Genomic DNA, 72089 nt, shown 5'->3' with positions numbered 1-72089 from the left:
CAATGAACGATGTGTGGACGCTATAGCGTCGTATCTTTAATGCGTACCAGTAGGTACAACAACCGGGTATATGTCAAAGGGTGCGTCATTCCTTACGCGGAGGGCAGAGGAGTGTGTTGTCACGAATGGCCGCCACGTTAAGACGTGTTTAAGGCAGAAAGTATGCGTTTCCGGATCAATGTTTATTGGACTTATCTAAGAAATTATGCATTTCAGAACCCATGATTATTGGACTCATTTTTCTTGTTTCGATGAGTACTACCACCTCTCAAAGTATTCGACCCTTTTTTTTTTAACAAGGAATACCTTTATAAAGTCAGGTCGTCCTTTAATATTGTTACCAAAAATCTCGAAATCTCCAAATTTTTGCACGATGCTCTAATGAACATTTGAACGGACATAGGCTATGTACTTTAATATAGCAAACCGATATATGCAATATATAAACAGGAAACGTTACCAAAAATCTCAAAGTCCTTAACCAGTTTACTTCAGCCTTTTACACGACACTCTAATGAAGACTCAGATGGAATGTAATACCAGCCACTCGCAGATAAAAACCGTGCGAAATACTGTCGTCGAAGCTGCCATCTTCACAGTTCCGGCAGTTGGAAAGGTGTCTCTCTGATACCCCGGGTACCAATGGTTCCAACCGATATACTCATTCGTTTACGCGACTTTAATTCCTAACTAAGATTTCGTTTTCACTAACAATAAAGAAGATTCAAGATCAGAGAGATGTGTACCAGATGTACAAGTATGAAACCGGAATTTGGTTTCAATAATTACACATCTGTTGTTTGAAACTAATAAACAATATTTTATTCAAAAATAATCTCCATTGGTATTTATACGTTTCTCCCACGACTCCGGCACCCTATGAATGCCACGCCAGAAAAAAAATAATAAAAATGGAAATAAAAGTTCTTCTTTTGAAGCGAACCAGTCAGCGAGCCATTTTCGTACATTTTCACAAGAACTGAAGCGTTGCTCAGCGAAGGCGTGTCCCAGAGTTGCAAATAGTTGATTATCAGTCAAAGCCAAGTCTGGAGAATAGGCCGCATGCCCTAGTATTTCCCAACTGAACGCCTCGATCTTTTCCCTGCTGTGTGTGATGGGGGGGTTATCAGGGAACAATATGACTCTGTGTTGCCTTTTTCATATTCCGGTCGTTTTTCTCGTAATGCTCGATTTGCTGTTGTTAGCTATCAGTCTTAACCTCCTCATAGATGACACGCTTCTGATCCCACCAAATACAGAGCATTGTGTTCTTTCCAAAGCGATTTGGTCTTGCAATGGATGTCGGTGGTTTGCCTGGATTCACCCATGATTTACGACGCTTAGGATTCTCAAAATATGTCCATTTTTCAACACCTGTCACTATTCTATGGAGAAACGACTTTCTTTTGTAGCAGCATTTGACAAGTGGTCTTTCGATTTGCTTGCTGTCTTTCATTCAGTTCATGCGGAACCCATTTTCCAACTTCCTGCACATTTACCATAGCTTACGACAAAAGAGAAACGGCTTCCTGAATCACATTCAATTGTTCCGCGCGAGTTCCTATCGAGTCTATCACCTTCATCCAATAAGGCGTGCAATTCCATGCCTTCGAACTTTTTCGGTGGTTTCCCGCGCTCGTCGTTTCTCAACTCAAAATAACCACTCTTTAATTTTTTTGAACTACCGGTACTCGAAACACAGTGTTTTCTCAAGAGCATGTTCGCCGAAAGCTTCAACAAGCATTCGATGCGATTCTGCAGCAGTTTTCTTCAAATGATAACAGAAAAACAATCCTGTCCACAAATCGTATTTCGTAGGCACAAAAATCGACATGTTTACGGGTTTGAAGCAGATACCGATGTACGGAACTTGGGTTTCTGTGTGTTGACGTTCGTCGTGAGCCGTTACAGGAAGCAGATGGTGCTGCAGAGGCGGTCTCACGGGCCATACACTGATACTCATCTACAGGGAAGTTCCGGATTCATGCTTCTTCACCAGGGGACAGAGAGAAAATGTCCGCAGAGAGGGGGAAGAGCAGAGTTGGGGTATATATCTAGTACATACATATTTAGCAGCTGCGAATCACTGCCGGGTTCATCGTATTTTGATAATCGCAGACTCTCTCATCAAAACCTGTAGGTTATTTGGCAGGAAACAAGGTTCCACAGTACAACTACAGGAAAAGAATTCGAAAATTGTTCATTTCTAACTAAATCAAACAAAAATTGTTTGGCTGTCCGTCTGTTAAGGCCCCCTTCTCTCAGGAACATGTAGAAGTATCACGTTGCAATTTATGTGACATATTCACGTTCATATTCACATGACATGTACCGGGTGATCAAAAAGTCAGTATAAATTTAAAAACTTAATAAACCACGGAATAATGTAGATAGAGAAGTAAAAATTGACACACATGCTTGCAATGACATGGGGTTTTATTAGAACAACAAAACAAAGTTCACAAAATGTCCGACAGATGACGCTGGACAGCAAAATATCAGTGACTGCGCATGACAATCGTGTATAAAAGGAGCAGTAATGAGAGAGAGAATCAGATGCGCCAGCAGTCGCAGCATGTTGACGTTACCTGAAAAGGCGCTTTTAGTGAAGCTGTATTAACAGAATGGGGAATGTGCTAGTTCGGCGTTACGATCCTATCGCCATAGCAAGGGGATTCGAACGGGTAAAGGTCCGTTGACAAATGCAGCTGTGTCGAGAATGATTTCGAAGTTGGAAGCCACGGGTTGTTTAGACGATAGACCCCGTAGTGGCCGACCGAGCACAAGGCGTAATGCTGCTGAGACAGTTCAGGAAGAAATGGAGACTATAGCGGGTTTGTCTATGCACGGGGAAGGCAGCGCTCGTGCAGTCGCACGTCGCACCGGCATTCCATACACTGGCATTGAGTCGTACCCTCCAATGCTATCCGTAAAAAATCCATCGGCATCATGATCTGTTACCTGGCGATTTAGTGAAGCGGAGGGCATTTGCGGTGTGGGCGTTTCAAAAGATGGCGGAAGATGACGATTGGTTGAGTAACGTGTTGTGGACCGACGAAGCTCATTTCACGCTCCGAGGATCTTTCAAGGCCCACAACTGCAGAATTTGGGCTACCGAAAATCCTAGAACTGTTGTGGAAACTACATTGCACGACGAGAAAGTCACGGTATGGGTTGGATTTACCACATCTACCGTTATCGGGCCTTTTTTCTTCGAGGAAATGCGTGATTCTGGTTTTGTAACTGCCACCGTGACGGGTGAGAAGTACGCCGATATGTTACAGAATCGCATCATCCCCTGCCTGGCTGATACACACCTGCTGGATCGTACGATGTTTATGCAGGATGGCGCTCCACCCCATACTGCTAGACGCGTGAAAGATCTCTTGCGCGCGTCGTTTGGTGATGATCGTGTGCCCAGCCGCCACTTTCGTCATGCTAGGCCTCCCAGGTCCAAAGACCTCAGTCCGTGCGATTACTGGTTTTGGGGTTACCTGAAGTCGTAAGTGTATCGTGATCGACCGACATCTCTAGGGATGCTGAAAGGCAACATCCGACGCCAATGCCTCACCATAACTCCGGACATGCTTTACAGTGCTGTTCACAACATTATTCCTCGACTACAGCTATTGTTGAGGAATCATGGTGGACATATTGAGCATCCTGCTTGGAGACATCGTCAGCCATAGATAAGTGCAGAAACCTGTTCGTCAAACGAAGCGGCCCCTCAGAAAGTTTTTGGATGCCTGCCACACTTTGGAATGATCTCCCACTCGACGACGGGTGAGGGGTCAACCTCAGTGCAGGCAGTACCTGGGGCGGCCACAGCAGTGGACCGATCGGTGGACACATAGGATATCTCGACGTCCCTCGCATCCCCACGTCTGGGACGCCACAGTGATGCCCCTCGACAGCAGCCTCAAACTGTGTGACGGAAGCCAACGCAGCCTGGAGCTGTGAGCGAAGGGCTGTAAACTCAGCTCGCCTCTGTACACAGCAATCACAGTTCCTATCCATTACTGCAGTCGCTCCTGTTTGAAGCTCGTAAAAATGTGTAAAAAGCGAGCGGTGTACTCGCCTTACCAGCAGCAGGAACACGGGGTGCTCTGTCTCTCAATCCTGCGTGGAGAATTGGCTACGAGGAGACTGCGTGAGAGGCAGGTGCTGCAACTGCTCACAGTCGCCCAAAAGCGCTTCCGGCACAGTATTTCGGCACAATGTCTGCCTATGTTTATTCGCTATCCGCATGTCTTTTTGAGCCGAGTTGTGACTGTTGATGAAATGTGGATCCATCATTACACTCCAGAGTCCAAACGGCAGTCAAGACAATGGACAAAGGCTGGTGAAAGTGGACCGAAGAAGGCAAAGACCATTTTGTAAGCTGGTAAGGTGGTGACCACCGGTTTTTTTAGGGGCTTCCAAGAAATAACCTTCATAGATTACTTGGAAAAAAGCAGAACTGTAACTAGACCCTATTATATTTCATTGTTAGGTCTTTTGAAACTTGTGTTGGCTGAAAAAAGGCCCGAGGGTGGCACGCAAAATAGATGGACAATGCACCATCCAACACATGATAACAATGCGAAAGTGGGTGACTCGGGGTTTGAGTTAGTTCTCACCCAGCCTATTCGCCTAACTTCAAATTTGTGCTTTCTGGGAAGAAATTTTCATCAAATGAGGAAGTGATCGTTGCAGTCAAGGAGTATTTCTCCGGAGGGAGACTATGTCGAGAAGTATGGTGAGTTGTTTACGAAACAAAAAACATTTTTCACTGTTTTACCAGACTTTTCAAACAACGCTCGTCGATGACTTTGGTACTGTGCGGCAGTAACGGCACGGTGCATTGCACGAAGTGCAGAGCAGATGATGCGGGACTTGTGAACGTCCTCAGCGCGTGTGATAAGACGAGAGAGCTGCTGGCCCGACGTGACGTGGTCGCGAGTACGTGCCCGGGCCGTGACGTGGCGGTCGATGCAGCCCATGCCAGCAGCGGTGACGTCACGCGCCGTACGCAGCCGTTCGGGCAGGTCGAGGTGCGATCAATACGGCTGCCGGGCGCCGGCGTGTCCTCGAAACACTGCCCTCTCTCTCCGGGTCGCCTCCCTGGCCACCAAGGCTACGGGGCCATCACTGACATTCAGCCTATACAGAGTTATTTTGGTAAGAGGGGCAAACTGCTGGTCTCAATCACACAGTGTTGGAAGGGTAGAAAATTTTAGCGACTGGGGAGAACTCACGAAGGGCGTCCCACAGGGTTCAATTATGGGTCCACTCCTACTGCTTATACACTCCTGGAAAAAAAATAGTACACCTGGAAAGACGATGTCTATTTCGACCCGATGATGGGATATGCCACCTGGGGGTTGGTAGATGTACCGATAATGGTTTCAGCGTCGTCCGCCAACAGGTAGTATAGTGGCACAGCTACCAGACCGCCTTTGGTGCAAACGTGTGAAACAAGCAGGAAACTATGGCACAGAGAGGCACTCGTCCTTTCTACAGGAAAATGTGTAAGTTTGAAGGGGGTCAAGTTGTGGCGTTCTGAGTGACGGATCACTTGGAATGGCACGCCGCGATCTCCAGCGGTGAATGAAGATTCTGCCGTCGTGCAGGTGATGGTCGTTTCTGCATACCTGTCTCATAAAAGTGCGTTCGTCCAACAAACTGGCCCCATTTCAGGCCCTTTGATCTGGTGTGCAGTAAGCTACAACTCTCGTTCACCTTTTTTATGTTATTGATTGATATTAACTGATTACTATTTTGACAGATTAATGTGTTGAATTTAAAATTCATTTATGTAGGTTTTTTTCTACATTACTGGATGGGACACTAATCAACGCTTGGTATGTGCCGAATGTTGTTAGAGTCGTTCTTTATCTGTTCTTACAACAGGAAGGTGATGCGGTGTTCCAACAGGATAACGCTCGCCCATACACTGCCCGTGAAGCTCAACGTACCCTGTAAGTCACGCAGTAACTTCACTGTCCAGTATGATCTCTGGACTTGTCTACAGTCGAGAACGTGTGGGATATGATGGGACAAGAAGTGAGTCATGTGACTCACCAATCAACAACTCTTACAGAACTACATGTACAGGTCGAGTAGCTGTGCCATAACATATCCCAAGACTGTACCCACCGGCTATACAATCGACTGGATGCCAGAGTCAGCATCTGCATTGCCACCTGTGGATGCTACACCACATACTAATATGGGTGTTTCAGCGTGGGTCAATACCTGGCACCTCAGAATTATGCTACTGATTGGTAAATGTATTCACTTCATGAAATCCATATACACTGTTGTAACAATAAATCCTGAGTGAACTGGAAACCCCTATAAGGTGTACTATTTTTTTCCACCGGTGTATATGTGAATTAACTTCCATTTCACTCATCACTTACACATAAAGTATTGATTGTAAAAAGCGAAAAGTAAGAACAATATGTAGTCTTCACCAATGGACATCATGTAAGGACCTCTTCATGGAGCAAGTCCTTTTAACTGCGCCATCACAATACCCACATTTGCTACTGAAATTCATTACAAAAAATCCCATCAGAATTTGAAAAGAACAGTGTGTATATACCTACAACACTAGAGACAAAAATAGCCTTTGTTGCTCATTGTTAAAGATGTCAGTGGCTCAGAAAGGAATTCAATATGCAGCAACAGAAAGCTTAGCATTTGCCCAATAACATTAAATGTCTGACATGTAGCGAAGTAAGTTTTATATAATTTAAAGTCATTTCTCTTGGACAACTTCTTCTATTCTACTGACGAATTTCTAGTTGAAAATGGTAGCTCATAAAAAAAATAATAATAATGTATTCATTAATGTTAACACTAGTAATGTACAAATATCCTGTAAACTAACTCATTTCACAACATCTTCACAAAAGAATCATTCAAATGATCTATGGGACATGTACCTATCTAACTAACTAAACGACCCATAAGGGCATAAGAAGCAGAAAAGATCATAAGGAGATACGTCCGGAAACGACTTCAAAGGGAGTGAAATGAAATGACCGTGTGTGCGGCATTGATGGCCAGGAGGCCCCAACTGGGGAAACTCAGCCGCCGGGTTGCAAGTCTTATTGGAGGTGACGCCACATTGGACGGCCTGCGTGTCGTTGATGATAAGGAAGAACACAATAACCAGTCCACAAGCGAAGAAAATTTACAACCCAGCCTGAAATCGAATCTGACCCCACTGCATGGTAGGCAAACATGTTACCACCCACTTTAAGGGATTTCTGTTATGCATCATAGAGCAGACAACCATTACGAGGAACACTATTGTCAACTTGCACAACACCCCCTAGTAGACCATGAAGAATCTCCATAGTATGGTGGCAGCAAACCATCAACACCATTCAGCCTCAATGTGTTGGCGTGATTACTGGTGACTGTCTCACGGGACGGGTCACCCTAGCACAATGCCATGTAGTTTACACACAACAGCACTTCACTGCAGATGACCCTGTCTTCCACACTGGAAGAGATGCCTTTAGTGGTATGACATGTAATGTGCTTACTTAATGATGGCGCTGCAGCACACATTCACATATCCATGCAAAGGCATCTTGACAACATCTACCCAGCCTGATTGCTGGACTAGGTGGTCCAGTCACATGGCCCATCATGTCACCGAATGTCAACCCTCTAGTTTTCTACCTGTGAGGGCACCTGAAAGAAAACATGCTTGTAAACCAGAGATTAGAACAATGCATTCATGCTGCCTTTGGTGCCATACTGTTGCAGGATGGCAGTTTCAAATGCATGCATCAGTCTCTGCTGTCTTATGTTCAGGCCCGCTTAGAGGTCCTTGGGGAGGGGGGGGGGCACTCGAAACACCTTATCTGATGGCGGTCTCATCACAGTATGTCCCGCTGTACATGCACGATGAATTGATAAATACTCTGTACCATACAACCTGTCAACACCCTTGCCTCAGTGCTAACACGATTTCACGTCGGATCACCGACGTTAAGCATTGTTGGGCTTGGCTAGCACTTGGATGGGCGACCATCCGAGTCTGCCAAGCGCTTTTTCCAAGTGGGGTGCACTCAGCCGTTGTGACGCAAATTACGGAGCTGTTTGACTAAGAAGTAGTGGCTCTGGTCACGAAAGCTGACAACGGCCGAGAGAGCAATGTGCTGACCAAATGCCTCTCCATATCTGCATCCAATAATGCCTATCGGCTGATGATGACCATCCGGTCGATCAGCACCATTGGGCATTCCAAATGAGCTCTTTCGCTCCTCATTCTCTCAGTGATCATTTCCTCTACCTGGATTCATAAAAATCACTGTATGTATGTTTGTATGTATGTATGTATGTAGTATCTATGTTTCATATCTCCTAAACCACTGGACCAATTTCAACCAAATTTAGCACACATGTTACTTTTCCTCCCCTCTGCCAATCTCTGCTTCGAAGAGAAGCACTTGCAGCCTACCTCCTCAGTTCCTTACTCCAAATATTGCACTCTCTGTCTCCCCCTACAGTTTTTAACTTCTGCAGTGCCCTGTGCTACCACGGAAGTTATTCCCACTTACTCTTAATCATGTCCTACCATCCGGTCGCTTCTTCTTGTCAATGTTACCAAAGGTTCAACTCCTCACCCATTTGCGGAGAACCACCTCATTCCTTATCTTAACAGTCCACCTAATTTTCAATATCCTTGTATAGCACCAAATCTCTAATGCTTCGATCTCTGCTTTCCCTGTTTTCCACAGTCCATGATTCCCTACCTTACGATATTGTTCTCCACACGTACATTCTCAGAAATATCTTCTACAAAGTGAGGCCGACTTCTTTTGGCCACGAATGCCCTTTTTGCCTGTATTACTCTTCATTTTATATTCTCCATGTTTCGCTTGTCATGCATCCAACGTAGCAGTTTTTTTCACTTCATTTACTTTGTCGTTATGAGTTTTGATGTTTACTTTATCGATAATCTCATTTCAACAGTAATGCCCTGCGGTCGGCAGGAAAGAACTAACGATCCAGTTTGAATACACTGTATTATAACTAAAACGCCTTCTCGGTGTGCACTAAATTCCAGACAAAAGAACAACAAGAAGTACAACAATTCTCGTGGTGACAAAACCAGATAAGAGTACAAGAGAATGAAAAGAAAATATTAACCAAAATACTACCCTACACAATTACAAAGATAAATCTTTCTACTGAAGGCTACGGCGAGTGTCTACAATGGTAGAGCCAGTGCAGGTATTGGCTGGAGCTGTCCCAGCTGTAGGTACACACTGCCGGTCTGACTCTGCTGGCGTGCTTATAACGTCAGTTTGGCGGAGTGCTACACGTAGTCATATTAGTTCCAATTGATGGATCTCTCTCACCATGCTTTTCACGAAGTAGTTTCGTGTTTATGTAGATTGTCTTTTATTGTTTACATCCATTGGTGATGTTTCGAACTGAGCTTTTGATGGGAGGTCAGCAGCCCACCTTGCTTCTCTGCCGTGCGGGCCCTCTAAAAGATAAGGGGCCGCTACGACATCAGCTGCTACTTATCAGTTTCACCTTACTTCTGGTTACTCTCAATCCATATCACTTACTGTTGTACCAGACGAAAATACACTCATCGGTACAACAGTGGGTTCTTTACTTTGCTCTGGGTGGAGACTGAGTGGATACTATAACACACAAAAAATTAGTATGCTTTATTATAAAATAGATAACAAGAATTATTTAACTTTGTGCAGTACATTTCACCAGTATTGTAATGGTTATTTACAACTGTCTCTGAACATTAACACAGCACTTGATTCAGACAAAATACAAGTCTCTCACCCAGAGTGCATTTAACAGTAACTTTCACCTGGTGTTCTGCCTGATACACTGATTACACAGTTGGCCTACCGGAAGATGATGCTGTCGTCCTAGTTGATGATCGCGGCCTGGGTTGAGTGGAACTGTACTCGGCCAAGAGTATAAGGGTGGTTGTGACAGTGTAGCGAAACGTTTCTGGATATGGCTGCGCTTGTGTCGCTCATTCATTGGTGAGGCTTGCAGCAGCTGTCTTCCCTCGTACCCCTTCTGATTGTGTTACGTGGTACCAACCTTGCTGTGATACCTCGCTCTCCTACAAAACCACACTTATTATCTGGCAAGAAGCACAGTGGGGGCAAGAGCCACTACCTCCTACAGGGGTCAGGATATGGGCGAAAAGGGCTCAGTAACACCTCGAGCAATTTCAGCAAAATTTTGTATGAACATTACTCGTTGTTCGTATAAAAATATTGTGGAACCCCATTATCCCTTGGGCTTGGGTTGGGGATGAGTAGAAGCGACCTGCAAAAATATTCAAAAACGAGCTGTTGGTAATCCCTGCGTGTATTTCGTTGCCATATAAAGTGTAATGTGTCCTATTCCCATCAAAAAACACACTTATCTCTTCCATGCGTATACATACTTTGAGCTACCCGTTTTCATTGTATCATCATGACAAGTCTTGTGTCACTACGAGACGATCACTGGCTGAATGAATAAATAAATAAACCAATGTTGTTTTTATTTGTGTTGCACAGTGCGTCAGTAAGGTGCGAACATGAACACTGCAGCGAGCCAACAATTTTGTCAGCGCGTTTCCGACTCAAATATCGTGCCACAGGGATGAAGACCACAGCTACCTTTAACATCCTCTCCGGAGTCGCTTGGTATAAAGCACCAGAGAATCAGGCAGAACGTCAAGAAATGAGAAGAAATAGAATTAATGTTCTTCTTTTCCTTCAGCGTTTGCCCCACGTGCCTGCAGGGTCCGCTACATAGGTCTGTTGTCTCCATTTCACTCTATCACGGGCTGCATCTAGGTGGATGTTCACACATCTAAGGTCTTTATAAATCGTATCAGCCCAACGTTGCATAGGTCGTTCTTTGGGTCTTCTTCCGACGACTTCAAGTGTGTAACCCGCCTGTAAAACGTGCCCAAACCATCGAAGATGACTCTCACACATCTTGTCTTGGATCAATGCAACGCCAAACTGTTTCCTAATGCTGTCATTGGAAACGTGATCTAACTTAATGAGGCCCACTGTCCACCTTAGCATCTTCGTTTCCATTACACTTGGCGTTGTGTCTCAACCGTAGTCGGCCAGCACTCACAACCATACAAGGCGACTGGTCGGATGACGGTGCGATAGATTTTTGGTTTTAAATTATCTTTCATCCTGCGGTTACAAGTGTCTCTGGTTGTTGTACGCCACTTCATCCAGGCTGCCTGAGTTCTGGTGTTGACCTCTTCGGTGAGTTGGCCGTCGACAGCGATTGTGGAACAGAGGTACTTAAACTTACTCTCAGCCGGCCGCGGTGGTCTAGCGGTTCTGGCGCTGCAGTCCGGAACCGAGGGACTGGTACGGTCGCAGGTTCGAATCCTGCCTCGGGCATGGGTGTGTGTGATGTCCTTACGTTAGTTAGGTTTAAGTAGTTCTAAGTTCTAGAGGACTTATGACCTAAGATGTTGAGTCCCATAGTGCTCAGAGCCATTTGAACCATTTTTTTTGAAACTTACTCTCACGAGTCTGATCTTCACCATTAATCGTGATGGTTCCCATTTCATGTCTGTCTGATGTCATGTACTCGATTTTCTTCAAATTAAGGCGCAAACCGTGTTTCGCCAACCAGTCACTCCATTTTTTTTGGCTCTGCGAATCAAGCTGTGCAGGTCAACTGTGCCTGGTGCAGGTCAACTGTCACAGTGACCATTACGAGAATGAACAGAAGTGGTGATAATGGACGCCGACTGTGATGGGGAAGTCCTCGGATAGTGCTGAGTTTGTACGAACATAACTTCTTGGCTGTGCATAAGGTAACCGCACCCAGTTAATAAGTAGCTCTGGCACATCATGCTGTCGAAGTCATAGACAGATAAGGCTGTGTGGCACCCGATCAAAGGCCTTTTCGAGATCGAGGAATGCTAGACAGGCTCGGCTTTCTCACGACGTTTCTCGACTAAGAGTCTCGCAGCACGAATCGTTTCAGTTGTGCCGCAGTTATTTACAAATCCAGCTCGGTTTCTCGAAATCTGTGTGATCACGGATCCTTTGGTCCAGAATACGGTCAAAGATTTTCATGGCGTGGCAGACAAGTCGAATTGTAAGAATTTTTCTAATTTTGTAAGAATCTTTAATTGTAAGTATTTCTTCGAAGAAGAATTGCCAATATAAAAAGGGTTTGTTCCTTTTTCGTGACTAAAAAAGCTGAAGAACTGTCCACGAGTTATTGCTTACATATTGCCCTCGACGGATTACGACAAGGAACCAAGGAAGCACGGGATTTTGTTCTCCAGACACCAATATGTAAAGTAAACATGTTAGCACTGAACGCAATGAGAGTTGCGTCTAGTAAGTTCCTTCAGTTGACAGTAAGGCACTGTCTGAGACGTCGCTAGTGTGTGGCTAGAACAGCAGCGCTTCGGCCGCTGCACGCCGCGCAGCAGTAGCGGAGGCCCCAGCACGGAACCGCGAGGAGCACCGCGCGGGAATCCCCCCCACGTGCTGGCCGGCGCGCCCCGGGGCTCTCGCTTTCCGCAGAGTGCGATCGTTACTCACGGCTGCCCCGCCAGACCCGCCTTAAAGCGGCGCTCACCAGGGGATTCCCCCTTCTACATCTGCATCGACATCTGCATCTACATCTACATGATTAATCTGCAATTCACATTTAAGTGCTTGGCATAGGGTTTATCGAACCACAATCATACTATCTCTCTACCATTCCACTCCCGAACAGCGCGCGGGAAAAACGAACACCTAAACCTTTCTGTTCGAGCTCTTTTATTTTATTTTGATGATCATTCCTACCTATGTAGGTTGGGCTCAACAAAACATTTTCGCATTCGGAAGAGAAAGTTGGTGACTGAAATTTCGTAAATAGATCTCCAGCGATGAAAAACGTCTTTCCTTTAATGACTTCCATCCCAACTCGCGTATCATATCTGCCACACTCTCTCCCCTATTACGCGATAATACAAAACGAGCTGGTCTTTCTTGCACCCTTTCGATGTCCTCCGTCAATCCCACCTGGTAAGGATGCCACACCGCGCAGCAATATTCTAACAGAGGACGAACGAGTGTAGTGTAAGCTGTCTCTTTAGTGGACTTGTTGCATCTTCTAAGTGTCCTGCCAATGAAACGCAACCTTTGGCTCGCCTTCCCCACAATATTATCTATGTGGTCTTTCCAACTGAACTTGTTCGTAATTTTAACACCCAGGTACTTAGTTGAATTGATAGCCTTGAGAATTGTACTATTTATCGAGTAATCGAATTCCAACGGATTTCTTTTGGAACTCGTGTGGAACTTTTCGTTATTTAGCGTCAGCTGCCACCTGCCACACCATACAGGAATCTTTTCTAAATCGCTTTGAAACTGATACTGGTCTTCGGTGACCTTACTAGTCGGTAAATTACAGCATCATCTGCGAACAACCTAAGAGAACTACTGAGATTGTCACCCAGGTCATTTATATAGATCAGGAACAGCAGAGGTCCCAGGACGCTTCCCTGGGGAACACCTGATATCACTTCAGTTTTACTCGACGATTTGCCGTCTATTACTGCTAACTGCGGCCTTCCTGACAGGAAATCACGAATCCAGTCGCACAACTGAGACGATACCCCATAGGCCCGCAGTTTGATTAGAAGTCGCTTGTGAGGAACGATGTCAAAAGCCTTCCGGAAATCTAGAAATACGGAATCAACTCGAGATCCCCTGTCGATAGCAGCCATTACTTCGTGCGAATAAAGAGCTAGCTGCGTAGCACAAGAACGAGTCTCACCAGTAATCGCCACGTACATACAAAATGATAAACTTCATACGACCAAAGAATGTGATTTATTTCCAGTCGCAGCAAGAAGTGCATCCATCTGTCTCCTTTACGAGCGCTTGAACTTTCAATGAGACACGTGATTGTCTGTGGAGGAATAACAGCCCATTCGTCCTCAAGAGCCCAAACCAGGAGAGGTGGTGCAGTTGACGCTGGAGTCTGGTGCGAAGTCGATGTTCTAACTCGTCCCCAAGGTGTTCCATCTGTTACAGGCTAGGCCTCCAGACAGGCTTGTACAATTCACGAGTGTTATTGTCCACAAACCACTGCCTCAGAGATGCTGTTCTACGAAGCGATACATTGTGGTGTTGATACAGTCATTGTCTCCAAACAATTCCCGTGCTACACACAGTACATAGTGCCGTAAAATGTATTCATATCGCTCTGCATTAAGCATTTCCTTAACCCAAAAGTGGTATGTAGGGGTCTGGTACACCCCGTATGACAAGTTTCTGTAGTTAATTACTTATGGCACGTCACGATGCTTTGTCGTTCCTGGCAGCTCCTACGACTTGTCAGAAGAATAATGAAAGTGTGTTTTTGTAACGTTGTTTGAGAATTTGTTAAGAAGTTGTTGAAACAAGTCTGAGCATCGTGGGATTTGCGAAACCCCAGCACACCACTCTGATCCCATAAGAATAAAAAGACAAGGTAGCTGTTTCATTACGGTTTCCGTGTAGTTTGCATAATATATGATATTTCATCGTATAATCAATAGCAAATATTGTTATATATAGACTGTTATGGGCCAGAAGGGGACAAAGTGCGGTCATTGGTCGATGACGTACTTGAAGATGAGCCAAGGGATATTGATCGTGAGGATGAAGACGACGCTGTGATTATCAGTGCTGTTATAGTCGTCACCAGGGCAGGATAGCAGATGAAAACGATAAAGCTGAAATCATTGACAGTTTTTATCTGGGAAAAGATGGAACGACTAAACGGAGAAAAAAGGTGGCACAATATTATTACCAGGAGTCGCTGGTGATGCCAAAGAATGTGCTATATCATTAGAGTATTTCAATCTCTTTATATTTTCTGGCATTACTGAATAAACTGATTCGGTTACAAACAAACGGTTAAACACTCAGACAGAGAAGTATTCGTAAGGAAACCTACTAAAGTCTACAGCGTAGCACGAAGTAATGGGAGTGAGCTCCTGTATGTAACAGGAATCTACAAAGCAAGTAGAATGGATTTGGAAAATCTTTGGGCATCGGTTTGAATTTGGATAAAGATTTTTTGGGCAGAGATTACTCTTTCGCTGCCTTCGTTTTGATGACCATGATATTCGAGCAACCTAAAAGGAAGTAGGAAAACTGTCTCCAGTTAGAGGCGTTCTTGACCAGTTTGTGAGTAACTGTAGAAAACTTTTCTCTGTCAGTGAGTATGTCACTTTGGATGAGAAACTGGAAGAGTACGCCTAAATATTTGTAACTGGCATGTCACAAATAATAAATAATGTATCATTTTATTTTCGTCACTGTGTATTAACAAAAGGCAATAATACGAGGGTGGTTTGAAAACTTCTCGGAACGATCATGAGAGGTCAGCGCTGGCGCAACGAGTTGTTCACGCGATATTCATTGGGCTGTTGCCTGTAATCACGTGCCACGCCAGTGCTCTTGGAAGAGAGCTGTGGCGGTGGCGTGGCTCTGTTCTTGCTCCCGTGTAGTGATTTGCGAAGATGGAAAAAATCGAGATTCGAGCAGTGATTAAGTGCTTCGTAAAGAAACGTATGAAAGCAAAGGACGATTTGCAGAATACACTGGGGAACGCTGCTCCTTCATATTCAGCTGTTGCCAAGTGGACAAATGAATTTAAGTTTGGTCGGGGGAGCTGAGATGATGATCCGCGCAGTGGTCGGCCGAGATGTGTCACTACTCCAGAAATCACTGCAAAATTGCACAAAATGGTCACGCAGGATCGCCGATTGGAACTGTGTACAATTGCTCACGCTTGCCAGACGTCACATTTTAACTGAAGAATTAGAAATGAAAAATTTATCTCGAAGATGGGTGCCGCGACTCTTGACGCTGCATTAAAACCGCATGAGAACGGACATGGCAAAATTACATCAATTAAGGTACGCATTGTTGCCAAAGCCGCCTTATTCAACTCGTATGGCTCCGTCACACTTCCATCGCTTTCCAAAACTTGCTGGATGAAAAAAAGATGGACATCAGCGAACGGCGTTGTTGGCTGGGAGTCCCCCATTCGGGGAAGTTCGGCCGCCGAGGGCAAACACTTATTGCATTCGACGCCATATTGGGCGACTTGCGCGTCGGAGATGATCAAATGATGATGGGGACAACACAACACCCAGTCCCTGAGCCGAGAAAATCTCCTGCTTCAGCCGGGAATCGAACCCGGGCCCCTTGGCGTAGCTGACCACTCAGATAACGGGGGCGGACTTGGTGGATGAAGATTCACCTCAAAGGAAGAATTGATAGCCGGATTTGACAACTATTTTGCAGGCCCGGAGAAAAATCATTTTCGAGGTGGGATCAAAGCACTGGAATATCGTTCGACCAAGTGCATTAATCTACAAGGAAACTACATTGAAAAATAAAAAAAGTTTCGCTCATGTAAGCACTTTTTTCTATTCCGTTCCGAGAACTTTTCAAACCACCCTCGTGTTAAAATGGTTCAAATGGCTTTAAGCAGTATGGGACTTAACATCTGAGGTCATCATTCCCCTAGACTTAGAACTACTTAAACGTAACTAACCTAAGAACATCACACACATCCAAGCCCGAGGCAGGATTCGAACTTGCGAGCGTAGCAGCAGCGCGGTTCCGGACTGAAGCGCCTAAAACCGCTCAGCCACAGCGGCCGGCCCCTCGTATGAATCCATAGTAATAACTTACACTTATTAAACCACTAGTTCCAATATTAAAATATTTAGAATATGTAAAAAAAAAGTAGGCGGGGTGTACTACACACCGTACACTACTAACGTTAGAATTCCAGGTTACACCACTGCCAGGTGAAGTGTAACAAGGGGAAATACGTACCCTTATCGTACTTCCTCCATGTATCACCACCTGCATTACACATGACGGATGTATTGTTTTCCGGTCACTTACCAAACTCAAACCAGCATCGGATTGCCACAGGCTACAGCATGACTCACCCCTCCAATCGCTCGTTCCCAGTCAACCACTGTGCACTGGCGGGGCTCTTTACAGCATCTCGAGGTCCGGTTAGCACAGGAATGTTTGGCTTGTGAGCGGCTGCTCGACCTCTGATCATTTTTGACTCCCTACACACAGCCATAAAAATGGTTCAAATGGCTCTGAGCACTATGGGACTAAACATCTTAGGTCATAAGTCCCCTAGAACTTAGAACTACTTAAACCTGACTAACCTAAGGACATCACACACACCCATGTCCGAGGCAGGATTCGAACCTGCGACCGTAGCAGTCCCGCGGTTCCGGACTGCAGCGCCAGAACCGCACGGCCACCGCGGCCGGCACACACAGCCATAATGCTAGCTTCAGTACTCGTAGCACTCTGGAACTCACCAGCGACTACTTCCGCTGATTTCGTGCGACTCATCTTCCGCAATGCTGAATGGTCCGCGTTTGTGATTACATGACGCCCGTTTAGTTTTGGCTCAGCTGCGATTGTTCCTTAGCGTTTACACTTCACAACCACACCAATAACAGTCGACGTAGACAGTATTAGCTGGGCTGAATGTCCGCGGCAGGTTTCTGACTCGCGTTCGAAGTCACTGATCTCGCCCGACCGTCGCTTTCTGCTGTTTAACAGTTTAACTTCTGAAAACTGAGGAGTCTCCGCCTCCTTTTATACTGGCGGATCCGTGTCTCGCGACTTCTAAGAAAGCAATATATTGATTCACTGTTATAGGCTCAGCGCGATGCAGAGCAGCTCTGTTGCAGCGTCTGCTGCTGGGAATGACTCACCCACTTCGTCACGCTTTCGCTTACTGCACTGAAGAGCCAAACAAACTGGTAAACACGCACAAGTGCCGCAGCACGACGTGGCATGGACTCGACTAATGTCTAAAGTATTGCTGGAGGGAAGTGACACCGTGAGTCCTGGAGGGCTGTCCATAAATCCGGGAGAGTACGTCGGGATGGAGACCTCTTCTGAACAGCGCGTTGCAAGGCAACCCAGATATAGTGTTCACGTCTGGAGAGTTTGGTGGCAAACGGACGTGTTTAAACTCAGAAGAGTGTTCCTGGAACCGTTCTGAGGTAATTGAGGACGTATGGGTGTCCCATTGTCCCGCTGGAATTGTCCGAGCCCGTCGGAATGCACAATGGACAGGTGACAGACAGGATGCTTACGTACGTGACACTTTTCAGAGTCGCATCTAGACATATCAGGATTCCCATATTACTCCGACTGCACACGCCCCACACCATTACAGAGCCTCCACTAGCTTAAACAGCCCCCTGCTGACATGCAGGGCCGAAGGATGGCATAGTGAACGTGATCTGCAAGCACGTGTAGTGCAAACAGTAAAATTCGGAGGCTCTGTTGTTATGGTGTGGTCGTGTTTTTCGTGGAGGGGGCTTGCACCCCTTGTTGTTTTGCGTGGCACAGGCCTACAATGATGTTTTAAGCACCTTCTTGCTTCGCATTGTTGAAGCGCAATTCGGGGATGGGGACTGCATCTTTCAACACGATCGAGCACCTGTTCATAATGCACGGCCTGTGGCGGAGTGGTTACACGACAGTAACATTCGTGCAATACACCGTCCTGCACAGAGTCCTGACCTGAATCCTACAGAACACCTTTGGGATGTTTTGGAACGCCGACTTCGTGCCAGGCCTCACCGACCGACATCGATACCACTCCTGAGAGCAGCACCCGGTGAAGAATGGGCTGCCATTCCCTAAGAAACCTTCCAGCACCTGATTGAACGTATGCCTGCGTGAGTGGAAGCTGTCGTGAAGGCTAAGGGTGTGCAAACACCGTATTGAATTCCATCTTTAGCGACGGAAGGCGCCACGAATTTGTCAGTAATTTTGAGCCAGATGGCCGGATACTTTTGATCACGGAGTGTAGCTTCAGGACAATGTTTTCCTGTGACCGGCAGTTGCACTACTGATGAATGGTTTTGGAACTCTAGCTCGTCCAGCAGTTCGCAGCTTCTGGAGCACCCCTGGTGTTTTGGTGCTGACAGGGTTCTCGAATGGCACATTATCAGTTCTGCAGACACTTTTGCACCTGTTGTGCATTATGAACAGGTGCTCGATCGTGTTGAAAGATGCAGCCCCATCCCCGAATTGCACTTCAACAGTGCGAAGCAAGAAGGTGCTTAAAACATTAATGTAGGCCTGTGCCACGCAAAAGAACAATGGGTGCAAGCCCCCTCCACGAAAAATACGACCACACCATAACACCACAGCCTCCGTATTTTACTGTTTTCACTACACGTGCTGGCAGAAGACGTTCACCATGCCATCCTTCGGCCCTGCATGTCAGCAGGGGGCTGTTTAAGCTAGTGGAGGCTCTGTAATGGTGTGGGTCGCGTGCAGTCGGAGTAATACGGGACTCCTGATATGTCTAGATGCGACTCTGAAAAGTGTCACGTGCGTAAGCATCCTGTCTGTCACCTGTTCATTGTCCATTCCGACGGGCTCGGACAATTCCAGCGGGACAATGGGACACCCACATGTCCTCGAGTCCTACAGAACGGCTCCAGGAACACTCTTCTGAGTTTAAACACGTCCGTTTGCCACCAAACTCTCCAGACGTGAACACTATATCTGGGTTGCCTTGCAACGCGCTGTTCAGAAGAGATCTCCATCCCGTCGTACTCTCCCGGATTTATGGACAGCCCTCCAGGACTCACGGTGTCACTTCCCTCCAGCAATACTTTAGACATTAGTCGAGTCCATGCCACGTCGTACTGCGGCACTTGTGCGTGTTTACCAGTTTCTTTGGTTCTTCAGTGCAGTAAGCGCGAAAGCGTGACGAAGTGGGTGAGTCATTCCCAGCAGCAGACGCTGCAACAGAGCTGCTGTGCATCGCGCTGAGCCTGTAAGAGTGAATCAATATATTGCTTTCTTAGAAGTCGCGAGACACGGATCCGCCAGTATAAAAGGAGGCGGAGACTGCTCAGTTTTCAGAAGTGAAACTGTTAAACAGCAGAAAGCCACGGTCGGGCGAGATCAGTGACTTCGAACGCGAGTCACGAATCTACCGCGGACATTCGGCTCATCTAAAGCTGCCTAAGTCGACTGTTATTGGTGTGGTTGTGAAGTGAAAACGCTAAGGAACAATCGCAGCTAAGCCAAAACTAAACATTTGACATGTAATGACAAACAGGCACCATTCAGCATTGCGGAAGATGAGTCGCATGAAATCAGCGGAAGGAGTGAGTGGTGAGTTGCAAAGTGCTACCATTATTGAAGCTAGCATAATGGCTGTGTGCAGGGAGTCAAAAATAATGGTGTACGGAGGCCGAGCAGCCCCTCACAAGCCAAACATTCCTGTGCTAACCGGCACTCGAGATGCTGTAAAGAGCCGCGCCAGTGAACAGTGGTTGACTGGAAACGAGTGATTGGAGGGGTGAGTCATGCTGTAGCCTGTGGCAATCCGATGCGGGTTTGAGTTTGGTAAATGTCCGGAAAACATTACATCTGTAATGTGTAATGCCCGTAGTGATACATGGAGGAAGTACGATATGGGTACGTATTTCGCTGTTTGGGTGTGGTCCCGTTGTTACGCTTCACCTGGCAGTGGTGTAGCCTGGAATTCCAACGGTAGTACTGTACCGTGTGTAGTACACCCCGCCTAGTTTTTTTACGTATTTTAAATATTTTAACGTTGAAATTAGCGGTTTAACAAGTGTAAGTTATTACTATGGATTTATACGAGAGGCCGGCCGCTGTGCCCGAGTGGTTCTAGGTGCTTCAGTCTGTAGCCGCGCTGCTGCTACGGTCGCAAGTTCGAATCCTGCCTCGGCCAGGGATGTGTGAGATGTCCTTAGGTTAGTTAGGTTTACGTAGTTCTAAGTCTAGGGGAGTAATGACCTCATATGTTAAGTCCCATAGTGGTAAGAGCCATTTGAACCATTTTAATGCGAGACTGGTTTGAAAAGTTCTCGGAACGGAATAAAAAATAGTGCTTACATCAGCGAAACTTTATTTTTCATCAGAATCCTCTTGAACGGGCGTCCTTTACGGTCACTCAATATACAGTTTCATCTGCGTTGTGGAGTAGCAAATGATGTTTTCCACCTTCCCTTCATGCGGTATTAATCTTGGATACAGTGCTCTTGAAATTCTAAACACTGCGGCTACCTAGGCTTCGAAAGCTTGACCATACGAGCACCAACAATTCGCCCACGTTCAAATTCACTTATCTCTGACGTAATGCACTCACAACCACACAGTACACTGTTCTGACGTATTGCGGACATTCCACAGGTGCCGTTCGTGGTCAAACGCAACGGTGCAACCTGCGGGCATTAATGTTCAAGGACGCATACCTCACGCTGTTTCCATATATTCGTCCAATCCCCCCTACATTTCAGCAGGCAGAAGAACACAATTATAGCTACGAAACTAACATCGGAGCAGATTACGCAATATATGCAAGCTACAACTACGATTCGTCGCAACACAAAAACACTGAAGCGCCAAAGAGACAGCTATAGACATGCCTATTCAAATACAGAGATATGTAAACAGGCAGAATACGGCGCTGCGGTCTGGCGGATTTGTTAGATCGGCTAGTGCTGCTACATCTACATCTCCATTTATACTCCGCAAGCCACCCAACGGTGTGTGGCGGAAGCCACTTCACGTGCCACTGTCATTACCTCCCTTTCCTGTTCCAGTCGCGTATGGTTCGCAGGAAGAACGACTGCCGGAAAGCCTCCGTGCACGCTCAAATCTCTCTAATTTTACATTCGTGATCTCATCGGGAGGTATAAATAGAGGTAAGAAATATATTCGATACCTCATCCAGAAACGCAGCCTCTCGAAACCTGGCCAACAAGCTACAACGCGATGCAGAGCGCCTCTCTTGCAGAGTCTGCCACTCGAGTTTCTAAACATCCCCATAACGCTATCACGCTTACCAAAAAACGCTGTGACGAAACGCGCCGATCTTCTTTAGAACTTCTCTATCTCCTCCGTCAACCCGACCTGGTACGAATCCCACACTGATGAGCAATACTCACGTATAGGTCGAACGAGTGTTCAAATGGTTCAAATGGCTCTGAGCACAATGGGACTTAACATCTGAGGTCATCAGTCTCCTAGAACTTAGAACTACTTAAACCTAACTAACCTAAGGACATCACACACATCCGTGCCCGAGGCAGGATTCGAAACTGCGACCGTAGCGGTCGCGCGGTTCCAGACTGAAGCGCCTAGAACCGCTCGGCCACAACGGCCGGCTCGAACGAGTGTTTTGTAAGCCACCTCCTTTGTTGATGGACTACATTTTCTAAGGACTCTCCCAATGAATCTCAACCTGGCACCCGCCCTACCAACAATTAATTTTATATTGGCAGGTTATCAAGATTTTAGTGAGTCTGAACGTGGTGTTATAGTCGGCGCTCGAGCGATGGGACATAGCATCTCCGAGGTAGGGGCAAAGTGGGCATTTCCCGTACGACCATTTCACTAGTGTACCGTGAATATCAGGGATTTGATATTCGCTGGGCTGGAAAAAGAGACTACAAGAACGGGACCAACGAAGACTGAAGAGAATCCTTTAAGGTGGCAGAATTGCAAACCTTCCGCAAACTGCTGCACATTTCATTGCTGAGCCATCAACAAGTGTCAGGGTGCAAACCATTCAACGAAACATCATTGATATGGGCCGTTTACTCTCGATGACTGCACGACACAAAGCTATACGCCTCGCATGAGCCCATCAACACCGACATTGGACAGTTGATGATTGGAAACCTGTTGTCTGGTGGGACGAGTCTCGTTTGAAATTGTATCGAGCGGATGGACGTGTACGGATATGCAGACAACCTCATGAATCCACGGACCCTGCGTGTCAGCAGGGGATTGTTGAAGCCGGTGGAGGCTGTGTAATGGTGTGGGGCGTGTGGAGTTGGAGTGGTATGGGACCCCTGATACGTCTAGATACGACTCTGACAGGTGACACGTACATCCTGTCTGATCACCTGCATCCATTCATGTTCAGTGTGCATTCCGACGGACTTGTGCATTTCCAGCAGGACAATGGGACACCCCACACGTCCAGAATTGCTACAGAGTGGCTCTAGGAACATTATTCTCAGTTAAAACACTTCCGCTGGCCACCAAGCACCCCAGACATAAACATTATTGAGTGTATCTGTAACGTCTCGCAATGTGCTGTTCAGAAGAGATCTCCACCTCCTCGTACTCTTACGGATTTACCGAGGATTCAAGGTGCCAGTTCCCTCCAGCACTACTTCAGACATTAGTCGAATCCATGCCACGTCGTATTGTGGCAGATCTGCATGCACAGCATGCGATATTAAACAGCTGTATCGGTTTCTTTGGCTCTTCATTGTGATATAGAACATTGATCATTGCGGCGCATACCACTGCAGAAAAAATGTTGCAAAACACATTAATCACTGAACTACTGAACTACATACAGCGGGCATCAACACTAAATAAAGCGCCGAAATCCCTACTTCACATCGTCAGATGACATTTTACCACAATAATGGACATGAATGTAACAATATGACAGAGTGAGTGACCTTCGAAACCATTCACAGGCTCAATAAAAAAGACCTTTTACGGAGTACCAACTAAGTCGTGAGATCTCACAGAACACAGTGCTTTCTGTAGCGTTACAGTACCTTTGCTTGATGGCTTGCGGCGAGTTACCCGCGACGTCATCAGATGACCTGTAACGAAAGAAGAACCTCTTAAGTCTGCAGTCGTATAACCTTATCCAGTGTTACACAAGCAAAAATGGGAAGTTTTGCACTATGAAGCACAGTCCAATATACAGGGCTTAATAAAAAGGTGTGGTCGAACTATCAGGAAACATTACTTACACATAGAGGAAGAATATATGTTATATGGACATTGATCCGGAAACAGTTTATTGCCTAGTTACAGCTCATTTTCTACTTTTCCTCATAACCACATTAATCATGGGAAACACACAGAAATAGAACGTACCTGCATTACACGAATCGTTTTCTTACATGAAATATTCACCATACCTTCTTAGTTACGGCATGAAACACTTTCCTAAATCAAATGTTCAAAATGCCCGTCGTCGTACTGAATCCCTGATGCGCTTATGTAACCTGGGAGATCTGCGTATTCTTTCAGTGTCTTTCACAATACGGCACGTGGACTTTGTACATCTTGTACATGGCTGTATTATGGCTGGCGAATCTTCTGGATTTTGCAAGATGTAAGTGTCTTAACACCTTGCAGCTAAGAGAATTCAGTGCGCTGGGGAAGTAGGGTTAACTAGCAAAAAAGCGCAGATATGTCAAGATGTTTCGATGTAAATGTCGCTGAATGTGCCAAAGATGTTTCGATGTAAATGTCGCTGAACGTGCCAGATAAGTGGAAAAGCTAGGTCCCTTCCTTTACATTTCTGGTTCTGCCCAGAATATATTCGCCTTTTTTTTTATGGGATGTCAGGAGTATTTTTCATTCTCATTCCCAATTTCTACTCTACTATAATTTTGGCATCAGATCGCCATAGCTTGGCAACCGATGTAGAGTTTTGTTGACTCGGGCGACGACTGATGTGGTATAGGTTTTGTTATTGTCCTTGGAACCATGTTGCTTGAGTTGGGTATTGTTAGCCTAGCTCCTCCACGGTTATATGCCTGGTATGGTTGACCACGCTCAACGTAGCTCTTGCTTTCTCAGAGCACACAAGCATCCATAATGTTACATAAACTATAACATAAACGTAAACTATAACTCCATAATGTTACATTGTTAAGCTCAACGATTAGCGCAACAAATGACAAACTATTGACAAGCATACATCTTGTTATTATCTGTTATCTTAAAATTCTTGTCATTTTTTATTTAAAGTATGCCGCAGTGAAAACTGAAAATTAAGATAACGTCGCTAGAAGAACTTGCACCAATAATTTTGGCGTGGAATTTTGTAACAATGAATCCGAATTAAGTATGAGTATGATTGGTCGAAACATCCAGAAGGACTACGAAACAATGTACGCACGACAAAATAGTATCACTTTTCAATCCTGTACAAAAATTGACGAACTTAGCTTGTTTTCAGAATGAGATTTTCACTCTGCAGCGGAGTGCACACAGTTTTAATCTGCCAGGAAGTTTCTTAGCTTGTTTTGTCAGACAAATTTCCTACAAAAGATAGCATCGTAGTTTATGAAGAAAACGCAGTAAAACATTTTCTATTGGTTACAAATAAGGTGACCTTTTTTCTGACAATTATTTTATAGAAATTTTCGGGTTAGTTTAATTTTCTGCTTGGTCGTGGATAAAACCATAAACGCACGATCAAACAGTATACAGTATAGCATTTTGTACAGGGCTCGGCATAATTCTGGTTTGGTAGATGCATTGTTTTGTACGTCCAAAGATTTTTCGATGTTTTCAGGCTACTGGTGAATAAAATCTTTAACGTATAAACAACGAAATGATAATCAACTCCAATTACCAGTTCTTTAAATTATATCCAAATTCAGCGCTTAAAATGCAACAAATTTCTACGAGACAGGGTTTCATGCGCAAACACGTGATTTTCGCACGTAAAAGCTGAGCGATGAAAGTTTTTCGCAAACACTTCTTACATTTACCGCAAGACTATATTTTTTCTTTATCATATGCATCACTTTAAATCATATTAGCAAGTGCGTCTCGTGAAAACCAGATTTTACGTGCATTTTATGTGCAACTTTAAACCGCTATATTGTGGCGACGGGTAAAGCTTCCACACAACAATAGGACGACTGTGAATTACATTTATTTGTCTACCTTCTTTGAAAATTTGAAACGATTCGCGCAAGTCTGACACATAGAAGTGGCACGCGTAGAAAAACTCACAAAAACGTGTTTTTTCGCACGTAAAATCCGAATGAAGCTCAAGTTTTGAAAGCGAGTTTTCAGTTTTATAGTACGAGTGCATTTTTTTTAATTTATGTGATTCACTTTAAAACGCTTCCGCGCATTCAGTTCATGTCATTCTACGTGATACATTTCTCTCGGCTTTAAACTCGTATTTCAACAACGGATAAAGATTACTGGATAAAAAAATTTCGTTTTGACTTTATCCATTTATCTACCTTCGTGCAATGTTTGAACTGATTTGTACTAATGTAAAGTGTCAAAGTGGCGCGCTTCAAAAATCTCCCAGAAAACATGTGGTTTTTGCATGTTTTTGCACATTGCAACGGTGCACATTGCTTAGAATTAATTTCAACCAAATTAAAATCTTTTGCAAAAATAATTAACCAATTCACACAGTTTGCTTGGGCGCCAGCTCCAGATCGCCGTTCAAAGCTTGCTTAATATACCGTAACTCCGCAGCCTAGCTTGGGCTGACCTGAAACTTCATGGCAGATGAAAATCGTGTGCTGGACCGAGACTCGAACTGGGCACCTTTGACTTGCGCGGGCAAATACTCTAGTAACTGAACTACTTTTACAGCAGCGTTTGGTTTTTCACACCGTAAATTGCTGTTATTGGCCACACACTGAATGACGCATGAAAGGTAGATTTCAGAGCGAAAAGGTGTGCCAATTACATTGAGACTAATATAATAAAACAAGAACTCTATTCTGCATGGAGCTCTGTGCAGTTCTGTTTCGTTCACTTTGTTGACATGTACAAGATACGACAGCATCCCTTGCTTCTTTCCTCATTACACACGTTTATGGGCTATCAAAGAAGATTTAGGTATGTTTTTTGCAAACGTGGTCCTTAAAAATGTAGTGCACACGAGTTGAGTAAGCATGCAACCATTAGTCTTGGAGTTCCAGTTTCATTTGCTACTGATGAAAAAACAGTAAAAGTGGAATTAAAGTGTTTACGAAAACATCATTTTCACATGACATCCTACTCTTCGTGGATATTCGAAATATATCAACAACAACAAGTTACATTAACGAGGCCAACTGTGTCGTACTACTGGAGCAAATACGCATTAAAGAACTGTAAAACTTTCGAAATTGTCTTTCTCTCATTATGTTATTAATGTAAGCACTGTAATTTTCTAGTACTTAAAAAAAGTTTCGTGTTCACGACGGAAGTAATCAACGACAAGCAATCGTGAACAGCAGTCTGTCAGTGCTTTGGGCAGATGACGGCAGATTTCGCTCACTCTGGCTTCAAAAAATATACAGCGTAATTCTATAGCACCACCTCCCTTCTTTGTTTTACCTCCATGAACGATACGGAACAGAAAGTAGACTCCGTGACGCTGTAAGAACAGACTCTTTGGTGTAGTTGGCGATTGTTAATGGAATGCTACGCAACGGATACGAAACGCTTTTACAATCGTAGTTACAAAGGGGGAAAAAATGTCAAGGAGAAATTTTAACAGGACACCCAGCAACGCTGACTGTGGGGTGATACTGCTGCCAGGAAAGATCCATCAAGTACTGATATACTGGAGGTCGCCAAAGGAATGGAACGTAGAAATAACACAGACACTCGTAAGTAGCAGATTTGATTTTGCGATACGCTTAAAATGATATTTCCTGCGAACGGTCGTTGGTAGTTGTAAGATATCTGAGGAATTTCATAGGGATCAATTCTAGTGTCCAGTGCCACCCGTTAGCTTTGATCAGTGACGTCCTGTGTAACGTCATGAGTTTACGATGCAAAGAATGTAAGTTGCCTGCTATTAAATGTTATCTGTGATTGTTTTGATAACTGACGTAAACTACGCTGTTTATTATAAATATGTCGCGATTCCCGACAGTAGGGTTGGGCAGGAATCTGGGGTCAACTGCAGAATGGGATACAACTCGTCGGCTTTGACTAATGACGTCAAATAGTCACAGATATTAATTTGTTCATTTTCGAGCCATAGATAGCAAATCTGTTATCTCCTGTAAGCGTCACAGTCGTAAATACAAATAAATGGGGTCTAGTTTAGCAGGGGATACAACCACCACCACCTAAAGAGAAGGCCGCGGCGCGCTCTTGTGACGTCACGCAAAGCGGGCCAGGGTTGGCTTGGCGCTGCGCTTAAAGAATCGAGACGCACGGCCTGCAAATCTTTGTCAAACGGTTTTACAGAACCTATTCCGTAAAAGATAATTAATTTCTGAAATACTTTTAGCTTTATATGGCAGCTTCATGATGAAGAGCCAATCATTTCGATAATGGTCATAACTATTGTGGTATTTCACAGACGAGTATCAAATTCGAGAACGTTGCCATCAAAAATAGGGGTCGCTATGAATTTCTGTTTGATGCATATTACACATTCTATTGCTGAGTGTGAAATACAGATGATGTTTTGAAATTTTCGTAAGACTTTGGATCAATATCTGCTTCCAATCTCGAAAAAATTGAGCATCTGCAGCAACTTCACTTCCGATCGCAACGCGCGGGAATGAAATATTCATAACGTCTGTCATATCTCGTAAACCGCTGGAGATAACGAAACGAGATCTTGGCAAATGATACCACGCAAAGAGGAGAGTACTTTGCCGAATGGTTAAAATAAGTAACTTTATCAATCGCGATATAGCAGAAACTATAGTTTATAATTCTTTTTTACCGGTAATGTAATTGCATAAGACTTATCAATAGCCAGTGAAAACGTACAGGGTGTAAATAATATTGCGATATACATGATAAAGCAAGGTACATTTGTGAAAAATGCACTGTGATAAAGTACATTCTTTCTGGACCAGACAACTATTATTTACACTCACTTGAAAAATTCTGCACTAATGCAGTGTATAAGATTAAATTCCTCTGCCTTCAGTATCCTAAATAAATATTGTGTAACTGTTTATAGAGCTCCCTCAGGAAAGCTGAGTAAATTCACCAAGCAAACAATCACTTTTAACTCACCTCACAAAAACAATTATGCGTTGTTGTTGTAATGTAAATTTTCTTTCCTGTAAAAATATGGCAGATTTTGAGCATAAGTCAACAGTGAAAATCTACAAACCTTCAGCAGACATTTGCAGCAGTTGGAATGAGATAATGTGTCAAGCTAAAAACGTCAATAATAAATTTAACCTATTTCTTGATTAATTTGTTCCATTGTTGACACATCGAAAAATAGCACAGATATGCTTCATACAGAGAGATCGCTTTTTAAACATGAAAACAGCAGTTTCAACATTCGTTAGCACTCATGCTAACTAATGCGAGAGTGAAAAACAACACCCACTCACAAATAGAGAATAAAACGTATCGGGAATGCGTAACAAAATACGAACTGCAGAGAAATTTAAACACGAATAAAAAGTAACACGAGCCAGAAATTTATATTTCGTTTTCAAAATCAAAATAAAGCCACTTGATAACGAATACTAGGCCTATTTACTGCGAACTTATGCTCACAATTTTAGTCAAATGTATCCAAAATGCAAGATATTCCACCAGAAAAAAATAATAATTGTACTAGGTATATAGTTTTTACATACCTTCGTGTGCTCAGTGGGTTGGAAATTGTCCCGATGAATCGCTGAATGACATTTCCAACGCAGATTCGCATCTTTCGGAAAGGAAAACAACATTACTTTCGGTCGAGTTCCGTAATTCCCACGACTCCTTGGCACACAACACTTGTAAACCATGTTCACAGTAGCTTCACTACACGTAAACACTGTAATCGCTAGTTTTAAGCACGAATATAGCACTCGATCCAACAAACGTGTAGATAAACAAACCCTTCGAAACACAACATGGTGGCCCGCTTGGAGTGACGTCACGACCTGCTATGAATTTCGCGCCGCGGCCTTGTCTCTAGGTGGTGGTGATACAACCCGTCGGCTTTGAACAATGACGTCACAAGTCGCCAGAGAGCATGTATTACAAACATGAAAGAGCTGAGGAGAATGTTGAGGAACAAAGGAATGCGAGAGAGATAAAATTTATTTCACATATATAAGGGCCAGTAGTATTGTCACGTTAACGATATCGCGTGTTTGTATCTTAGTATTTCTCCGCAAAATACAATGCAAAGAAATGAATGAAATTACTAGCAAAGAATACATCACGTTACATGTATGTCAGTTGTATCTCGAAAGTCTTTCGAACTGTATTGCTTAAGTGCAGTACGGGATACAAGTTCAGCGTAGTCGATTTCTTAGTTTCAACTAGCATTGCTCTCCTGTTGTTCACCTGAACTATGTATCCCCTGCTTCACTAAACCGCAAATGAAACACCCGATACAAATGAAAAGCTCATTCGAAGTATGTTGCTTAAGTACAGTCCGGAATACGAGTTTGTCGTAAGGCGATTTCTTCGTTTTCACTAGCATTACTGTCCTGTTCTTCACCTGAACGATGTATCCTCCGCTTCAGTAAACCCTAAGTGGAACACGGGATACAAATTGTAGATGTGCTGTTTATTTCGTCTCCGCTATTACTAACAGTCTTTTCTTACGTACATATCAGTATTACTGATGACAGAAGGACCTACGTATGTAATATATGTATACCAGACTTCCATTGGCCTCGATATATGTACACTGGTAACGAATAGGTGGAAATACACGTACGTTACATTTTCAACCTGTTTCATTTTATATGTTTTGATTGTTTATTTAATCTTTGCGTTTCACTTGTTGAAAGGGAACTACACATTGATCTTGTCAAAAGCCGAGAAGCGATTCTTCTTAGTGTTGTAGGTCCCTTCAGTAGCTGATAAGTGTTTTTTGGCTTTTTTAAAAAAAAATCTCACGAGATAGAATAAACTGATCCTAAGATACAGATGCTTCAGTAGCTGATAAGTGTTTTTTGGCTTTTTAAAAAAAAAACTCACGAGATAGAATAAAGTGATCCTACTTCATTAAGCAATCAATAAAAAAACTAAACTAAAACATAACAGCAAAAGCGAAAATGTTAAACTGAAAATAGAATAGATTACGAAGTCTTTTGCTGTTATGTTTTAGTTTAGTTTTTTTATTGATTGCTTAATGAAGTAGGATCACTTTATTCTATCTCGTGAGATTTTTTTTAAAAAAAGCCAAAAAACACTTATCAGCTACTGAAGCATATTGGTGGAATAAGAAAGTGAAATACGGCAAAATAGTGAAATATAGATAAATGATCGCTTTTAGATTCACATTCAATTATTTTAATGATAGCGCTTATTAGAACACAGAACTGCTTTATTATCTATGCCTCGAAGTGAAGACATTACTATCTATGACTAAGGAATGACGTCATTGTTCAAAGCCGACGGGTTGTATCCCCTGCTACACTAGACCCCAAATCTGTTATCTCCTGTAAGCGTCACAGTCGTAAATACAAATAAATGGATCTTTTATTAAGAGACAGACACTATGTACGATTTTTGTCGCTTTTGGTAATTTGAAATAATTTGTATACATGTTTTGAATTATACCTTTCTCACATAGTGAATAGTTTCAATTGCTATTTCCTCTGCAGTTGTTTCGTATCTTGTACTGTGTAGGTCAACTTAAGAATATGATTCTATTACTAGCGAAAGAAAAAAAGTGACGTACGTAACAGTGGCTTCCTGTACCTCAGCAGACCTTTATAGGCCAACTTACGAACATGATACATACTTTACGTATGTTGCTTTTTTCAACCCATATAGGTCAACTAAAGTAGAACATACAAATTTTACGTTTGTCGGTTTGTCGCTTTTTTCGCCTTCGCTATATACGTCAACTGAAGAAAAGGATACTAGGCTTTTCCAATATGAAAAGAGTGATGTACGTAAAATTACGTTCGAAATATGGATGTAGTCTGTACTATAATCGTTTGTTTCTCAACATTCGTCTATGCTACGGGGTAGGACGTCAAGCGCGCCGACTTGGAGCAGGAGAGGCACCACAGGACATTTTAATTTCCACTGTCTATACTTTTACAAGTAAATTCATAAAACTATGGCAGCATGACCAGGAAGGATTCAGGATTGACACTCGTAGCAGCGGAAGTTCAAAAACATAACAAAATAATGTTTTTTACATGTGAAATTTCATCATTTTTTCACTTATTATTGACAGCATTTGTTGCTATAGGTACACTTTTCTTCATAAGTAAGACAGACTGTTCGATGAATTTTGCACAGCCTACAAACCATACTTACAGGTGTCTGAAATTCTAGAATCTATTTAATTTATGAAAAAATGAATGAGCTGTTACGTTTTAAACTTTATGTTTAGAAAAAATCCAATTTTGTGGTTAATTATCTCAATTTTTACCACAGTTTTTAATAGATTTGGAAAATTCTAGAGTTTCATACACCTGTAAGTATGGTTTGTATGCTGTGCAAAATTCATCAAATAATCTCTCTTACTTGTGCAGAAAAATGTACCTATAGCAACAAACGCAGCCAACAGTAAGTGAAAAAATGATGAAATTTCATATCTAAAAAAAATTTATTTTGTTATGTTTTTGCGCTTGCACTGCTATGAGTGTGAATCCTTCCTGGTCATGCTGACAAAGTTTTATGAATTTATTTGTAAAAGTATAGACAGTAGAAAATAAAATGTCCTGTGGTGCCTCTCCTGCTCCAAGTCGGCCCGTTTGACGTCCTAACCCCCCCCCCCCCCCCTTAAATCCTTACAGTGACTCATCTGTGGTAACTTGTGACCTCATTTGCCAAATCCTACGGGTTGTGCCCTATTCTTTAGTATTCCCGCCGAGAGGACAGCTTAAATTACTGCGACTGGAACGATCAGCAATCGTATTTATAATATTGGTCCTCAGAAATATTTGGCTGCTTATTTCCGAATATGGCACGATTTCAGAATGTGAATATGGGCAGGAACCTAACAGTGCAGCCTACATTAATGCCAGTGAAACGATGTGCAGTCATAATTAAACTCTAGGTTCTCACAAATACACTGATCAACAAAAGTTTGGAATTCAATCGTGAAATGTAATCTACGATACTAGCAGTCTCACTGACCTAGGCACTTTATGCGTTATCCAGCCTATATACTGAACGGTGTTTACTACTGGTATGCTTTGTGGACGTTTCCCAGTCACGTAAATATGCTGCTGTCGTAGCGCCACAGCACAGCGGCCTGAGTTTCTGTTCAGCACTGCAGCAACATGTCACGTAGAGGCATACAACACTTTGATAGAAACAGGATAGTGGCTTTACTTTCAGCACGTCATACACAGCAAGATGTTGCCGATAGGTTACGTGTCACTGAAAATAGTGTGTCTAAGGTGTGGATAAAGTACAAAGCGACTTTACCTCCAAGAGGTCCTACAAACGATTGTAAAGCCCTACAGACGTGAAATCGCTGACAACTTCATCCTAGTCGACGACAGCGCGAGACCGTCCCGTCCTCTAGCAGTGTCTCGGTATCTTCAAAGATGCGACATCAACCGAATGCGTTGGCCAGCACAGTCCCCAGAAATGAATGTAACTGAGGATGCCTGCGACCCGTAGAAGGTGGCCAATGCACAGCGTCCGGATGCACCTGAAAATCTTCAGGGCCTCGCTGAAGCTGCCATTGAGGAGTGGGATCTCATACACTGCGATAAACTTGGTGGTCTGACCCAGAGCATGCCTCGCAGAGTGGAAGAACTCGACCGCGTGCGGGGGGGGGGGGACATACTCACTGCTAAAGACTGATAATCGTCCTCACGAGACAAAGATTTTCACTATTTTTGTTTTCAAGGTGTTCACTTAGGAGAGAGTCTGCTTTGTCTTGTAATGAATTTTTTTAACTAACCAAAATAGTTCTTGTTTTCATTAAGAATTTTGTTAATAATGTATTGTACTAACCTCAATGGGTGTACTATAAGAAGTCGTTGCTGTAAAGTCTGTGGTATTCCAAGCTTTTGTTGAGGAGTGTATTTGGTTGCTTTTTCCGAACGTGGCACGATTTCCGAGGGTGAGGTTAAGCTCGAATGAAAGAGGTCAATTACAGTTCTCCAGCGCACGGTTAGTAATTTTTGGTGACGCTTTACTAAGTGTGTATTCTTATTACTTTTAGGATTTATTTTGTTAGTTCTTGTCGCTGTACTTACGCTATATAGATCACGTCTAGTTGTCGATTTCAGCGTTTGTTATTTTTCGCATTTCTGCAGTAGAATAGAGAGCGATACGAAAAAGTTATATCCTCAACGAAATAATTCACAGCCAGTAAAAAACAAGAAAAATAACTGAATGTGAAATCGACAATTCGACTGATACCATGCACGACAATTCTCAAAGAATGCACAGTACCAAACTACTGTGTAGCACAGAAACAGGAATCCTGTAACAAACCACTGCACAAACCTACTGACAAAACGTCGAAAATAATGAACCATGGAATCGGTAACAAGAACTGACCTATATAGGCCAGTTCTAGTTATCGATTCCAAGCTTTGTTATTTATCGTAATAGTACAGAAAGCGACATGGAAATAGAAATCGAATAGTATACACCTACAGCAGAAACGCAGAAAACACTTGTCGTTACTCACGGTGGCGCTGAGAGCAAAAGCACGACTAGAAATTCTTCAACAAACCACTGCACGCGCCAGCTCTGCGTCCTTTTAGAACCTCCACATGTTGTGTCCCCCAAGTTGTCCATTCCACGTTCCTTTATAATGTTATTTTCATCAGGTGTGTTTCGCTGATTCCGAAGGGATTTAACTGTATGGTATCGCTTCCTCGCTTCCTTTGCCGCAGAAAAAAAACTTCATAACAAACCTTGGAATCGACAACTAGAATTATTCATTATAGCAGTATAGAAAGCAAAACCAAAAATAGAAATCCTGCAACAAAGAAATTGTCGTATCCTATTAACGCTTAAAATAATGATTCTCGGAATCGATAACTACAGTTGATTTACATAGCTCAATTTCAGTTACCGATTTCAAGAATCGTTATATTCTCGTGAAGTTTCGTTGCTTGGGTAGTTTATTTTCTTTTAGGAATTCTGTATTGCTTTCTGCTTATGTCCTCCTTACGTTCCCTGAACGTTACTATTTATTTCATTTTGCGGTTGTTGTACTTGATATTATTTTGTTCCTGCCCCCACATTCCCACAGTAGCCCCTTAGATTCAATATTTACTATGGAGCACCGCTATTCGACAATATTGCGAGTTTACTACGCGTGAAATTGCGGTTGACTTTAAAGGTCGTCTGTAGTTCTGTCCTTACTCGTGTAAACTATAATAATTTTTTCCAAGCACCAATGTTTTCTTCTGTTACTTTTTTGTTCATTGCCTCAATTTCTTTCGGATGTAGCTCATGGCCGTATAATTGATCACGTGAGCTATGATGGTATTTTATCGTATGTAAGTCTATTATATTTTTTTTCTGTGCTACGTTCGCATATTTACGAATAAGCCTCGTTTACTTAAGATGTCGCATCTACGCAGCGTCTTTGAATTGGGTAATGTCATTGATCAAAGCCGACAGGTGGAATCGGACACAAGAATTTATCCCTTCATTGTATGTACAACAGCTGCTCTTGAGTTTTCTTTACTGATACCTAATTCAGCAACTGGTTCTACATTATAGTGGTCCATCCACAGGCTACATCTACATCTACATCCACATTTATACTCCGCAAGCCACCCAACGGTGTGTGGCGGAGGGCACTTTACGTGCCACTGTCATTACCTCCCTTTCCTGTTCCAGTCGCGTATGGTTCGCGGGAAGAACGACTGTCTGAAAGCCTCCGTGCGTGCTCTAATCTCTCTAATTTTACATTCGTGATCTCCTCGGGAGCTATAAGTAGGGGGAAGCAATATATTCGATACCTCATCCAGCAACGCACCCTCTCGAAACCTGGCGAGCAAGCTACACCGCGATGCAGAGCGCCTCTCTTGCAGAGTCTGCCACTTGAGTTTATTAAACATCTCCGTAACGCTATCACAGTTACCAAATAACTCTGTGATGAAACGCGCCGCTCTTCTTTGGATCTTCTCTACCTCCTCCGTCAACCCGATCTGGTACGGATCCAACACTGATGAGCAATACTCAAGTATAGGTCGAACGAGTGTTTTGTAAGCCACCTCCTTTGTTGATGGACTACATTTTCTAAGCACTCTCCCAATGAATCTCAACCTGGTACCCGCCTTACCGACAATTAATTTTATATGATCATTCCACTTCAAATCCTTCCGCACGCATACTCCCAGATATTTTACAGAAGTAACTGCTACCAGTGTTTGTTCCGCTATCATATAATCATACAATAAAGGATCCTTCTTTCTATGTATTCGCAATACATTACATTTGTCTATGTTAAGGGACAGTTGCCACTCCCTGCACCAAGTGCCTATCCGCTGCAGATCTTCCTGCATTTCGCTACAATTTTCTAATGCTGCAACTTCTCTGTATACTACACCATCATCCGCGAAAAGCCGTATGGAACTTCCGACACTATCTACTAGATCATTTATATATATTGTGAAAAGCAATGGTCCCATAACACTCCCCTGTGGCTCGCCAGAGGTTACTTTAACGTCTATAGACGTCTCTCCATTGATAACAACATGCTGTGTTCTGTTTGCTAAAAACTCTTCAATCCAGCCACACAGCTGGTCTGATATTCCGTAGGCTCTTACTTTGTTTATCAGGAGACAGTGCGGAACTGTATCGAACGCCTTCCGGAAGTCAAGAAAAATAGCATCTACCTGGGAGCCTGTATCTAATATTTTCTGGGTCTCATGAACAAATAAAGCGAGTTGGGTCTCACACGATCGCTGTTTCCGGAATCCATGTTGATTCCTACATAGTAGATTCTGGGTTTCCAAAAACGACATGATACTCGAGCAAAAAACATGTTCTAAAATTCTACAACAGATCGACGTCAGAGATGTAGGTCTATAGTTTTGCGCATCTGCTCGACGACCCTTCTTGAAGACTGGGACTACCTGTGCTCTTTTCCAATCATTTGGAAGCCTCCGTTCCTCTAGAGACTTGCGGTACACGTCTGTTAGAAGGGGGGCAAGTTCTTTCGCGTACTCTGTATTACACTCAAGAGCCAAATAAACTGGTACACTTGTCTGATATCGTGCAGGGCCCCGCGAGCACGCAAAAGTGCCATAACACGACGTGGCAAAGACTCGACTAATGTCTAAAGTAGTGCTGGAGGGAACTGACACCCTGAATCCTCCAAGGCTGTCCATAAGATTGTAAGAGTACGAGGGAGTGGAGACCTCTTCTGAACAGTAAGTTGCGAGACATCTCAGATATGCTCAATAATGTTCATGTCTTAGGAGTTTGGTGGCCAGCGTAAGTGTTTAAACTGAGAAAAATGTTCCTGGAACCACTCCGTAGCAATTCTGGACGAGTAGGGTGGTGCATTGTCTTGCTGGAATTGCCCAAGTCCGTCGGAATGGCAATGGACAAGAATCGACCCGAGTGATGAGACAGGACGCTCTCGTACGTGTCACCTGTCAAGAGTCCTATCTAGACGTATCGAGACTCCCATATCACTCCAATTGCACACGCCCCACTCTATTACAAAGTCTCCACCAGTTTGATCAATCCCCTCCTGGCATGGAGGGTCCATGGATTCGTGAGGTTGTCTCCATACCCGTATACGTCCATCCATTCAATACACTTTGAAACGAGACTCGTCCGACCAGGCAACATGTTTACAGTCATCAACAGTCCAATGTCTGTGTTGACGGACCCTGGCGAGGTGTAAGGCTTTGTGTCGTGCAGTCATCAAGGGTACACGATTGGGCCTTCGACTCGGAAAGCACATAACGATGATGTTTCGTTGAATGGTTCCCAAGCTGACATTTACTGATGGCCCAGCATTGAAATCTGCAGCAATTTGCGGAAGAGTTGCACTTCTGTCACGTTGAACGATTCTCTTCAGTCGTCGTTGGTCCCGTTCTTGCACGATCTTTTTCCGGCCGCAACGATGTCGAAAATTTGATGTTTTTTCGGATTCCTGATATTCACGGTATACTCGTGAAATGGTCGTACTGGAAAATCTCCGTTCATCGCTACTTCGGAGATATCGTGTCCCATCGTTCGTGCGCCGACTGTAACACCACGTTCAAACTCTAGTAAATCTTGATAACCTTCCATTGCAACAGCAGTAACCGATCTAACAACTGCGCCAGACGCTTGTCTTACATAGCCGCTGCCGACCGCAGGGCCGTATTTGCCTGTTTACATATCTCTGTATTTGAATACAAATGCCTATAACAGATTTTTTTTTGTTTGGCTCTCCAGTGTAGTTTGTCCCCGCCCAAAACCCCCATTTTCGCGCGGTAACCCCCTTGATTCAGTACTTATTAAGAATTACCGTTATTCCACAATATTACGAGTTTACTACGCGTGATATTACAGTTGACTTTAAAGGTTGTCTGTGGTTCTGTCATTTACTCGCGTAAACTATGATAATAATTTATTCCACACTCGTATGTTTCATTTTTGCTGTTGTTACTTTCTTTTTCGTTACCTCAATGTCTTTGCGATATAGCTCGTGCTGTGTAATTAGTCACGTGAACTGCGATGGTACTTTATCGTATGTACTTCGCCCATAGATACTAGTAGACTGGCCTTGCTGTGCAGAAGCTATAGGGCTGGTGTGGCTCCAACATAAACCACGGGACTGTTGGCGAAACGTGGCGGGATTTCAAATCAGCGGCCTGCCATCCTATGTTTGTATCGTATTTTACCCACATTTATCAATTGACTGCCAAACGCTTCCAACAAAAATTAGTTTTTTATTTGTGAACATTATGCCAGAACTACATTTGACCTGGATTTGTTCACAGTACCATTTATAAAATCTAACAAATACATCGGACGCCACTCTGGTGGGCAGCGGGACGAAATTACTATAACTATCAATTACAGTAAAATGTCGTTAAAATTCTTTTAAACAGTAAGAGTGGGCTCGTGCCAAGACTTTAAACATTGGATTCGCCACGTTTTGAGCTCTAGTCACTTATAAAAGAAAATAGGATATGGGAACTATGTCAACTATAGGTGCCAAAATTGTTGACTTTAGGAGCAGGTCCAATTTAGAGTATCAATTTTAGGTGCACTTCAAAGGTTCAGTTCCCATTATTTTTACAAAAGTTTAAACTATCAGTTTTAAAAAAAAATGATATTTTAGATGAAAGGTGAGACTTTGAAGTTTCAGAAAATAATTTTGGAGCCTAAGTTTAAAAATGACAGACACTGTAAATATAAATTATAGATACACATTGTAAATAATAACTAACCTATCAAAACACTTCTCCGCGAAGTGCTTCGAGCAAAGGCGCGTATGTGCAAATGGCTTAAAGTTTTTCCGTTTTAGGGCCTGTATCCAAAGCTGCCTTCGGTTTTCATCCTTAGGGAGCCTATAAGTAGAAACGAGAAACGATTATACTTACTTCTGTAACCGAATTATCACAGATACTTTCCAAAATGTAATATAAGTCTGACTGTACAGGCATCACGTTCAATACTTTAATTTACGTGATACTCTATTTCAATTGTAAAAAACATATAAAAGTCACTTCAGCAGATTTCAATAAACGCATCTGCACTATCATAGAAACAAACGTGAAATGTAATGCCATTTCCCCCGACAAAACGCTGAGTTCAGCCATAAGCGCAACACGAAACAACCATGTTTTGCCAACATTCACGTGACTTCGGCCCAGAGATGTTGGAGCCACGAAAACGACGTCAGGGCCAGTCTGTTATATTTATGGTCGAAGCGTATCTAACTGTATTATGTCTTTTTCTGAGTTACGTTTGCTTGTTTACGAATAAGCCTCGTTTTCTTCAGATATCGCCTGTATGGAGCGTCTTTCACTTAGGTATGAGATCATTGGTCAAAGGCGATGGTTGGAATCGGATACAAGAATTTATCCTTTCATTGTAAGTACAACAGCTGCTATTATACCTAATTCTGCAGTTGGTTTTAGTCTATACTGGTCCATCCACAGGCTACCTGTATTATAAAGGAAATAATATTGCAGAAAGTGCATACACATGTACTGAGTCATAATCGCATGTTTTCGGGATCGGCCGCAGGAGCATTTTGTAAGCATTAACTGCAGTCTTCGTCGTGTTTTACCTACGAGTGAGCATGTGTGATCATTCCACTTCATATAGCTAGCAGTATGACAGCTGTTTGTATGAACTGACTCCAGCTCTGACGCACTAGTATTATAATCATAGGACACTACAAGTCTACATTTCTCAAAATTTAACGCAAGTTGACAGTTTTTTCTCTACTTTGGAATCTAGTCAACATTGCCTAAATATTTTTGCAGCTTCGGATAGTACTACTACTTCTTTAAAGATAGTAACATTTGCAAAATATCGGAGATTACTTCTAATGTTGTCGCTAAGTCATTAACGTATATATGAACTGCAAAGGATATAATAAATTTCCCTAGGGGACACATGACGTTCTTCGCCGGTCGATGAATCTGCATCCAAGCCAATACGTTGCGTTCTCAATGTCACGAAATTCTCAATACAGGCACAAATTTGGCTAGAAACTAAATTTTATCGTACATTCCTTAATGTGCGTTGATGTTGTACCGAGCAAAATACTTTACGGGGTCAAGAAATACTGCAGCCGAAACTTGGGACTGTCAGATTAAAACCATACTGGGTCTCGAACCCGAAACCTTGCTTTTGGCGGACTTAAACTCTTACCGACTGAGCTATCTCTCTTCTCTCCTTATTTTAAGGCTTTTATATTAGATACAATACGACAATGTTGTACAAATGTTGATGCATGGTGATTCCATTGTTACGGACGGAAGATTTGTCCAATTCAAACTGATGTGTTAACCTGAAAATAAAACCGAAATGCATATCTGAAAGACGTTTCCATCGAGCTACATAGACACTGTAAAATAGGGCAGCACGGATAAGCTTGGGTTTGTTTGAGTCATGGGGGAGCGTCGCAGAGCTGTCCCGTGAAATCTTATGTCTCCAGTGGAGACTGCGAAAACTAGAGTGCATCTACAACTTCAACTTCATGGATAGTCTGAAAATCACACTTAAGGGCCTGGCAGAGGGTTCATCGACCCACGTTCACAATAATTCTCTATTATTCCAATCTCGAATAGCGAGCAGAAAAATAGAACACCTATATTTTTCCGTGAGAGCTCTGATTTCCCTTATTTTGTTATAATGGTCATTTCTCCTATGTACGTCGCCGTCAACAAAATTTACTAATCTTTTTACTGTACAAAAGCAAGTGGGAATCAATTTGACAGTTTATATGTGAGATTTCATTAATAGTATTTTATATAAGTAATTACAAATCATAGAATTAATGTGACATTTGACGTTGAATTTGACAGTTTATATGTGAGATTTCATTAATAGTATTTTATATAAGTAATTACAAATCATAGAATTAATGTGACATTTGACGTTGAATTTGAGAAATTAATGTAAAATATTTTCGCATTCGGAGGAGGATGTTGTTTATTGAAATTTCGCAACGAAAAACGCCTTTATTTTAATTAAGATCATCCCAAATCCTGTATTATGTCCGTGACACTCTCTCCCCTCGAAGTGGCTGCAATTCTCAGCATGTTCTCTAGGTGCTCACCTGGTATTTCGGTTCTATTTTTACTCTCTGTGAGCCTTACTCTTGAAAGTAAGTTTTCACAAAGGTACGCGATTCCATACATAGAGGCATATATAATCCACGACTATGCATCAAGGGATGTTTGTCTTTGGGCAGGTATGATTCGTCAAAGTCGAACAAATATACGTAATCAAATTTTTCTTTCAGTTGGATCCCAGACTGCAACTTTGTATCTGAAAATCTTCTGGCAACGTATCTTCATAATTTTTTAAAGGCGTCGTGTAAATACAACAATTTTGACTATTTTTTCCGGAAATCGTGAACTCTATTTTCAGATTGTTGCATTAAGTCGGAAAGTAAGGCTGCATATTTGATCAGGTCTTTAAGACTGACGTGTTGAAATGAACAGAATTGTTTGCATTTACTTGTTCTCGCCTTAATTTCAGCTTCATTTGGAACGCATTTATTGTTGGAAATACTGTATGATAAATAGGTTTTTCCCTTGAAGACGCTTGTTAAGTGAGAGTCAAATGTGCCAAAATTGCTAAATCTGCCACTCACTTGGTATCGTCAAATTCTCACGCAGATTTTCCTTTTGATATCATGAACAATTTTATTCCATCAGTTCTGCTTGACTTGACTGAGCTAACTTACTTCTGTAAAATATACAATGTCATCATCATGCTCACCATCCCAACTTCGAGGAATTTCTGGCACTGGCGACGATTCTATCTCACAGGAAGCTAGTCCGTGGGCTGACGAATGAAGAAACTGAATTGAATTAAAGATCATTTCTTTGTACTGATCATTTACTATGGTAGAAATTGCACATGAAAATAAAAAGACTTCGTGAAATCTATTATAGATTCGTCCATGTTCAAATGCGGTTCTTATTTGCAGCAATGGGTATGATATCAAATTAAACCTTTTATAACAGAATTGCGGTACTGTTACGTCATAAAAATTGGTATAATTGCAACCCACATGAAGATTTGTAACCGACTTGTAGTGATCAAAACTACAGTGAAAAGTGTTCTTTATCATAATTGCACAGCAACAATAGAGAATTTTCTCGTATTTCCACAAATTAATTTCGTTCTACATCTCTAAATCTCTAGTTTCGCAGTTGCAACTGAAGTAGCGGTAAGATAATAGACCAGCTGGACTGATAGATCGGCCGCTTGTGAGAACGAGATTCTGCATATTCTGGTATAGCGCGGGCGGCAGTGTTAAGAATGGGACGGACCAATGAGAGATTAGGATCGTGTGGTGGGAGTTTGAAATTGAAAATATTCAATTTATATTAACATTACATAAATGGATCTTTTTTTAACCGGTCGTGTGATAAATGCTTACTTCTTGTGCCGTATGCGGCCTGAGGACAACAGGTTGGAGACTCCTGGTCAATAGGCAGTGATACACCCAGAGGGGGGGGGGGGGGTAGGGAAGGCAGCATGTTTTCCTTTTTCCTCCCCTACTTAGAAAAAAAAATTATGTGCTGCCTCTACAGACAGACGGATATGTCAATGTATCAACTCAAATACATACATAGGTGTAGCAATCTACTTCTACATCACTGTGAAGTGCATGGCCAAGAGTCTTTCCCACTCTTCCAGCTGTTACGGCTGTGTTCCCAGTCCACTGACTTATAAAGCTCGAAAAGAATGACTGATTAAGTGCCTCTGTGTGCTGTAATTGCGTACTCTGGATTCATGATTTCCTTTCAGAGAGGTCACAGTTCGTAGTAATTGACGGAAACTCATCCAGTGAAACACAAGTGATTTCTGGCGTTCCCCAAGGTAGTGTTATAGGCCCTCTGCTCTTCCTTATCTACGTAAACGGTTTAGGAGACAATGTGAGCAGTCGTCTTAGGTTGTTTGCAGATGTTGCTGTCATTTATCATCTAGTAAACTCATCAGAAGATCAAAACAAACTGCGAAACGATTTAGAGTAGATATTTGCATGATATGGAAACTGGCAATTGACCCTCAGTAATGAAAAGTGTGAGGTCATTCACATGAGAGCTAAAAGGAATCCGTTAAACTTCGGTTTCACCATAAATCAGTCAAATCTAAAGGCTATAAATTCAACTAAATACTTTGGAATTGCAATTACGAACGACGTAAATTGGAAGGAATACATAGAAAATGTTGTGGGGAGGTTAACCAGAGACTGCGTTTTATTGCCATGACACTTAAAAATGTAACAAAGCTAAAGAAACGGCCTACACTACGCTTGTTCGTCCTCTTTTAGAATATCGATGCACGGTGTGGAGTCCTTACCAGATAGGATTGAGGGAGTGCATCGAGAAAGTTCAAAGAAGGGCAGCACGTTTTGTATTGTCCCGAAATAGGGGAGAGAGTGTCACGGACATAATACAGGATTTGGGATGATCTTAATTAAAATAAAGGCGTTTTTCGTTGCGAAATTTCAATAAACAACATCCTCCTCCGAATGCGAAAATATTTTACATTAATTTCTCAAATTCAACGTCAAATGTCACATTAATTCTATGATTTGTAATTACTTATATAAAATACTATTAATGAAATCTCACATATAAACTGTCAAATTCAACGTCAAATGTCACATTAATTCTATGATTTGTAATTACTTATATAAAATACTATTAATGAAATCTCACATATAAACTGTCAAATTGATTCCCACTTGCTTTTGTACAGTAAAAAGATTAGTAAATTTGAAGTTCTTGAATATGTTAGCTATATACTTCCGACTGTCCCTATTTTTCTTTCCAAAGGTTCTTCTTTGTTTTGAGTATATTATGTGCGCCCCAAAAATACTCCTCTTCTTCCATTGTGGCCCGGGTAAGGTAAAAGGTTGGCTACGCCAGCTGTACGCAGTGTGTTGGAGACGCTCAGCTACTACACTGTACACCCGCGCAGTGACGCCCCTGACGTAGCAGCGGGGAGCCCCCGGTGCTACAGCTGAGCGGGTCGCACCAGCCGATCGATAGCTCGCAGTCTTTCCCGGCCGTATCGAACGGATACCGGCCCCACCGCGAGCGCTACGGCTATGCTATGATTCACAGCCCTGCGTCACCCCCCCCCCCCCCCCAGCCGTCATCCCCACCACCATCAGCCTCCTTGCAACACCGCGGTTGGACTGCAGCTCCCTGGCGAACATTCGAGTTGGCTTGCTTTAACGTAGCACTGCCGCCGCGGTGCGCATATAGCCCGGAAGTAGTGAAACAGCTACTACAAATGCGCTACTGGTGGAAGCCAACGGATCGAACCTCTTCCCCCTTTTATTGTTATTTCATTCCCTGCTGACGGGCAAGAATGCAGGCACGGATGCAGGGTTCGATTCCCGTGAACGGGGAGGGGGTGCCGAAGGGGAGAGAGCGGGAATCGAGACAGGTTAAACCCTGTAACTGAAATGGTAAATATATAGGATTGCCAGCGAAGTAGTCCCTGATTTCAAGATAAAGTCTCACGAAAACAGAAGACCGATAGACGTGTGCAACGAAAGGTACATTTAGTGCAAAAGCTGTAAGAAATTTATACAGAAATTATGTAAAAGTTCCGAAATTTTTCGAGAAGCATCTAACAGATGGCGTTGTACGCTGCGCAGCCCTACAGCAAGCAGTGTTTGCAATCGCATCGCAATCTTTCCGAAATGTCCACGCAGTACAAAAGTAGCGCAAACGAACAATGAAAATTTCCCCCACATCCTGTAGTGTCTCAGCGGAAATGGATTCAGAGGCCACACAGATCACCGATTCCAGTTCGTCCAGCTAGATGGGATGAGTCCGATAGACAGTGTCTTTCAATGTGCCCAAAAAAAGTAGTCACTAGGAGCCAGGTCGGACACATATGGATGCCGATTCAGTAAGTTTGCAATAATTCAACGCAGTGAGTCTATTCTAGAAGTATTCATCAAGCAAACGAAACATCTGTGCGGTATGGTGTGTGTTGTGTACATAGTTCCACATAGTCAGGGCGTACACACTTTTCCCACTAGAGCGCGCCCCTCTAAGCACAACAGCGCAGGCGCAGCGCTCGTCCGTCTCCGCATTACGAGGTGGCGCTGTCTTAGAGACGGACCAAATTCTGCTTCCGCCGATCCGCGTATTAATATGTAACGCAGCCAATGAGATTGCTGCTAACGTGGAACCTTTTCTCCTCGCGGATCACACTCACGCAGTGACACCTGAACGCACGAGGTATTATAACGAGTGTACAGACCTCCGATCAGTCAGTCTGCATTTGTCTGCACCAGTCTGTACCAGTCTGCATTAGTCTGTACCAGTCTATAGTCAAGTTTCAGTCTGCGCCTAATAAGATTATCATATTCCTGTACATAGCCATGAAGAGAAATGTATAGACACTTTCTCAAGTATCAGAGATATGTAGGAATAAGATTAACGTACCAAGACCAAAGGAACTTCAGATTGTCAATTGTAAATAGCGTCCAGAATCAAGTTAAGTAATTTTATGCTTGTTATTATTTTAATAAATGTGTGTGAAAATTAATCAAGCTCTGTTTAAAGTTGGTTACCATCAATCTGCTACTCTAAGCGCGCGAGCGGCATTTCTATCGTCTGACCTAACGGCAGACGATAAACACGCCACAATAAGACCACGAGACATATTGCTGACACTCGCCTACTTCATTAGAGCGACAAGTCAAATAATCTGGTGGTGTGTGTACGGAAGGTCTCACAGTACGCACACCACAGTCTGGCCCCATCTTGCATGAGCCACTGGATGCCTCGGCCATCCTCGACCGCTAGCTGTAAGGCGACAAATTGTTCCACTCGCTGTTGATCGTTTCTCGCATATAAAAAGGAACAATAATACCACAACTGCATACCAAAACCCAAAAACTTTGGGTAATACAGGGTTTTCACTTGACACAAACAGGGATTTTTCGGGATTGTTTATTCACGCCTCCATTGGGGTGGAACTGTGCTTCACCTACGAACGAGATGCAACAGACATGAAATCCGTCAATATCAACCATCGTAAGAATATGGTTCGTAAAGTCAGCCCTCTGTCGCACAGCTCGAACACACTTTGGATTCTGAATGGAAACATGTGTAGGCTCTGCCTCAGAATTTTCTGCGTGCTGGGATGCTTCAATCCAGTCTCTGCTGAAATTCTTCAGACGGATTTCGTCGGATTTTGCTGACTAATATTCCGGAAGCCGTGGCTACATTTTCGGGAGTAACTGCACTTTGCCTGGGGCTAACATTCCCCGCTGGGTCATCAGCCACACTGCCTGTCCATTCGAATTTGGCGAAGAGCTTGCGAGTTGTTTTCGCATCGGGTCCTCTTGGGACATTAAAACATGTGCCTTGTTGCCTTAGGACTGTGTTGTAATCTGTAGTATTCCAGTGCTAGGAAAAACATTTTATTCGATGGAATACACGATTTCAGTCTTCTCCTTCAATTACGGTAACCTCCTTTCACGTTTCAACAGTGCAACTTATCGTTCTGCTGCTGTTGCTGCGTGGCAGAGATGGGTCTCTTGTCCTGCGGAGTTCCATTTGGGTAGTTATGCTTCCAAAAGTACGATAGTTTTGGTTGTGGCCTGGCGTCTTGTTTTTTTCCTAACGATTTGCCTTGTCGTTGTTATCCAGGTGTGCTTGTGACTTAGCAGGTGGGGCCATCGAGTAGTGTTGACACGCTGCACTGTTCGTCCCGGTTGCGGATATGTCCATTCGTTGAGTGGACGGTCTTCTTGTAGAAGATCCGAGCAGTCTGTCGAAACCTGTCTTTGATGGCAGGTATATTTGAGACCTCAGCCCTTGTGAGGCAAACTGAGAATCTACTTGATCGTGAAGTAGCTGCTCCGGTCTCGTAAACTGAGATACGGCCGGGAGGGCGGTGTGCTGACCACCTGCCCCTCCGTATCCGCGTTCAGTGACGCCTGTGGGCTGACGGCCGGTAACGTTGGGTCTTCTTGGCCTGTTTGGAAGAAGTTTAGTTTTAGATTATATTTGAGACTTGTGTGAGGCTGCCGTTGGAAATACCCGTAGCAGATGTAAGACCAACCGCATAGACTGGATCTGAAGTCGTTGCAGGCGCCGAGTGTGAGTCTCCGCTGCCTTCCCCAGACCGCTGCGGCCTATTCGAAGATGGGTCTGATGAGGGTGAGGTAAATCGCCACACCTAGCTGTGGAGGTAGTGTCGTCGATGGATTCAGGAAGGGGTACAGTTGGGTCAGTCGACCCCTGGCTTCTCGGACGACTTCGTCAACATGCTGTCCCCACGTTAGCTGTACTGCGGTGCACTATTTATAGGCACTACGTATTGCCATTAAGCGCCATCTGTTAGCAGCTTATTGAATTATTTCGAAACTTCTGTATAACTAAAAAAAAATGGTTCAAATGGCTCTGAGCACTATGGGACTTAACATCTGTGGTCATCAGTCCCCTAGAACTTAGACCTACTTAAGCCTAAGGACATCACACACTTCCATGCCCGAGGCAGGATTCGAACCTGCAACCGTAGCGGTCACGCGGTTCCAGACTGAAGCGCCTAGAACCGCACGGCCACACCGGCCGGCTTCTGTTTAACTTCTGTATAAAATCCTTACAGCTTCCACATTAGTTGCACGAGTCTACCGAGCTTAGTTTTCGAGATGTTTAATTCTAAAACACGGACCCCTTCACTGGACACCCTGTATATATCACTGATAGTTCCATGTGCAATTTTATTCCCTGTTGCATTGGTACGAATATTCTCCTCCCTGTACCTCATGGTAGACGTTTTGTTTTTGACTCATGTAGTTTGATGCGGCCCGCCAAGAATACCTCACCTGCGCCAACCTGTTTACCTCACAAAGATACGTTACTAACCTGCTCCCATATTTTAAGGCCATAAAGCACGCTTGCAAATCATCAATCCCAGAAATCGATGCCGCGCGAAAATTTCAGACAGTTATGACTGTCTGAAAGTACAACTTTTAAACACGTGCGCGCACCGGTTGCCTTTTTTTCATTTTTTTATATAATTGTTGGCCTTTGGCATGAACCATTTAGCCAGAGACGTAAGTAACTACACGTTCGCCCGCGCGGTTAGCCGTGCGGTCTGACGCACGGCTTTCTGGAGTGGAAGGAGCGCCTGGTTCCCGGCACGAATCCGCCCGGCGGACTTGTGTCGAGGTCCGGTGAGCCGGCCAGTCTGTGGATGGTTTTTAGGCGGTTTTCCATCTGCCTCGGCGAATGCGGGCTGGTTCCCCTTATTCCGCCTCCGTTACACTATGTCGCCGATTGCTGCGCAAACAAGTTCTCCACGTACACGTACACCACCGTTGTTCTACCACGCAAACATAGAGGTTACACTCGTCTGGTGTGAGACGTTCCCCAGGGGGTCCACCGGGAGCCGAACCGCACAGTAACCCTGGGTTCGGTGTGGGGCGGTGGAGGGGTGAAGTGGACTTCGGTAGTCGTCGTGGGGTTGCGGACCACTGCGGCTGTGGCGGGACAGTGCCTCTCCGTCGTTTCTAGGCCCCCGGTTATCATACAAACAATACAACGACAGGTTTGGTATACAATATCAAGCATACAGGATACACATTAGAAATGGTGCAGTCTGTACATTCACGCACTCGACTCAGTCCACATATCACAACTTCTTACGCTAGAGGCTTTGAGTCTGACGTATAACTGGGTATCCGTGGGCAACACGTACATAGTCCGTTGCGGTCACCTGTCGAAACAGGTCCGTCACAGATACAGGTTGAGGAATTCCTGCTCTGATCGAGGCCTTAAGAAGCGTTGTCTGACACAGCGTGAACATCCTAGTATCATGTGGTCGAGCGCCGGCTGCTTCTCACTCGCTTCGCGCTGCTGCGGCCCCTTAAGGCCGGCGCGCAGTGTATTGTACAGTGAAGTAAGAGGTAGGTGTAAAACTGTTTTGACATACGAAGCACGCTTTTTGTTGATTGTGCCGCAGACCGCGTAGCTAAGCTGTATCCGCGCGGCTCCCTGCGTCCGAGGTTCGAGTCCTCCCTCGGGCACGGGTTAAGTTAGCGTTAAGTTAGCTTATGTAGTGCGTAAGCTTAGGGACCGATGACCTCAGCAGTTTGGTCCCATAAGACCTTACCACAGATTTCCAAATTTCTAACGTGCAGCTGGTGCCAGAAATCTTTTTGCTTCGAACATTTACGTGCTGCGACTCCCGCGTGTAGCGTAAGGGAATGAAACGACTGAGTCTTTCATTAAAGAAGTAGCGTAGCGCTGTTTATTAACATCGCTGTTTGCGCTGTTTTGTTACGATTTTAAAGCTGGCACTGTTAAAGCGAAGTACGGGAGGTATTCAACAAACAATGCAGCACACATTTTTTTCAGGCCGATTTCGGTTGAAAAAATGTGGAATTGGTAGTCGGACGTCGTGGAATATTCCCGCTTCAGCTCCTATAGTTTACCGATAGAGGTGGCACAATGGTTAGCACACTGGACTCGCATTCGGGAGGACGAGGTTCAAACCCGTGTCTGGTCGTTCTGATTTAGATTTTCCGTGGTTTCCTTAAAATCGCTTCAGGTAAATGCCGGGATGGTTAACTTGGCAAGGGCGCGGTCGACTTCCTTCCCTAGTCCGTTGGGCCCCACGGCCTCCGGTTTGGTCCCCTCCCCCAACTCACGAAGTTGCGATATATGGCGCCTCACTACACGCAGCCTTCAAAATTGTGTCTGTAACGGACGGGTCTGTCATTGAGTTTCTTTTAGCGGAAAACCAGAGCATCGTAGGCGGTTACAGAATGTCTATAGAGACCCGATAGCGAATAAAAGCAAGGTGAATCGTTGGGCGAGGCGTTGTCACGATCGCAACTCGGTCGCGCAGACCTGTCGGATCCGCATGCCGGCCGGCCGCACACAGATGTGACTCGTGCTACGAAATTGAAGAAACGAATTCAGCACGTTCGTCGCCACCAAACTTCTCCTTCTCCACGACATCGCAGGGCACACAGGTCCGTGCAACCGAGAACAGCTCACAAAACATCAGTCGAATGTTTTTGCTCACCCACTCTACAATCCAGATTTCGCACCTTCCGACTTGCGTCTGTTTGGCCCAATAAAGGACGAACTCCACGGGAAGCAGTACGTGCAGATTGGGAGGTTGTTGATGCAGCGAGACGTTGGCTCAGACGTCGACCAGTGTAGTGGTACGATGCGGCCACAGAGGCCCTCCTAGTAGGGCCGTCGATTTAAACAGAGATTATGTCGAAAAATGGAGTTTTGTAGCCAAAACTGTGGGGAATAATATCATGTATAGTAATCCTGAATAAAACAAATCCACTTTCACAAAAAAAGTGTTACATCGTATACTGAACGCTCCTTGTACATTTGCAGGAGATGCCCCAATTCTTCGCTGTGCTTAACATCATTATAGTTGTTGTTGTTGTTGTCTTCTGTCCTGAGACTGGTTTCATGCAGGTCTCCATGCTACTCTATCCTGTGCAAGTTTCTTCATCTCCCAGTACCTACTGCAACCTACATCCCTCTGAATCTGCTTAGTGTATTCATCTCTTGGTCTCCCTCTACGATTTTTACCCTCCACGCTGCCCTCCAATGCTAAATTTTTCATCCCTTGATGCCTCAGAACATGTCCTACCAACCGATCCCTTCTTTTTGTCTAGGTGTGCCACAAACTCCTCTTCTCCCCAAATCTATTCAATACTTCATCATTAGTTATCTACCCATCTAATCTTCAGCATTCTTCTGTAGCACCACATTTAGAAAGCTTCTATTCTCTTCTTGTCCAAACTATTTACCGTCCACGTTTCACTTCCATACATGGCTACACACCATACAAATACTTTCAGAAACGACGTCCTGACACTTAAATCAATACTCGATGTTAACAAATTTCTCTTCTTCAGAAACGCTTTCCTTGCCATTGCCAGTCTACATTTTATATCCTCTCTACTTCGACCATCATCAGTTATTTTGCTTCCCAAATAGCAAAACTCCTTTACTACTTTCAGTGTCCCATTTCCTAATCTAATTCCCTCAGCATCACCCCACTCAATATGAGTACATTCCATTATCCTCGTTTTGCTTTTGTTGATGTTCATCTTATATCCTCCTTTCAAGACACTATCCATTCCGTTCAACTGCTCTTCCAAGTCCTTTGCTGTCTCTGACAGAATTACAATGTCATAGGCGAACCTCAAAGTTTTTATTTCTTCTCCATGGATTTTAATACCTACTCCGAATTTTTCTTTTGTTTCCTTTACTGCTTGCTCAATATACAGATTGAATAACATCAGGGAGAGGCTACAACCCTGTCTCACTCCCTTCCCAACCACTGCTTCCCTTTCATGTCCCTCGACTCTTATAACTGCCATATGGTTTCTGTACAAATTGTAAATAGCCTTTCGCTCCCTGTGTTTTACCTCTGCCACCTTCAGAATTTGAAAGAGAGTATTCCAGTCAACATTGTCAAAAGCTTTCGCTAAGTCTACAAATGCTAGAAACGTAGGTTTGCCTTTTCTTAATCTTTCTTCTAAGGTAAGTCGTAAGTTCAGTATTGCCTCACGTGTTCCAGTATTTCTACGGAATCCAAACTGATCTTACCCGAGGTCGGCTTCTACCAGTTTTTCCATTCGTCTGTAAAGAATTCGTGTTAGTATTTTGCAGCTGTGACTTATTAAATTTATAGTTCGGTAATTTTCACATCTGTCAACACCTGCTTTCTTTGGGATTGGAATTTTTATATTCTTCTTGAAGTCTGAAGGTATTTTGCCTGTCTCATACATGTTGCTCACCAGATGGTAGAGTTTTGTCAGGACTGGCTCTCCCAAGGTCGTCAGTAGTTCTAAGGGAATGTTGTCTACTCCCGGGGCCTTGTTTCGACTGAGGTCTTTCAGTGCTCTATCAAACTCTTCACGCATTATAGTATAAATCGAAAATCCTTGACTTTTTTCACATTAATTCTGCAGTTGCTTAGGGCTAATAATTTTGATTTTGAAACGTATACGAGGTGTGGTTATAAAATAACGGGACTAACGCTGTAACACATTTTACACCAGGTACATACATATTTAGTTACTGTCACCCTCAATATACTGCCCTCCTCTATCCCTACAATGCCCCTTGCAAATTTCTCGATTGATGGAAACAGTGCTCCACGTTTTCCTCTGTGAGCTCCCTGATGACCAGTGCCCGTTTTCCTTTCACTGCTTCATCGGACCAAAACCTTGTTCCTCTTCATGCAGATTTGACCTCGGGCAATAGAGAAAAGCCAGGCGAATCACGTGAATGGTCTAACATTGGAAAGCTGTACGTCACTAGAAACCTCTTAACAGACAATGCAATATGAGCCGAAGCGTTGTTTTTGATGTAGAACCCAGGTCTTGTTCTTCCATAATTCGGACCGTTTCTTTATTATTTTCTCACGGAGTTCATCACGGTCCCAAAGGTAGCAATGTTCATTAATACACTGAAGCGCCAAAGAAACTGGTATAGGCATGCGTATTTTAAATGATGACTAACTGACAACCTCAGCTGCTGACAGGTGTTGTTGTTATACCTCGATGTGGACAGCTGAAAATGTGTGCCCCGACCGGGACTCGAACCCGGGACCTCCTGCTTACATGGCAGACGCTCTATCCATCTGAGCCACCGAGGACACAGATGAATAGCGCGACTGCAGGGACTTATCCCTTGCACGCTTCCCGTGAGACTCACATTCCCAACTGTCCACAATTCTACATATGTATTGTACCTTATATATGTAGAATTGTGGACAGTTGGGAATGTGAGTCTCACGGGAAGCGTGCAAGGGATAAGTCCCTGCAGTCGCGCTATTCATCTGTGTCCTCGGTGGCTCAGATGGATAGAGCGTCTGCCATGTAAGCAGGAGGTCCCGGGTTCGAGTCCCGGTCGGGGCACACATTTTCAGCTGTCCACATCGAGGTATAACAACAACACCTGTCAGCAGCTGAGGTTGTCAGTTAGTCATCATTTATTTCAGGGAAAAGCTGCACGGTCATCAACAATAACTGTTCTTTCGAGAACAAGTTACTGTCTTTGTATATATAGTTAAAGGCTACCCAGCCATTGACCTTTGTCTGTGCGAATGCGCACAGGTTGCCCAAACTCTTACGGGAATCGCCAGCGCGTGCGCGAGTAATGAGTGGGTGGGCAAATGTCTATAAGGTACAATACATATGTAGAATTGTGGACAGTTGGGAATGTGAGTCTCACGGGAAGCGTGCAAGGGATAAGTCCCTGCAGTCGCGCTATTCATCTGTGTCCTCGGTGGCTCAGATGGATAGAGCGTCTGCCATGTAAGCAGGAGGTCCCGGGTTCGAGTCCCGGTCGGGGCACACATTTTCAGCTGTCCACATCGAGGTATAACAACAACACCTGTCAGCAGCTGAGGTTGTCAGTTAGTCATCATTTATTTCAGGGAAAACCTGCACGGTCATCAACAATAACTGTTCTTTCGAGAACAAGTTACTGTCTTTGTATATATGCGTATTTTAATACAGAGATATTCAAACAGGCAGAATAAGGCGCTACGGTCGGCAATACATACACTCCTGGAAATGGAAAAAAGAACACATTGACACCGGTGTGTCAGACCCACCATACTTGCTCCGGACACTGCGAGAAGGCTGTACAAGCAATGATCACACGCACGGCACAGCGGACACACCAGGAACCGCGGTGTTGGCCGTCGAATGGCGCTAGCTGCGCAGCATTTGTGCACCGCCGCCGTCAGTGTCAGCCAGTTTGCCGTGGCATAGGGAGCTCCATCGCAGTCTTTAACACTGGTAGCATGCCGCGACAGCGTGGACGTGACCGTATGTGCAGTTGACGGACTTTGAGCGAGGGCGTATAGTGGGCATGCGGGAGGCCGGGTGGACGTACCGCCGAATTGTTCAACACGTGGGGCGTGAGGTCTCCACAGTACATCGATGTTGTCGCCAGTGGTCGGCGGAAGGTGCACGTGCCCGTCGACCTGGGACCGGACCGCAGCGACGCACGGATGCACGCCAAGACCGTAGGATCCTACGCAGTGCCGTAGGGGACCGCACCGCCACTTCCCAGCAAATTAGGGACACTGTTGCTCCTGGGGTATCGGCGAGGACCATTCGCAACCGTCTCCATGAAGCTGGGCTACGGTCCCGCACACCGTTAGGCCGTCTTCCGTTCACGCCCCAACATCGTGCAGCCCGCCTCCAGTGGTGTCGCGACAGGCGTGAATGGAGGGACGAATGGAGACGTGTCGTCTTCAGCGATGAGAGTCGCTTCTGCCTTGGTGCCAATGATGGTCGTATGCGTGTTTGGCGCCGTGCAGGTGAGCGCCACAATCAGGACTGCATACGACCGAGGCACACAGGGCCAACACCCGGCATCATGGTGTGGGGAGCGATCTCCTACACTGGCCGTACACCACTGGTGATCGTCGAGGGGACACTGAATAGTGCACGGTACATCCAAACCGTCATCGAACCCATCGTTCTACCATTCCTAGACCGGCAAGGAAACTTGCTGTTCCAACAGGACAATGCACGTCCGCATGTATCCCGTGCCACCCAACGTGCTCTAGAAGGTGTACGTCAACTACCCTGTCCAGCAAGGTCTCCGGATCTGTCCCCCATTGAGCATGTTTGGGACTGGATGAAGCGTCGTCTCACGCGGTCTGCACGTCCAGCACGAACGCTGGTCCAACTGAGGCGCCAGGTGGAAATGGCATGGCAAGCCGTTCCACAGGACTACATCCAGCATCTCTACGATCGTCTCCATGGGAGAATAGCAGCCTGCATTGCTGCGAAAGGTGGATATACACTGTACTAGTGCCGACATTGTGCATGCTCTGTTGCCTGTGTCTATGTGCCTATGGTTCTGTCAGTGTGATCATGTGATGTATCTGACCCCAGGAATGTGTCAATAAAGTTTCCCCTTCCTGGGACAATGAATTCACGGTGTTCTTATTTCAATTTCCAGGAGTGTATATAAGACAAGTGCCTGGCGCAGTTGCTAGAATGGTTACTGCTGCTACAATGGCACATTACCAACATTTAAGTGAGTTTGTACGTGGTGTTATAGTCGGTGAACGAGCGATGCGACACAGCATCTCCGAGGTAGCGAAGATGTGGAGATTTTCCAGTACGACCATTTGACGAGTGTGCCGTGAATATCAGGAATTCGGATGAAATATCCGACATCGTTGTGGCCGAAAGAAGAACCTGCAAGAACAGTACCAAAGACGACTGAAGAGAATCGTTCAACGTGACATAAGTGCAACCCTTCCGCAAATTGCTGCAGGTTTCAATGTTAGGCCATCAATAAATGCCAGTGTGGGAACTATTCAACGAAAAATCGTCGATATGGGCTTTCGAAGCCGAAGCCCCACTCGTGTACGCCCGATGACTGTAGGACACAAAGCTTTACGCTTCACATGAGCCCGTCATCACCGACATTGGAATGTTGATGACTGGAAACATGTTGCCTTGTCGGACGAGTCTCCTTTGAAACTGTATCGAGCGGATGGACGCGTGGGGAATGGAGAAAACCTCAAGAATCCATGGACCCTGCATGTAGCATGGAGCCGTTCAAGCTGGTGGAGGCTCTGTAATGGTGTGGGGCATGTGTTGCTGGAGTGATACGTGGCCCCTGATACGTTTAGATACGACTCTGACAGGTAACTCGTACGTAAGCATATCGTCTGATCACTTGCAAATTCATGTCCAGTGTGCAATTCCAGCAGGACAATGCAGTACCCCACACGTCCAGAATAGCTACTGAGTGGCTCCAGGTACACATTTCTGAATTTAAACACTTCCGCTGGCCACGAAACTCCCCACACATGAACATTATTGAGCATATCTGGGATGCCCTGCAACGTGCTGTTCAGAAGAGATCTCCACTCCCTCATATTCTTACGGATTTATGGAAAGCCCTGCAGGATTCATGGCGTCAATTCCCTCCAGCACCACTTCAGACGTTAGTCGAGTCCATGCCACTTCATTAAGCGGCACTTCTGTGGGCTCGCAGGGGCTCTACACGATGTTAGGCAGGTGTAGCAGTCAGTTTCTTTGGCACTTCAGTGTGTTTCAGGAGATGGACAGAGAAAGGAAAGACAAGGAGGTGGACAGAAAGAGGGGAGACGAGCAGATGTTCAGAGAATCGAAAGAGACGAACAGGGAGAGAGTGGAGAAGACATACAGACAGAGGTGTGAGGAGGAGATTGACAAAGAGAGGGAGGTGGGGGAGATGGAATTAGACAGGGCAAAGGAGATGTACAGAGGGTGAAAGAGATCGACAGAGGGGTTGAAGGAGGAGATGGTCAGAGGGAGAGAGGCAAGGATGAGATGCACTAACAGAAAACTGGAATAAATACACATCTGGGCAACCACGGTACTGAACTAGTGGCAGATAAATAAGAGGTGAACAGCAGCTGTACAGTAAAACAGAAAAGGCAGCACCTGTTTTCAAAGAAGTAGCTTTCTTACTAATTTACTCGATAAAAAAATGAAAGGAAATGACGGTACGGCATCGTCGGACGGGAGGTCCCATTCGGGTCCGGCCACCGAGTGCGAGTCTTATTTCGGTCGGCGTCACATTGGGCAACTTGCGGCCTGTGATGAGGATGAAATGATGATGATCACAACACGACACCCAGTCCACAAGCTTAGGAAATCGCCAACCTGGCCGGGAATCAAACCCGAGGCCAGTGCACGGGAAGCAAGCACGTTGCCACCCAGCTAAGCAGGCGGACATTTACTTTTTTAAAGCTGGTGTAACTATTCAAATGGTTCAAATGGCTCTGAACACTATGGGACTTAACATCTGTGGTCATCAGTCCCCAAGAACTTAGAACTACTTAAACCTAACTAACCTAAGGACATCACACACATCCGTGCCCGAGGCAGGATTTCAACCTGCGATTCCAGACTGAAGCGCCTAGAACTGCACAGCCACACTGGCCGGCTGTAAGTATTAATAGGATTAAGGAGTATAGGTTAGTTTACTGTTAAAAATATAGTACAGAGTTAAGTTACAGCAATGTCTTTGTCTCACGTTAATGTATAGTGTCACTCGTTCCATGTCCCCGGAGGTTCTGCGGAACACTTTGAATGAATTAATTAATCGGGGGAGGGGGAAAGGCAGTGTGCTTATCTGCATTCCCCTCCCTCGCTTTCCCCAGAAGAAAATGATCTTGACAAATCAGACTTGCATTCTGCCCTCACCGCACAGACAGACATTAGTATCAGTTTGAAGAAACTGGAACATGTAATGGATACTGACTATTAACAATGGTAAGCAAGAATTGTCACGAAACCTTACAACTAATGTGAGTTGCCCCTCCCTGTCCGCCCCCCCTCCCAATAGAGCAGACCCTGAGCACGCTCTTGTCAGCAGATCTATTTTCACAATCATAGCACTTAGACACGTAGTGATAATGCTGAATGAACACTTCTATTTTATATCATCTAAATTATGACATTGTCAAAGTTGTAAGAGCTAGTTGCTATCATAGTTTTGAATCAGCTGTGTGATACAGGTACTGGTGGCGTTTTCTAACCAACGCTTTAACAAAAGTTTGTCATACTGAGACTCGAGCCCGAATTTCTCACATACTCCGAGCGGCTGCCTCGACAGCCTCAGTTTTCCGTGCGTGCTTCCGGGACTGCTGCGAATCTCCATATGCCAAAGTATCTACACCCCCGTTGCTCGCAGCTTACCTGGATTTCTGAAACGAGGTTAATGGAACAGACGTGATCGACAACAGCATTATTGTCATTGTGCCCATCCAAACCTCCATATACCACACTGACTATGCCCCCATTGCATGCCAGCCTACTTCGATTTCTGCAACAGGACTAATGAGACAAACATAAGGAATGATGGTATTATTGTTGTTTTCCCTGACTATGCTGAAATACTTTGTATTATAATGTTCCTTCAGAAATGCATGGATGTCTAAAGGAACAGATACTGGTAATGAGCTTCAGCTGTAGTAATATTAATCCTGCTACAGGAAACCAGGTAACCTGCAAGTAATGGGGAGTGGACACTGTGGTATATGGAGGTTTATATCACTCACAGAAGCCTACACACACAGCTGAGAAGGTCGAGACAACTACTTGCGAAAAGCAGGAAATCCGGGTTCGAGTCTCGGTACGGCACCAACTGTCGTATGTCACCGACAGATATCATTTCCATTCCTAATCCAGCAGATGTCAAAATATTCACAATTGCAATAAACTTTCATTACATTACTACAGCTGCAGATCATCACCAATATCACACATTGTAATAATAAAAATGTTTTTAACAGATGTATTATTTGGTACTGCAGTTTCTTATAAGTTACATTAAAGCAATGTAAACAAATTATTATTATTTTAAAACATCTTTATTATTGTTACTTATTATTATTATTATTATTCACATATAGGCCACTAGAGGACAGTGTGAAGTGTGCACCTGATGTGAGATTTTCTCAGGTGCCATGCTTCTTTCAGCTTCTCACTATGCACTGTCTTTCTTTTTTCCAATCAAATCATTCCTATGCATTTTAAAATGTCTACAGATGGCTAAATAAATAAATAAATTTCTTAGCCTCTTGGTTCACTTTCCACTTCAGTATTTCGTGGCAGAAAAGACTTCAGTACTTTGTAGCAAAATGTTTGTGTGTCCTGTATATCAGAGTTTGTTATCCCAGCATCCTCTTAGTTTTTCTGATTTCAGTTATCAACTTCATGTTCTTGATGTTTTCTGTGAACTCCGTTTAGTTTGTTGAGTGGCTGGCATTCTCTTCATATCCCCACAAAATTTCAATCAGCACTTCTTCATGGTGACCATATAAATGTGAATTCTTCATTTATGTGTGTTATCGAATAATGGTTGAGGTAGGATTCACTATGTTTTCTGGCACCTCCTATACTAAAACCAAGAAATACATTGCGATCAATATCCAGCATTAAACTGCAGGTTCTTCAATAACTGACTTTCCAGGACAGTTCATAGGTCAGGAAAGATATAATACTTCCAGTAGTATCAAAACCAGTAAAGCAAATTGGTGTCCAAACACCACTTAGTATGCATAATGAAAATTTCACTCTACAGCAGAGTGTGTGTGCCGATATGAAACTTCATGGCAGATTAAAACTGTGTGCCAGACCGGGACTCGAACTTGGGGCCTTTGCCTTTCACGGGCAAGTGCTCTACCATCTGAGCTACCCAAGCCAAACTCACAGCTGTACTCACAGCTTCAATTCTGCCACTACCTCATCTCCTACCTTCCAAACTTCACAGAAGCTCTTCTGCAAACCTCCTGGAAGAAATGATATTGCAGAGACATGGCTTAGTCACAGCCTGGGGGATATTTCCAGAATGAGAATTTTACTCTGCAGTGGAGTGTGTGCTGATATGAAACTTCCTGGCAGATTAAAACTGTGTGTCAGACCGAGACTCGAACTCAAGACCTTTGCCTTTCGCGGGCATGTGGGTGAGGTCCGGGAGTTCGAGTTCAGTCTGGCACACAGTTTTAATCTACCAGGAAGTTTCACCCATTAGTATGGTTTCTAATGAAGAGATTAACACCAACTACAGTCAGGCTATATGGTACATTCTTTGACAAACTATTTAGAAATCAGTATTTGTGTACATTGTTATATCATTCTTGAACATATTTCCTTGTAAGTGCATTCTCACTTACAAAGTAACTTCCTTGTCTATTTAAATGGCTAGTCTTATCACAATAATGGGATTAAAATATTAAAAACAAAATTTTAAGAAATGAAGACAGGCTGCCTCTCTGCTATGGATAAGACAAAGTAGACACACAGGTACAAAGATCTGACACCAACTTTCCAACCTTCATTCTTTTTTATACTTAATTTCAAAAACTAGTGATTATCCAATCTTTATGCTGAAGATTAGATGGGTAGATCAAATAACTAATGAGGAAGTATTGAATAGGATTGGGGAGAAGAGAAGTTTGTGGCACAACTTGACCAAAAGAAGGGATCGGTTGATAGGACATGTTCTGAGGCATCAAAGGATCACCAATTTAGTAGTGGAGGGCACCGTGGAGGGTAAAAATCGTAGAGGGAGACCAAGAGATGAATACACTAAGCAGATTCAGAAGGATGTAGGCTGCAGTAGGTACTGGAAGATGAACAAGCTTGCACAGGATAGAGTAGCATGGAGAGCTGCATCAAACCAGTCTCAGGACTGAAGACCACAACAACAACAACATGTGTGTATATACATTACATATATTTCATCTGTAAGTAAGTGACACTCTGTTTCCATTTATTCTACACAAATGATGAAGTACTTCTTTTACCATTACATCTCACACGATCCTACACTTTTTTCTGTCAATGTCATACAATCTGCTTTTGTAAGGAAGTAGATAGTTTACAGCGATGAAATATCCAGTATGGAATACAATATATGTTTTATATCCAGTTGACTTGTGATTCATAAGAGATTATGCATAACCTTAGCCCTTTATGGTAGGACAGTAAAATAGCTCCCTCGTATTTGTGAAAAAGATTTAAGTAGAACCTGTAAAACCTAAATTGGAATCACCAAATAAAGATTTTTGAAATCTTACACCTGCCAAATATGAATTTAGTGTTGTAAAGACATGATAACTGGACCATCACACTCCAAAAATGAGGACTATCACACTGATCCAACAACGGTAGACGCAGATACAGCATTAACTCTAGTACTGGAGCCATCACATTGTAAAAAGCAGGAAGATCACAATTTGCAACAGAAAAAAACCAACTGGTGCAACATTAAATGTAACAACTAAACCATCATACACAATACCGCCAAAAGAATATGAAATACATCAAAGTATGAAAAAGCAACAACTGGCAACTCCAAATGTTGCAAAAGAACAAAGGAAACACAGTGGACCCCACAGAGAGTACAAGCAGTTCCCCACTGCTTATCAAAAGATTTTTTACACCACAGCCAATGAAAGAGAAGAGGAACAAGATAAATAATAATGAACACAGTGTGCTCACATGCCAGTCTCCAATTAAAACAGATTTTCAACAACTCAGAAGTCATCAAAAGGAAAATAACATTAAAGTCTTGCTGCAAACCTTCAATACATAGGCTACAAAAAATTAAAAGTAGAGGTTTTCCTGAATGAAACATAACCAGATGTATTGTGCCTTAGTAAGCATGGGAAATATGAAACAGAATTTCGTATTCTAATAACATTTCTATGAAGGATAAAAACAGCCAAACAACTGCACAAATTTTATTTCATTGACCTTGTCTTGATTATCAACTAAGGGTATTTTCATCAGAATAACCTTTAAAAACCATACTGTTGTTATCCTCTTGATTTAAAATTTTTTTATAGGTAATTGTAATTTGTTGTGATGAAGATACCTTTAGTTGGTATTGAAACCAGGCCAATGCAATAAAATTTGTGCAGTCAGTTTGTGGTTTTCTCCCTTTGTTAAAACAGTTGTTAAATGTCAGCCATCAGAGACTATGATCTGATTAATTATTTCTGTAGGTCATAACATAAAGGTGAGGTGTTGCTAGTCCTCAAGACACTGAATACTGTAAAAGTATAAACCTTGCAGCATGTACTGAAAAATATTCAGAAATTACTCACACAGTGAGTGAAGAACTAAGAATTTTCTTTGTATACAGGTCTCTAAGAGGTAATATTGCAACAGTTCTTTAAAGAACTTGCAAAATTAACACTGAAGTTTAAAATGAATGACATAGTGTGTGGAGACTACAACATAGATATGCGTAAAGAATCAAAATTAAAACAAGAATTAAAAGAAACATCATTATACTGTAATATTAAAATAATAATAAACAAACCTACAAGACCAATGGATCAGTCAGACCTTAATTGACGACATTATCACAAATATTAAACATAGTGAATTTGAAGCAAAAGTTCTGCAAACAGCAATGCCTGAACATCTTGGTGTAATGTTTTGTATCTACAAAAATAGGAGCTCAAAAACAGAAATAAAGCAAAACAAGAGTGAAGTCAGGATTATAAATCTACAAAACATGAACGCTTTTAAAATAAGACTGAGAAAAGAAGACCGACCCGAAACAGTGCAAGCTCAAAGCACAAATGAGAAGTATGATGCACTTCTTAACACACTAATGCATCATTTTTGTACAGTCTTCCCAAAAATGATCTTTCACAAAAAGAAATAATTGAACTCTACACTAGAGTGAAGCAAGTCAGAACATGTGCCACATAAACACTATGAGGAGAACAACAGGCAATCAGTGACAGAGGATAACCCAGTTCAATAAACAGATCCATTGCACATTCAAATTACAATAGTAAAACAGCTTACACATAAAGAACACAGAAAGCTGCAGTCAAAAGAGTGTAAATAGTAGACATTTCATTAAGTCAATGAGAATTGAGAACAATATAGTTAGAGATGCAACAAAAATTGCTAATATACATGACTACAATTTTATAGATGCTGTGCAAAGTTTGAAGGGGAAAAGAAATCATCAGGGATCAAAGCATCCTAGACCACATGGGTGGGTTCCCACTCAATGTTCCTAGAACCAGTAACAAAAACAGAAGTCATAAAAATAATGCAGAAAACATCAGAAAGTCTGCATGAGATCATGAAATATCAATTTTTCTAATAAAGCTTGTGACTAAAGAAATAATTAACCTCTTCTGGGTGTAGCAAACCGCTCATTGAGAGGAGAATTTCCAGAAAAATTAAATGTAAGTAAAGTAGTATCGTTATATAAGAAAAACGACACAGATGACCTGAATAACTACAAACCAGAACTGTCAATCTCTGGTTTTTCAAAAATACTAGAGATAATCATGTATAGTAGAATGACCAAATTCCTAAAGAAACAAAGAATTTTAATTCCATCACAAAATGGTTTTCTAAAAGGGAAATCTACAGACCACTATCTCATGCATAACAGGATCTGTTATAGTTGCATTACGCAAAAGGAACTTTGTATCTAAGGTATCTCAATCTGTCTAAAGTTTTTGACATAGTCACACATACAACACTAACTATAAAACTTACCTATGGCATATGAGGACATGCAGTACAATGGATAAAATCATATGTCAGTAAACTAAGCAGTATGTGAGACAGAATTTGGATGCAGATCAGGAATGGTATGCCTCAAGGATCTGTGCTCGGCCCACTTCTATTCAACCTATTTATACACTGTGGTAACAAAAGTCATGGGATTGCAATATGCACATATGGAGATGGTGGTACTATGATGTACACAATGTACTCTGGTGATTCATGTGATAAGGTTTCTGATGTCATTATCACCACATAATGGGAATTAACAGACTTTGAACATGGAATGGTAGCTGAAGCTAGACAATCCATTTCAGAAATAGTTTGGGAAAACAATATTCTGAGATCCACATCGTCAAGAGCATGCTGAGAATACCAAATTTCAGGTATTACTTCTCACCACAGCCAACGCAGTCGTTGACGGCCTTCACTTCATGACCGAGAGCAGCGGTGTTTGTGTAGAGTTGTCAGTGCTAACATACAAGTAACATTGTATGAAATAACCACAGAAAACAATTTTTGTATGAAAAAGCATCCATTAAGTCAGTGCAGTGAAATTTGATGTTACTGAGCTATGACAGCAGACAACCAACATGAGTGCGTTTGCTAACAGCACAACTTTGACTGCAGCACCTCTTCTGGACTTGTGATCATATTGGTTGGATCCTAGATGACAGTGGCTTGGTTAGATGACCTACAATTTCAAGTGGTAAGAACTGATGCTAGGCCATTTGCAGCTATTCATAGACTTCCAAGTTCCCACAAAAGGATGGAATTTTTATGGATGACAATGCACCCTGTCACCAGACAACATTTGTTCACAATAGGTCTGAAGGACGTTCTAGACAATTCAAGTGAATGATTTGGCCACCCGGATTGCCTGACATAAGTCCCATTGAAGATAAATCGGACATAACTGAGAAGTCAGTTTGTGCACAGAATCCTGCAGCGGCAACACTTTCGCAATTATGGACGGTTATAGAGGCATCGTGGCTCAATATTCTGCATGGGATTCCCAGCAACTTACAAGAGTCCATGTCACATCAAGTTGCTTGCACTAAGCCTGGCAAAAGGAGGTGTGACATGATGTTAGGAAGTATCCCATGACTTTTGTCACTTCAGCACAGACAATTTCAAAGTCAGCAAGAAGGATGAAAAAATACTGTTGCTGCTGACATGACATTAGCAAATGTAGAAAAAACTTTGATGCACTGGAAAGAAGTGTGTTTACATTGTCAGCACAGTAGAGTGGGTCACATAAAAGACTTAATTATAAATCTAAAAATGACAATGTTCATGATGTTCATGAATAGAGAAAAGGAAGATCACTTATATACATTCATAGAGGAAACAAGATTGGAAAAAGTTAACTCTATATAATTTTTGGGAATTACAGTTGAAAATAAGCTCCAATCGAGACAACATATAGACAATGTCTGATGTAAATTAAGCAAAGTAATAATTATTGTGAAACAGCTTGCACATCATGCTAACAAAAAACTTCTGTGTACAGTGTACCACACTCCATTTGAACCGTATTTACAGTACGGAATTATTGTTTGGGGAAATCTATCAGCAATAATACAAAAAAGACTTTTGTATTGAAAAAAAGCCCATTAGGACTCATGTAGAACTTTCTTACATAGTCAAAAAATATTGACTCTTCCATCTATATCCATATACAGAAAAATGACTTCATTAATCAAAGGCAATACATTGGGCCGACTAGAAAAAAATGCAGATGTTCATTCCTATGAGACAAGAAATACAGGCTAGCTAAGAAGAATACCACACAGACTGAAAGCTGCTAATAAAGGTCCTAGGTACTCAGATATACAACTGGTAAAGCATCTTCCTAAGAGTCTACACTTTCTAAGAGCCTACAGGACAGTATGAGTGAAAGGACATTCCAGAAATTACTAAAAGATTAATTAATGCAAAAATAATTTTATGTTGTAGAGGAGTATACGTGTAAAGAATGAGAAATGCTGTTATTACTTGTATGTACATATTGTAATCACTTGAATATATTGTAGTATGTAGTATGTAAATAACTTAAAGACCTAAATATCAATTGAGAGAAAAATGCATGTAACATCACTATCATTGTTCCTGATTTGATGTTTTATGTTGTAATATGTAGGCTAAATATGTTAAGATATTAAGTTAAGTTGATTTGTCCTACATTAAATCCACATTCTGCACATGATGTAATCAGATGGGACCAAATAAAACCAACCAATCCACAGTAGCACCTCACTTCATCCTTCCTTCAGATAATAATACTCCCCAGCAGAAAAATATCTATGAAATCACAGTGTCAACCTTGCGTGTTACCACACAACTTCAAGTAATTATTTTTATTCAGCATCTGCCCCTAATTAGCTTTCTTGTGACAGTCTCGACTGACGGCATATGCCTGGAGTCAAAACTCATTGCACAGGGATCCGTGTCCTATATATTGCCATTTAGAGTATGCCCTTTCACTTGTTAAAAAAAAATTAAGATTGTTCCTAACACATCACCTAAGTCTTCCCAATAAATAAGAAATTAATTTACACTCACAATTGCAAGTCTGCATACAATGTTTTCAAATAAACAGCTTTTCTATGGTACTGATTCAAATCCACCTCAAATCAAAGTAATAGTTTTATCTTTCACAGTATCAAGAAAAACGTTGTTTTTGACAAGGCAATGGTGAGACGAGGACAAAAATCTACTTGTAAGTAGCCATAAAACAGCACCAGTTCCCACCCTGTTAAAAGCCTACATAATACTGGCTTTAAAATCATCTCCTTGAAGGAAAAACACCTGAGTACACTATATTTTTCTCTTCCCTAAGAGTTAGAGGGAATGGGGTTTGACCATACCCCCTCGCCCCTAGGTATGATGTTCGGTTTGTGGGGCACTCAACTGCGCAGTCGTGAGCACCCGTACACATTCCCAATCTGTACACAGTCCAATCTAGCCACTTCCACAAACGATGATGGAAGGATGAGGACAACAAAAACACCCAGTCCCCAGGCAGAGAAAATCCCCATCGAACGCGGGACCCTGCAATCCAGAGATAGTAACTAGACCACAAACTGCGGATGCTCCCGAGTACGGGTGCCCTCGGTGCTATCTCTATATCTCTCTTGTAACAGTTAATCTAAGCTTAGAATTGAAGAAAGTAATAAACAAGTATAAATGAAAATCGGAGACAGTACATTTAAAGTGGTAGCATTCAATATATTTTTGTTTCTGTCCATGAAATCACATTTAGAATTCTGTTTCCTGCATTTTTTACCATAACCTATCCCACCACGAAAAACAGTCGGACATTGGACTAGCGCACAGGAGAATAAGAGTTCGAATCCCCACACAGCCGTCCTGATTTAGGTTTCTGTGGTTTTCATAAGTTGCTAAAAGCAAAAGCTGCAATGCTAACTTTAAAAACGGTTGTGACCAATAACCTATCTGCTGACCACACCAGTAACAGGTCGGGGCTGGCGGGCTGACAGGTGAGTGCATGCCTGGGAACTGAAAGGTCACGGGATCAAATCTACATCGGACCACGAATTTTTCATTCCGTGTTACACTGTAGATCCTCCTTCCCCAGTTGGACAAACGGGGTAGCTCAGGAACGTGTAAGTCGCCAAAGTGGCGTCCTATAGAAAGACTCGCAACAGGCCATTGAGCCCCAAGAAATTATAATTATTATCAGTGATAGGGTGTTAGACCCTAATTTTCCTTCTACTTCGAAACTCACCGACGGACTGCTGACGACTGACATTATTTTCCTTTGCTGCGCTATTAATTGCTATCACAGCTGCCTCCAAATCGAGTGCTGCAGGTGGAAGATATCCTGTCAGTAAACATTGAATTCGGGAACCTCTGAGAGCAAATGAATATAAACAATGGACATGGATGCAAAACATTCATTCACCTTTTAGTGTCAGTAATTTAACCAAAAAAGCCTTCCAAGGACACAGTACAGAATCACGTTTGATTCCATGGGATTCAACGTGCCCCATGACCGTGATGTAATCCATACAGCAAGGGGGTCAGCATCAGTTGTAACATCATGCCTGAGTCAGATTGGAATATACGTTGTTATAATTATGCTCAGTCTACGTGACTACTTATAATGCACTTATGACAGCTGCACTGTCGGTTGAAATCTAGATCTGCAAAGCAGTAAAAGGATAGGTAACATTATGACCAATATTGACCTTCTTTCTGCCCTATAATACAGAGTGACACAAAGTTTCATATTACCACTAATTACTGCTTGCCTCCCGTATTCTTTGCGAAAGAGGTTCCCAGACTGTAGTATGCGTACCACTGGTGGTACACAGAGACTCAGGTAGTTTCATACAAGTAAACAAAACTTTCATTGACATGGCTAGCCACAGTTCAGGGGAAGATGCCTTCAAAAGAAAACTCTGTGTTCTTTCTGGATGAAAATAAAAGTGGATTACTCTTCTCTTTCCAAACGAGGAATCCTGCTTTTCGTGCCACGTGTTACTACTTACATACGTGAAAGTGGCTTTTCTGTGTTATCGTACATTAAAAATAAACACAGAAAGAGACTTAATGTTGAAGAAGACTTGAGAGTTGAGCTGAGCTCAGTCGAGCCAGACATTGAAGCTCTGGTTACAGATAAACAGCAACATGCTTCCAACAGAAACACGTACGTCTTGTTTCGTTGGAACATAAATCTGATAACTGACTGATTACTGATTTTGAAGTCTGATTTATCATCAAAGCTTGATTTGATTCTGAAGTTTTTTGCTTCCTGGACTCTAATTTATTATACTCCACGTTGCACAACTGGCTTATATTATTAGTGATGTAAAAGTTAAATAAATATTTTAAATGTCATTTCTTTCTTCACTCTTATTGATTATTTGTATCAGGATCAGCTTATTTCATTTTGTGTTATTTGTTACAGGTAAGTACCACATGTGAAGATGAACGACTCTATAAAATAGTGCTCCCATTGAACCTTATTACTTGTGTGCATCTCATTTCTACCAACATAGTAGTTAATAGGTATGAAACAAAAGCTGTATGTAGGTTGTCAGTAATGAGCAAGATGGTCGAAGTTATCCCCCTCCCCCATACTGTTCCCCACTCCTACAACAGTTGCCGCTCAGCACCCCTTGCGAATACCTCTAGGTTCATTGCCCCTACAACAGCTGCTGCTCACAATCCCTTTAAAAGTAAACAAACTATGGTGCAACATTCAAATTTCTAAAACTATCAAGTGGGACTCGTCACAAAACATCTGCTTTATGATACTGTTCATATTTCTACATCTATAGCTACCATTATATTTTGCAAGCTACACTGCGTGGGGTAGAGGAACATCACTATGATATGGGACAGAGGACATCACTATGATATGGGGCAGAAGAACATCACTATGATATGGGGCAGAGGAACATCGTGTACCATTATCAGTACATTCACCCTCCACCTCCACCCCTTCGTGCTTCATCTGTGATTTATGCAAAGGAAGAATCACTATATGGATAAAGTCTCTGTATATGACAAAATTTCTCTGATTTGAGAGTCTTGTCTCTGATATTTTATTTCACATAGGAGTTCCTTCAAGGCAGACATTTGTTTGTTACTAACTGCTTGTCATGAATACATTTATTTATTTATTCATCCTTTGACCACATTACTCAAAAATATAGACTGTTGTTACATACATTACAGATATAACATATACATTTATAAAACACGTACAGACTTGGATCAGATTAGGCAAGGATGTGGCAGGAAGTTGGTCATTTCCTTTTGCATAAAATCATCCCAGCATTAACCTTAGTAACTTTTGAAAACTGTGGAATACTCGAGTCAGAGTAGCTGGACATGGGTTTGAACCAGCGCATCCTGAACAATGAGACAAATTAAAAAGAGTAAGTACACTGATAATTAATTCAAAAGTAATCACCTGTGAGACAGGATCACCAAATGGTCAATACCTGAATAGGAAAGTTTTTGCGGCTGCCTACAGAACCACGATAGTAGCCAGGTGTGTGCTTCTCTGTCCAAAGCAAATTGATGGCTACAAATGTCTTTCTTCAAGGCTCCAGAAATATGGAAACTGCATGGGGAGAGATCGGGACTGGTGAATGTGTAAGGGCCTCCCAGTGAAAGTTCTGCAATGTAGTCAAAACAAACTAGGCGACATGTGTTTTTGAATGGCCCCACGAATGAGGACTGGATTTCTATTCTCAAAAAAATGAATGACTAATAGAACATTTTATCCACTGTTTAAAGGGACTTGGTGATTATGTTGTGTATCTGTGTTGCACTGAGGTGTAGTGCAGAATTCTGTAAAAGTTACTTTGCATGCCATAATGATGTGTACAGAAATGTCCAGAAAGAAGACCACGATTCAGTCCAGAAATTGTGGAATTACATAAGAAGCAACATTCTATACAAATGAGAATAGGTCTAGGTTGGCTACAGGAAGAGAAGCTGTCACAGAAAGTATATCACAGCTGGGGCACTAAACTAAATTTCGTTGTGGTGGCAAAAATTTGATGTGTAACGGAGCTCGTACACATATACTGCATCCACACACAGAACGAGATCTCTAAAATGCAACTATAACCAAACACATATAAAAATTTGTCAGTGAACTGCTGATGACACAGATCTGAAAAATACATTACATTACAAGCAACAGCCAGCTTCATTTGGCAAATGTGATGTAGGACTGGAGGATCTGAGGTTATCTTCAAATTAATTTCATTTTTTACTTCCTTCACATGTTTCCTTGTGTGTTTGGTTTGACCTAATTGATTCATTAATTCACGCATAGTGTTTGATCGATCCCATTATGAAGGAGAGAGTCTAAAATTCTGTGGGAAGAATCAAGTCATACTTTAACAGGCAGAAGCTACCATTGCTGTCTGCTTCTGTAAAGTATATCAACAAATTATGGCTAGCATCATGATGTATAAATATGCTATTGTCTGTGCAACAATGTCACCTGCCGTCACGTGTCAGTGTGGTCGTGGTAAGCACTGCTCCCCTCCCCGTCCCCATACTGTCCCAATGCAAGACAATGGGGCACATGCAATGCTGCTGCTAAGCAGTGCGTAAGGAGTGCCTTGGACAGGACCACACATATGTGTATTGTGTAGCTATACATTTTACAACATGTACATAATGCAACATATTTAATACTTTTTTATCATTGTTTATGTTCCCTGAGGCAAAAAAAAAAAAAAAAAATAGTTCCATTCTCTACTTCACATTTCATCTTTGTTTCTAAAGTAACTTAAGCTTGAATCTCCATACCAAATTTCACCAAAATCGGTTCAGTGATTTAGTCATGAAAATGTAACAGAGAAAGATGCTTTTACACTTATAATATTGTACTATAGTACAGAAGTATTGATTAAACAAGAGGACTGTATAAACATTGAATTCAATACATTGAATTGTGTTATGCAGAACATATCGTAGTTTCATAAATATGATAAAGTTCAGTAGTCAAAGAGTAAATAGTTTTTTTCTGAAAACAAATATTTTTCCCTAATTGGCATAATATTCTTCAAATAAATAAATATTTTGTACTAGGCAGTTTCTAAAGTAGCGTAAGTTCTCCCTCAGTGTTCAAGCTATCTGCATACCAAATTTTGTCAAAATCATTTCAGCAGTTTAGCCACGCAAAGGTACCAGACAAACACACTTTGTCTGAATGATGGGACCATTTTAACTACCGTAGGCTATCAGTTACTTTTTTTTTTTTTAATGTCCCATGCATAGAAACTAAATTGCTGGCCAGCTTTGGCCTGAGGCTAGTTTCAAATTTCTGCAATATAGTACCAAAAGTACAGTAAATAGGGAAGACATATTAGTGAACAACATTATGCTTGCATATTACAATTGTTGTTTAAATTACTTACGAGTACATCATACTGGTGTTGTTTGTGTCACATTGAAAAATATTAGTTTTGTGTTATGTGGATAGAAGCAAATGGATAGAAGAATGTTATAAACATAGTCTTGCACATACCACTCCTACCAATTTATAACATTCAGCATAAGTATATGTGGGAACATGTCTGTCGTCACATAATGAAAAAAAAATTAAATGTGGTACACACATCACCAGTACCATGTAAGTAATGTAAACACAAAACAACAAACTTCATTCTGAACCCTAGACTAGCATCTTGATCTTCCTTTACTGTATTTACCCTCTGCAGCTCCCTTTAGCACCATGATGGAAGTTATTCCCCAATGTCTGCCCCTTCTTCTTGTCAGTGTTTTCCACATATCCTTTTCCTCACTGGTTTTGCAGAGAAACTCCTCATTTCTTATCTTATCAGTCCTAATTTTCAACTTCTCTCTGTAGCACCGCATCTCAAATGCTTCTATTATCTTCTGTTTCAGTTTTTCCACAGTCCATTTTTCACTACCTTTAAATTGCAATGCTTTGCTCCAAACATACTTTCTCAGAAATTTCTTCCTCAAATTAAGGACAGTATTTGATACTAGTAGACTTCTCTTGGACAGGAATGCCCTTTCTGCCAGAATCAGTCTGCTTTTTATGTCCTTCTCACTGTGTCCATCATGGGTTACTTTGTTGCCTAGGTAGT

At 42.9% G+C, this 72089-nt stretch overlaps 3 non-coding genes across 3 annotated transcripts; 2 read left to right on the top strand and 1 right to left on the bottom strand.

Moving 5' to 3' along the window:
- Positions 1 to 52983: 52983 nt before the first annotated feature.
- Positions 52984 to 53057, bottom strand: Trnat-ugu (transfer RNA threonine (anticodon UGU)). The gene has a single exon. It is a non-coding gene; the product is annotated as a tRNA-Thr (tRNA).
- A 188-nt stretch (positions 53058 to 53245) lies between these two features.
- Trnat-ugu (transfer RNA threonine (anticodon UGU)) lies at positions 53246 to 53319 on the top strand. Its single transcript has one exon. It is a non-coding gene; the product is annotated as a tRNA-Thr (tRNA).
- A 364-nt stretch (positions 53320 to 53683) lies between these two features.
- Positions 53684 to 53757, top strand: Trnat-ugu (transfer RNA threonine (anticodon UGU)). The gene has a single exon. It is a non-coding gene; the product is annotated as a tRNA-Thr (tRNA).
- The last annotated feature ends 18332 nt before the right edge of the window (positions 53758 to 72089 follow it).

The sequence above is a fragment of the Schistocerca nitens genome, chromosome 10 (genome assembly GCF_023898315.1).
Source record: "Schistocerca nitens isolate TAMUIC-IGC-003100 chromosome 10, iqSchNite1.1, whole genome shotgun sequence".
NCBI classification, from domain to species: domain Eukaryota; kingdom Metazoa; phylum Arthropoda; class Insecta; order Orthoptera; family Acrididae; genus Schistocerca; species Schistocerca nitens.
Note: the sequence above shows the minus strand (reverse complement) of the source record. Positions and strands in the feature narration are given on the sequence as shown.